Here is a 72,089-nt window from a genome sequence, read left to right on the forward strand (position 1 = left end):
CCACCCAATCCTGATCCTACCCAACTGCACGTCACCCAACCCCGATCCTACCCCACTACACCACACCCAACCACGATCCTACCCCAATGCGCCCCACCCAATTTCGATCCTGCCCCACTTCGATCTAACCCCTCTGCACCCCACCCAAACCGGATCCTACCCCACTGCACGTCACCCAACCCCGATCCTACCCCACTACACCCCACCCAACCCCGATTCCACCCCACTGCACGTCACCCAACCCAGATCCTACCCAACTACACCCAACCCAACCGCGATTTTTTTTTTTTTTTTTTTTTTAGATATTCGTCCGAGCAATGCTGGGACACGGGCAAACAAAGAGCCCGTCACAGATGCACTTAACTTGCGCGAGCCTAAATTATTGAGGGGGTTGGTATTCCCTGACTGTGGTGATTAATAATTGTAGAGGAGCACGTGCAATGATGCAAGCAGCATCCATGAAATCATCCCCTGTCCGAGCAAAAGTCGTGTCAGGGTGAGACCTGAGCATCGTAGTAGCTGGGCAGTACAGAAGATAGTGAATGAGAGGCTCCACAGATGTGACCAAACAATGGGTACACGGGTCTGGCTCTGTACCGACAATTTGTTTGTAGCATGGAAACCCCAGACGTAAGCGCCTGAGCCTCACTACAATATAGTTGGGTATGCCTTTAAAGGGTAACAAATGAGAATATGAAGTGGTGGTGGAATACCATGTAGCAGAGCGAGAGCCATCTGTCACCAAAAGCTGATGTTCCTATCGAGAGAGCCTGCTAATGGTAGCAGTGAGAGTGCTAATGACGTGCGATAGGCTGGGGCGCAGTTGAAATGTGACGTCAGGAAGCGAGCAAGCTGAGTGTGCTGCGTCATCAGCACGCTCATTGCCGCTGATTCCAACATGACCTGGGAGCCAATGGAGAATAATAGTGGCACCCCTATGGACGAGAAGGGATGCAAAAGTAAAAATTGCCATCTGAAGAAAGACGTTGTCCTTAAAGGAGAAAGATCTTAGCCTCTGAAGGGAGGAAAGTGAGTCTGTGTGAATTACGACACGGTGATGATGATGGTGATGAGCGTGGCGCAATGCACCCAGGATGGCAGCAAGCTCTGCCTGAAAAGCGGATACACCCTGAGAGAGTCGCCAAGATTCAATTGAATGCCCAGAGACAAAGGCCGCCCCAGCAGAGCCATCAGAGGATACTGAACCATCCGTAAAATAAGTGGCTGTGTCTGGTGAATCTAGAGCCGCAACCCGACTAAGACCCTCTTGACAGAGGAGTGCAGGAATGGAAGTTCGAGGTTTGGCTTCAGAGGGGCATACAAATTTAAAAAGAGGGGGGTCCCATGGTGGCGGATCAGTGTACCCAGGAAAGGGAGAATCAGGATCTTGGCAGAGGCTCGCAGCAGCTCCCAGTCCATGGATAACAGCAGTTGTAGTCCGGGCCCAGTCACGCTGAGTGGCAGGCTCGGGTAGGTGGCACAAAAGACGTCGTAGGAGGGCAGAGACAGGCAGGTGGAGCCGGCACCGTATCAGCTGTAGAGTGATGACTGCCGCTCGTAGCGCAACACGATGCGCCAGAGAAGGCAAACCACTCTCCATACGGAGATTGGCAATCCGGGTCCAGGGTGGAGCACCCAGCATGATACGGAGTGCAGTGTTCTGTGTAACCTCCAGAGATCTGGAGACTGGTGGAGCGAGTCCGGTCAAACAGATGGCACTGTAGTCCACCAGGGATCGGATGGCATGTATAGAAAATGTTCGGAGGACTGAATACGACGCTCGCAAACTCAGCTTGGAGAGATAGCGGAGAGCAGCCAGTCTGGTGGAAGAGCGCTCCCGCAGGTACCGAACATGGCAGGCAAAGGTAAAACCCCTCTCAAGCCAGACTCCCAGATACTGATGCACAGTGACAAGAGAGAGCTGCTGCCCCCCAAGCAGCATAGGAAAGTCTGGGGGATGGAGTCCAAAGGGCAGACACTTTGTCTTATTAAAATTTGTCTTCAGCCGTAGCTCAGTACATTTGGCGTGCAAACGAGAAAGGGCCAAGTCCGCCTGTGTGAAGCAGTCCCTCCTGGTAAAGACGAGGGCCAGATCGTCCGCATAGCAGAGTAATGCCAGGCCCATAGTCTACAGATAAGAGCCCCTCCATAAGGATGTTAAAAAGGAGAGGGCTCAAAACACTCCCCTGGGGGGTGCCGTTAGGATATAGGTGAAAGGGGGAAAGGTGTCCCTGGAATCGGACCCCTGCGGATCGATCATTAAAAAAATCCTGGATCCAGGATAGGAGCTTGCCTCCCACACCCCTGGCCGCAAGAGCCGCCAGGATTACAGTGGGGCTTGCCAGTTCAAAGGCTTTCTCGAGGTTGAGGAAGACAGCCTTTCCCCTTCCTCCCTTCAGCTCCCCAAGGAATGACGCGAGGCAGTGGGTGGTACTCCTGCCTGGATGGTAGGCGTAAATCCCTGGGTGCAGCAGTCCCAGCCGCCAAGCAAGCCGAGCCCACACAACCCTCTCAGCCGTCTTAGCTACACAGCTGAGAAGGGAGATGGGGCGCATGGCAGTGGGATCACGAGGCTTCGGAATTGGGTGGATAACAGCTGTCTTCCACGACCTCGGCAGACACCACTCAAACCACGAGAGGTTGAGCAGATCAAGTAGATGTTCTGTGCCACAATCTCCAGCATGTGACAGGAGAGAGTATGTAAGCCTGTCGAGCCCCAGCGCAGTGTCCTCCCTGCACTGCAGCGCTTTGTGGAGCTCCCCACTGGTGATCGGACAGTCAGCAGGGTCAGGCCTATCACACGCTGCCTGAATTGCTGCAGCGCGAGAGGCGGACAGCTGCGCCTGTAGGGCTCTGACAGACTGCGGGAGATTAGAAGAGGCAGACCGGTCAGCAAAGTGCTGAGCAAGACGGTTGGCCTCAGCGGCAGGGTCAGGATGGGAGGGAGGGCGAGGAGGGCGTGGATCAGAGACGGACCTGATTCTCCCCCATATCTCACGGAGAGTGGAGTGAGAGTCTAGGGTACGACACCATCTGATCCACGCGTCCTCCCTAAGGCGGCGCTTCTCGGAAGCTACATGCCGCGTGATGGCATCCAGGTACCGGCGGTGCGGAGATGTACGGCGCCATCGGTACTGCTTGCGTGCCGCATTGAGTCTCCGGTTCAGTTCCTTGACCCTGTCGCAGGAGAACCAGCCGTCTCAGTAGCACCTCATCGAGCGCTGCCTCAGCAGGATAGCAAGAGAAGCAGCTTGTGCCAAAATACTTGCTACCTGATCTGCTCTGCTCTCGAGGTCTGAGGCAGGAGGAGATGTCTCAAAGGCCGCCGTGAGAGCACGGACAAAGGCCATCCAGTCTGCTTTGCAGAGGTCCCACCGTGGTGGAGGAGGTGGGGGTGGAGGGAGGGGAGCGAGAGGCAGGTAAACAATAAGGGCAAAGTGATCACTTGCAAGGTGGGGGTGGAGTGACCACGACGCCAAGCCCGCTAGTGGTGCTGACACTAGGGAGAGATCAAGGCGACCTCCTGCAATATGGGTGGCCTCTGCCACATCATTTAATAGGGGGACACCACCCATCTCCTCCAGAACAAAAGAGATGTGCCGTCCTGCTTCATTGGACTGAAGAGGCGAAGATAGAAAGGCGTGGTGGGCGTTAAAGTCGCCCCCTATGTACACGGCTCCCCTGGCAGCCTGGGAGAACAGGTCTTCCAACTCCAGGGTGCCCCTTTGGCTCCGGTATACATTATATACCGTCAGGGGCGACGTAGCCAGATGGAGAACCACGCCCTGGACCTCAACATCAGGTCCACAGAAAGGAGGGGGCTCACAATCCATGCACGCAATGTGGTCCTGAACCAGAACGGCACATCCCCGTGTGACGCCACGAACATACGGAAGGAGATGGGTGGTGTAACCCAAGAGACGAAAATTGGTATTATCCGGGAGCAGGGTCTCTTGCAGGAGAATTACATGAGGACGGTCCCTGGCAGCCGCCTCCTGAAGGTGGGCGAGCTTGCTCCATGCCCCTAAACAGTTCCACTGTAGGACTCGGAGGCTGGCAGCGGTGTCTGGCACTGGGGATGATCTGTCTGGAGGCCAAGGGCCCTGCGCTCTTCCTCGATCGCTGCTGTGGCTGGTGTGAGCCCCGAAGGAATGTTGACTGGCATACGAGGGCAAGGCAGAGGAAGCTGGGTGGGTAGCGGCTCTTTCACGGTTGTCTGTGTGGGAGATGATGCAGGAGGTACCAGGGAAGAAGAGCGCGGGAGTTGTTTTGCCTCCACCACTTGGTCGACGATGACGTTCACAGCCTGTACCAATGGTGCTGTTTCCAGAGGCCTGCCAAGAAGCGTCCCTAGCATCTGAGCCAAGCTCGTAGCAATTTCCGTCCCCAGCGTACGCAATTCTTCCCTGGTGAAGACTATGAGAGGAGAGCCCGTGTTGTGGGGCGTGGGTGGAGTAAACTCCTCGACTGTCTGCCGAACTGGGGGGGGGGAGGAGGGTGATGGACCTCCACAGTCGTCGTGTGACGAGGGGGAGCAGGTTGGAGGGGCGGAAATGCTGCCTCGTCTAGCACTGGTGGTGCAGTCGCTGCTGGATGGCGTTGCTGCCCCCAAATGAAAGTTCCCGGAGCCGGTATGTTGCTGCTCGCCTGTTGCTCCTTCACCCAGGTGACTTGGCGTTCTCGCCCTCGATCAACAAGTGCAACTCTGGTTGGGCAGCTGGGGTGCCACGCATGATGTTTTCCCGAGCAGTTGGGGCATCGGGTAGAGACAGCTTCCTTGGCCTTGAACTTGGCCAAGCACCTCTCCGTTTAGTGCGGGCCGCTGCACATCCCACAGACTGTGGCCCGGTTGCAAGTGGCTCTGTGGTGCCCATATCGCTGGCACCTGTAGCAACAGAGTGGCTCCGGGGTGAAGGGGCGAAGGTGATATTCTCCCCAGTTCCCCAGGTCGATCACAGGGATCAGAAGACCCCGCAGGGTGACGATGACCTGTCGAGTCTCCTCCCTGGTCCGCGCTTTCTGGCAGCGGGCTGCCTCTTCGACCTGAGGGTGCTGTAGTAGTATCTCCATAGGCATCCTCAAGGGATAGGCTATGACGACTGCCTTCGTTGACTGTTGGCCGGGCGTCAGCTTGACTAGCTTGACAGGGGAGGCCTCGTCCTGCAGAGCTGTTCTCAAGAGGTCGTAAGCTCCCTCGTCCTTCGGCACCAACACCGAGCTTCCATCCCGTCCTATCAGGTTGGAGCAGCGTAGCCCTGGCAGGTGACACTCTATTGCAGCCACGGCGTCATAACTCGTCGCATGCCCGTCCTGGACCGGCACACAGAACGCTGGGAATGCAGAGCAGGGCGGCGGACGCACAGCTACTGACACGGAGGGACGAGCAGCAGGGGGACCCCTGAGAGGGGGCCCAGTACGTACTGCCGGAGAGGGGCCGTTTCCCTGGCGACCACGCCTCTATCCCTTGCGTGCCACGGGGGTGAAACCCTCATCCTCATGCAGAGCAGGATCAGAAGAGGGGGAGATCTGAGTCGCAGGAGCCTCTGACGGGACCTTCAGCCGCTTGGGAATACGAGCAGACCTAGCCGGCCTAGGCTCGTGAGAGGGTGCGCAGGTGGGAGCGCGAGGCTGCGGACCGAGGGCTCGGTTCACCGGGGTGCCTTGCCGTGAAGCAGGGCTGCACGTAGGGAAGCTGAAGTGCCCTTGTTGGAAGAGAGAGAAGGTGGAGCAGGTGCAACCTCCTCCATAGCCTTATGTCGGCGGGCTGCCTTGGCAGAATGGGTTGAGGCACCACGCAAGCGAGGTACCACTCCCGTAGACTTAGGTAGAGAGGGGTCAGCACAAGAAACCTCGTGAGCTGACTAGTGGGAGCTAGAGTCTGAGAAGTGACGCTCCCGCTTCGTGCCTGTAGCAGGACATGGGTTGGAGAGCCTCGACTGAGGGAGCGGGAGGCGGGAATGCCCCTGGGGCCTAGGGATGCAAGATCCCTTCATGCTGCACACTCAAGCAGCGAAAAACTCAGTCAACACACACACACACACACACGTCACACACACAACCACTCAAACAGCACAAACAAAAAACAGCAAAAGTGGCCAAGGTCCCTACAGTGACGGGCAACCTATGCTCCCCGCCCTCTAAAGGGCGATGGGAGGCTCCGCCACTGCCCCTTTTGGGTCTTCCCTAAACTAACAGAGCCGCCCTCACTGCCTGCTATAACCAGGCCCTAAAGGCCCCCCTTCATGGAAGTGCCCTAACGGCACCCCTTCAGGGTTCGGCGACGTACTACAGTGAGGAACACTAACGGTAGGCCAAAAAAAAAAAAAACACACTAACACGCTGCCAATCACACACAGGCAAATAGAGACAGAGTCCCAGGAAAACCTGGAAAAACGTCTAAAAAACCTTTCTCAGTGCCAGAGACTAAGTCTCAAAAGTGGCAAAATCTGAGAAAACAGGCGAAAAATCGCCACTAGTAAATGAGACTGAGTCCAGTACCAGTGAGAAAACAGAGCTCTGCATCAGACGGTGTCTAGGCAGGAAGAGCAACCGCGATCCTACCGCAATGTGCCCCACCCAACTTTGATCCTACCCCACTCCGATCTAACCCCTCTGCACCCCACCCAACCCCGATCCTACCCCACTGCACCCTACCCAACCCCGATCCTGCCTCACTGCACCCCACCCAACCTCGATCCTACCCCACTACACCTCACCCAACCCCGATCCTACCCCACTGCACCCCACCCAACCCCGATCCTACCCCATCCAACCCCGATCCTACCCCACTGCACGTCACCCAATCCTACCCTACTTCACCCCACCCAACCCCGATCCTACCCAACTGCACTACACCCAACCTCGATCCTATCCCAATGCACCCCACCCAACGTCGGTCCTACCCCACTAGACCCCACCCAACGCCGATCCAACCCCTCTGCACCCCACCCAACCCCGATCCTACCCCATGACACCCCACCCAACCCTGATCCTACCCTACGGCACCCCACCCAAGCACGACTGTACCGTACTCCACCGTATCTTTTGAAAAAATCTGAAAACAAGGCGACGAAAAAATGTTGTCTTGCACTGATTATGGAGTGCTTTGGTCTGCAGTGATAGGTAGGTTTCAGATATGAGGATCGCGGTTGGGTGGGGTGTAATGTGGTAGGATTGGGGTGGGGTGGGGTGCAGCGGGATAGGATCTGGGTTGGGTGGGGTGCAGTAGGGTAGGATCGGGGTTGGGGGGGGTTGGATCGAGATTGGGTGGGGTGCAGTAGGGTTGAATCGGGGTTGGGGGGGTGTAGTGGGGTAGGATCGGGGTTGGGTGGGGTGCAGTGGGATAGGATTGGGGTTGGGTGGGGTGCAGTGGGGTTGGATCGGGGTTGGGTGGGGTGTAGTGGGGTAGGATCGGGGTTGGGTGGGGTGCAGTGGGATAGGATCGGGGTTGAGTGGTGTACAGTGGGGTAGGATTGGGGTGGGGTGCAGTGGGATAGGATCGGGGTTGGGTGGGGTACAGTGGGGTAGGAGGGTTTTTGGTGGGGTGCAGTGGGATAGGATCGGGGTTGGGTGGGGTACAGTGGGGTAGGAGGGGGTTTGGTGGGGTGCAGTGGGGTAGGAGGGGGTTGGGTAGGGTGCCGTAGGGTAGGAGGGGGTTGGGTGGGGTGCAGTAGGGTAGGAGGGGGTTGGGTGGAGTGCACTGGGGTAGGATCGGAGTTTGGTGGGGTGCAGTGGGGTAGGAGGGTGTTGAGCGGGGTTGGATGGGTTGTTGTGGGTTCGAGTGGGTTTGGGCGGAGTGTGATATTAGTTTGAACAAAGAAGCTATGTCGTTCTTAGTCTGGGAGTTAATGAAGTCTGTTTCTATCCCGTCATCTCGAGAGGATTTTCTTAAGCTGCTTAGTATCGTCTGAAGCCTAGCAAAGAGTGAGAGTAAAAGATGACGTCAGCAGATGGATTGTACTCATTTAGGCCCCGCAGATCGACTCCTGGAGGTGGACAGATGTTTTTATATCTTGTAGACGTTTAATATTTTATTTTTGATACCTCCAGACGATGCTATTTAGCATCAGGTAGCCTAGACTTATGGAACGGTTCAGTGAAATTTTATCTAACCCCACCATTTCGAAAAAACTGATATGCGTCCTCGAACTGAATAAGCCTGGAATTCTCGCATTCCACACATTAGGTGGCGCCACCGCTGCATTGCTGCGGCGAGAGGTGCGAAGGACACCTCTATTTTTACTCTAACTTGGCCTAAAATTGTCCTCTCTGTTTATTTGGAATGCTGAGTCGTAAGTATAGATTAACTTTGTGGAATTTCTCGTCCTTTTGTAGGTTATTTCCCGTAGCTCAGAGGCAGAGTGAGACAATACTACTGCCCTGCATCCTTCTAAAGCATTTCTTCGTTGACGAGCATCGTATTCTAGTGTTAATGTGTTGCCACTGGTCAGAAATCGAGATGGGGAGATGGCAAATGCATTTTTAGACAAATTGAAGTGAGTAAAGTATAGTATTATCTCTCCTGGGCTCCTATGAATCTCTCTCAGCCCAGCATCATAGTCCCCCCGTCAGTTGGACATAGAGTACTCTACAGCATTAAAGGGCTGGCTTCGGCATTTGTTAACCCCCTGACTTTCGGGACAATTCTAGTGATATTCCAATTAAACCAGACGATTTTACTGAGCTGAGAGTGAGTCATAAGATCCTTAGAGAGTTAATATACTGTCAGGATTAACCCCTGCATGATTGGAATAACTTTAGCATTTCTTTACAGCTGACAGGAGGCGACTTGGTCCATCCGAGTGTCATAGGAGTCTGACAAATACGGTAAATAAAAATAACAGAGTGGAGGTAAGGTAGATATTGTAAATTATTCAAAATAAAAAAAAGAGGAAAAATACTAAGTCCTGTTTTTATTTGCTCCCTATACTGTATACTGTATCGTATAAGTAGATATACGATGCCCTTTACTTCTTCGTGACTAGCATTAAACTACAGTCTTATGTATTCTAAGTGGTTCTAGATCGTAACAAGACTTGATTATCAAATTACTATGCATATTACACTTGAACATTTCCTTGTATTTTGGAGATAACACCTAAGGAAAATACAGTAGAAGTTCCAGCTGTGTTCTAGGTATAACCGTGATGGTCGAGTCTGTATAGGTTTGGCCTGCTAACGGAGATGACCCGGGTTCGATTCCTGGTAGATTTAGAGGCATATTTAAAAATTCTTGTGGCTGGTTCGTAGTGACCTGCGACACATATACTCAAGCACTTAGACACACACATACACTAATACACACGGACGTAAACACACACACTAAGACAAACAGACACACAGGGCTTATGTATAAGGGTAGGGCGTGGAAGGTGAGGGGGTTTTATATCAAAGTCCAAAAAAATCCAATTGGATTTTTTGGACTTTGATATAAAACCCCCTCACCTTCCACGCCCTACCCTTATGCATGTCTTCTGTGTATCTGTAGGTGTGTCGTGCATGTGTCTTGTTTGAGTGTGTGTGTGCATGTCTGTCATAGTGGATGTGTAGGGTAGCGTGTGTGCGTGACGTGTCGTGTGTGTGTGTGTAAGAAGACTTTTACCTTCCCCCCCGGCAGTTCAGCTACGTGACTGCCCACAACCCCCGCCAAGCCACCCCACCGGGCAGGCCACTAAGTGACTGCCAAACCACCTCAATTAACCTCTAAGTCAACCGGGAGTCGAACCCGGGTCCAAATGACAGGCCACTATAGACACTGCCACATTTTTAAATATTATACCTCTATCCTCCCGGGAGTCGAACCCGGATCTTCTAGGTGGCAGGCCACCTCTCTACTCACTCTGCCACCACGGCCCCGCTAACGTTGCTGCCGGAACTGGTACTGTATATTGGTTATTTGGTGTCAGTAATAAACAAGGGGAAACTGAACTGTATTGCATATATTAAGTCGCTAAGGAAGGGTTGTTACGATGTCTCCAGAGCCACTTACACTATTTAAGCTAATTTAATCCAATGCTAGTCACGAAGAAGTAGAATATCATGTATCTGGGCCACACTCAGAGCTGGAAATAAGCTTTGATAAGGGGACAGCATCTACCTAATAGGAAAACCCTGGTGGCTTTGGCAAGGATGACTATGAAATAAGCCTGGAACCTAGAGTAGCTTTCATAACAGTGTAAAAGGTGCAAAAGGAATCGGTAATTGGATCTCCTTTAAGGCATAAGTCAAAGGAATAACCATTAACTACACTGATAATGGCTTGGACAAAAGGCCATCACTTGTAAGCTACCTACAGTGGATTTCATAACACAGGCAGCCCTCCTCCTAACACAGGCAGCCCTCTTCATAAGTCTCCCTCCATCTCATCCTCGTTCTTCTCCTCTCCGCCTCACTCACACACACTCTCCTAGATAGTCTCTTAAGCTCCATCCTCCACACATGCCCAAACTGACCTAATTGCATCTCCTAATGGTTTCTATCACAAAGCTGGCAATGTTCCATATGTGGCAAGGGAACTTTTCGTGGTATTTTTACTCCATTAGAGACCTAAGTTTTGAGGGATATCTGTATATACTCACTATATATAACTTATAAAACTGAGTGAAGCTGGCAAAGCTCTCTCTCTCTCTATCTATAGCCAGATGCCTCAGTCCGTAAGGGGTGACCTCATACAAATCGCCTCCATGTCGCCCTGTCCCCTGCCATTTTGCTACCCTCCCCAATCTTACACTCCTCTCTTTCATATACCTATCTACTCCGTCCCTTCATCTCATCCTCCGTCTCCTTGGCCACAAACAAATCGCCTCAATGTCGCCCTGTCCCCTACCATTTCGATGCCCTTCCCCAATCTTACACCTCCTGCCCGATGTACCACTCTGCTCCATCTCTCCACCTCTCACATTCACTCTCATAGTCTGTCACTCTCCATGCTCTCAAGGCCAAACCACCTTAATGTATTTCTCCTAATGCTTTCTACCACAAAGCTGCCAAACTGTTCCATAGGTTACGTGGGAACTTTTAATAGTATTTTTGCTCTACTGTGGGCATTTTATATACACCGGCGACTGAACAGTTTTGAATGAGGTTTGATAAATATATGTGCAACTGCTGAAGAGTCGGGATAACAGGACAGTACTGGGAAAAAAAAAAAAAGTTATAAATAGTGCTAGTATGAAATAGTACTGTTATGGATAAACCTAAGAGAAAAGTAATCAAATGGTAAAAGTAACTAAGGTAAAGGAAAAAAAACTGTGATAAAAGTGACTAAGATGAATATAAGATAAAATATTACATATAAAATGACCTTAAGGATTAGTCTAGAGGAGCATCACCAGGAACCTCCCATAAGCTGTACGAAATAACCCGGCAGTAACAAGAAACACTGCTGGAACTACGTGAGACTAGCATTATGGAGGATTATAAAGTCCAGCCAAGATGAGGCTATCAGGGCTAGTCACTTAACATGGCAGTAAATAGAAGCTGGTACTCAAGCTGTCAACTTTTACAAACTGCTAGAATTCATTATTAAGTAGAAAATTACTGTGCTTATCCACTTACAAGGCATAAGTGATGGAGGTCCTCGTTATCCTTATCAGCGAATACTAAATAGTTTAAGTTCAGTTAGGGGTTTTACACCAGCTGAGTTTATTGACATATCCGTAGACTTTTTACCTAGTTCCATATGCTCTAAAAATACTAACCATATTATAAAAGGTCGAATAAATTTGATATACAACTTTTATTTTAAATTTTCTTACAAGTGTTCTCATTTACAAAGTACATTAGTAGTTATGACGGCAGCATGTTAAGTTACTCTGGGAGGAGGGAGTTATCTGAAAATATATTGAAAGTATATCGCAAAAAAAGTCTCACGTATGTCAAAATATTTCAGATATCAAAGTATTTCAGTGAATTTAGTACAATATCTCCATCTCCAGCTCGCTTTCTCTCCCACTCCTCTCTACCCTTCTCACTCTAGAACAATACGAACTTAAACACACGCTAAAGGAAAACCTGTCTATCCATATATCTATCGCCAGACGCCTGAATCCCGTAAGGGGTGGCCACAAACAAATCGCCTCGATGTCCCCCTCTCCCCAGCTCATACACCCCTCTCTCATATACCTCTCCACTCCAACCTTTCATTTCACCCTCGGTCTCCCCCTTCCTCTCCCCCTGTCCACCTCACATACATTCTTCTCGTTAGTCACTCGCTCTCCATCCTCTCCACACAACCAAACCTCTTCCTTGTATTTCTCCTAACGCTTTCTGTCACATCCACACCACAACGCTCCTTCACTTCCCCATTGGTCAGTCTGTCTCTCCATGTAACTCCACATGCTCCTCTCAAATGACTCATTTCCACTGCTCTCACTCTTGACTTGTGACCTCCCAACAAGGCCCAAGCTTCACTTCCATACGTTAGAGTTGGTATCACAGTACTTTCATGCAGCGATTTTTTTTACTTCCATGTTGACTTCCCTGCTTCCCATCACTGCTTTCAAAGAGCTAGCAATCTTTCTTCTTTGTTGTACCCTTTCAAGCACTTCACCCTCCAAACGTCCATCCTTACTCATCACACTACCCAGTGCTTAAATGTACTCACATTTTCCATTTCATCATCCTCTAACCTCACCGTACATTCTGTGACTTCATTACTCTCGAAGACCATACATAACTTTACTCTTCCCTACTTTCACCTTTAGATTTCGTTCCTTAAGGCCCGTCCAGACGATCGAGCAATGCCCGCGGGCACAAGCGAGCAGTTTGCCTGTTGACGGGCTCACCGCTTGTGCTCGCGGGCAAATGTGTAAATTGCCACGGGCAATTTACGCATTTGCCCGCGGGCACAAGCGGTGAACCCGTCAACAGGCAAACTGCTCACTTGTGCCCGCGGGCATTGCTCGATCGTCTGGACGGGACTTAACACACTCTTTCCTGTTCTCCAACTAATTCCTCTGTAGTTTCCCTAACTCTGTCCATAATTATCCTACCACACACTTTTCCTATTACACTAAAGTCCCGTCCACACGAGCGGGCAATGCCCGCGGGCACAAGTGAGCAATTTGCCTGTTGACGGGCTCACCGCTTATGCCCGCGGGCACAAGCGGTGAGTCTGTCAACAGGCAAACTGCTCGCTTGTGCCCGCGGGCATTGCACGCTCGTGTGGACGGGGCTTAAGGAGTGGATTGCCCACCATAGTAACGGTATACAACTGCCGCCATAACTGCTTCTATCATCCCTATTACATCACCTACAAACACAAACAACAGAGTGGTATTCTATGTGGCTTTGGAGGCTTCATAACAACTCTTCCTTAGCGATTTAGTCTACACATTTCATTTTAATCTTGTTACTGATGCAAACTATCGATATTAAGACTATTAACTGAGTGCGGGAGAAAGCTTGGGTGTAAAGGATAATAAATCGTTCAGGGAAATGTGCTACGAAGTCTCCAACGCCACTTTTGACTCAGACGCTGATGGCTTCTGTGAGTTGCCATTCTTGCTCTCCAGGGTTGCCATCTTGTTCTCCTGAGCTGTCGTCTCTTGTTGCCATCAAGCCATCCAAGGTTGCCATTTGACATCTTGGGCTGTCATCTCGTCTTCTGCTGTTGCCGTCTCGTCATCCAACGGTACCATCTCGTCGTCTGAAGTTTCGTTGTCAAATATTGCCATCCAGCTGAAGAGGGTTGTCTTGTCTTCTGGGGTTACCATATTGTTGTCTTTGGTTGTCATTCTAAGACTGCGGGGTTGATGCTCCGTGGTTGCCATCGGTTTCTGTGGAGGAAAATAATTAAACATATACTTTGTCATATATACTACACTACGAGCACTTGACAACACACACACTGTACCCTACTGAGTCACAGTGGTTGACTCCAGAAAGGGAATGCGGCCAAAATACTTTTCCCTGCTACCTAGTGCTGGACTTGATGGGAGGTGTGATGCTGGCTCTGTCGGTGCAGTTTTGGGACTGGGATGGGTTGGGACTCAGATCTGTGTCAGAGGGTACAGGGCACTGTGGTTCCTCGGCTGCAGCTTCTACCCAATTCCTAACCTGGGGGTAGTGGCCCTGTATGCTGCCCTAGCATTGGGTGTATAATGGTGGGGTAGTTACAGTGCCAAGGTGCACTTGGAGGGTGCCCCTTTAGTTGTCTTGGCAGGGTGCCCTGAGGTCACCGCTACAGCCACTGGCAGCGGCTGGTGGGTTATGAGTCTTTGACCCCCTGGCTGTGAGGGTGGGTGGAGCCTGTGGTCCATCCCCTCCTTTACTCACCTATCATGACTAAGAGCCAAGCGTAAAAAGCAAGCTTGAGAAATCCAAATCGCCCAAGGAGTTCAGAGTGGCGATTTAGAATGCAGGTACCTGAAGGATAAAAGTGGGAAACGGTGGAGACTTTGACCAGAAGGCAGGTAGATGTCTGCCGCTTACGAGAAGGTAGGTTCAGGGGAGGGTCAGTTAGGACGATTGTTGGGAAGGATTGTAGGATGCGAGATGTGAACGTCGAGGGTAGGGGAGCGTGATGCAGACCAAGGGAGACCTGGGACGAGGTCAGCGTGTGACCTCCAGGATATGGAGCTGAATAGGGAGGCTGCCAGAGATCAAACAGCATAGACGGTCTCCATTAGGTGACCAAGGCTGGCACATGCATTCATATTGGAGCCATTATAAACGAAACTAAACGATAACCACCATACATGAGCAGACTCATGCAGACATAGGTACACACGCACGCACACAACCTCATAAATCTATATATCTATCTATCTAGAGCCAGACGCCATAATTCCTTAAGGGGCGGCCGTTTGTCTGAGTTAGGTGTTTTACAGGAAGGAACACTAGCACTCCTCCGACCCATTTGTTGAGAAGTAGGGAGCACATACGTTAGTTATATGATTACCACCCAGCGCTGTTAAGAGTTTCTTAGTTTACAGGAAACCATTTGCCTTGTCACTGAATGTAAAGCCACCTGAAAAGAAAGGAAGGAAGGGGAGAGAGAGAGAGAGAGAGAGAGAGAGAGAGAGAGAGAGACAGACAGACAGACAGACAGACAGACAGACAGACAGAGACAGACAGACAGACAGACAGACAGAGACAGACAGACAGAGACAGAGAGACAGACAGACAGACAGACCACCATCCATTATTCCTACTACCACGGACGGTTTTACTCAGCTTAGGGAATTCCTCTGTTTAATAAAAGTTACATTCAACCCCTCCTATTCCAAAAGTCTGTCCCAAGATACAAAATAATAATAATAATAATAATAATAATAATAATAATAATAAACAGTTGGTCAAGGGGTGAAGGGATTAGCAGGAAGGGAAGTGTATGGAAGTGAAAATACTTATGAACGGAAAGGCATAAGGATTAATGTATGTGTGCATGTTTGTGTATGTGTGCATGTATCCATATTTGTGTATGTGTACGGTGTATTTACGTGGACGGTATGCGTGTGTTTATGTGTATATGGAAATGTCTATAAATGTATTATTGTGTGGAGGTACATATTCTTCCCTAACTGTTCTTACCTAATTGTATCTTTACAGGATTGAGTCAAGCTCGTACTGTTCCATGTTTTGAACCATTCTTATCATACATGTCTTAAAATTTATGAATTGTTTGGAACACATTATTTCATTCGGTTGTGCATTCCACTGATCAACAGCTCTATTTGCGAAAATGAATTTCCTTACGTCTTCATCATGCTTTTGTGCATGTTTATGTGCATGTTTATGTGCATTTGAGAATGTGTATGTAAGTACGCACTGATGTGCATTAAAAATATGTATTACTATATGTACGTTAATGCTGTGTTCGTGTATGTGTACATGCAGATATACAAGTCTGCATTAATGTGTATGCATCTACGTATGTATTATGTACGTATGTTTTTATGTACGTATAAATGTACCTATGCATCAATGTATGCATTTTCATAAGTATTAACCCGTGCACGTACGGGCTTATGTATGTACGAATGTACCGTACAGTACTGATGCATTAATGTATGCATGTTTATATGTAGGTGTATATGAATGTGAGCAGGTTTATGTGCCTATGTAAACAATGTGCATGTGTATAGTTATACAGTATATGTAAAGGCACTTTTGTATGAGTACATGTATGCACGGATGTGTATGTGTGCGTGTACGGACATACTTGTGTATGCACGTACAGTATGTTTATGTATGTATGTATTAAAATATGTATGCAGGGATGACAGTGCTTATTATGTCTGCCTGTCGGTACCTGCACTTATGCTTGTGGTGTTATGTATATGTGTGTTTTTGTACATGTGCACGTGTGTTAATGTTTGCGTGCGTGCGTGCGTGCGTGTCTGTGTGTCTGTGTGTCTGTGTGTCTGTGTGTCTGTGTGTCTGTGTGTCTGTGTGTCTGTGTGTCTGTGTGTCTGTGTGTCTGTGTGTCTGTGTGTCTGTGTGTCTGTGTGTCTGTGTGTCTGTGTGTGTTTGAGCGTTTGAGAATATTTTACTCAGTACGGCAAAGAAAATCTATGAACATCTACAGTATTTTGCGAAAAGGTAGGTTATATACCTAAAATGCTAGAAGTGCCATTGAAACCAAAAAAAAAATCAATTTCTTTCAAACTTAATCAAAAGCAACGTCCACCTGACGTACCAAATACCTGGACGTAGAATCAAGTAGAATAACCATACTCCTGATTGGTGTGGGGTGTGGGGGGTTGTGATGGTAGGGGTGATGATAGTTGTGGTTATAGTGGTTCTGTCCAACTTGTGTTCTGTCTTCTGTGCTCTTGTCTTATCCTCTTTTCTCTTCATCAACTCTTCAGGTTCAAATCAATCTGGAAAAATAAAGTCAAATTACTACAGGCTCTTCAGACAGCTAATAGAAACAGAATATTCTCCATTATAACCATCCCAACAGAATTTTGGAAAATGTAAACGTTCTGCTGCTTTAAGAGTTTATCATTACAACACTAACATTATTTCACTGATGTAGGAAAGGCACAGAAATATTAATGGCGATAATATTGTGGATGGTGGTGGGGCTGGGGCTGGTGGATGGTGGATGGTGGATGGTGGATGGTGGATGGTGGATGGGGGATGGGGGATGGGGGATGGGGGATGGGGGATGGGGGGTGGGGATGGTGGTGGGGATGGTGGTGGGGATGGTGGTGGGGATGGTGGTGGGGATGGTGGTGGGGATGATGATGGGGGTGGTGATGGGGGTGGTGATGGGGGTGGTGATGGGGGTGGTGATGGAGGTGGTGATGGAGGTGGTGATGGAGGTGGTGATGGAGGTGGTGATGGGGGTGGTGATGGGGATGGTGGTGATGGGGATGGTGGTGATGGGGATGGTGGTGATGGTGGTAGTTGTGGTGATGGGGGTGGTGGTGGTGATGGTTGTGGTGGTGGTGATGGTGGTGGTGTGGTGATGGTGGTGGTGGTGGTGATGGGGGTGGTGGTGGTGATGGGGGTGGTGGTGGTGATGGGGGTGGTGGTGGTGATGGGGGTGGTGGTGGTGGTGTTTAGGTGGTGGTGGTGGTGGTTAGTGATGGTGGTGGTGGTGGTGGTGGCGGTTAGTGATGGTGGTGGTGGTGGTGGTGGCGGTTAGTGATGGTGGTGGTGGTGGTGGTGGCGGTTAGTGATGGTGGTGGTGGTGGTGGTGGCGGTTAGTGATGGTGGTGGTGGTGGTGGCGGTTAGTGATGGTGGTGGTGGTGGTGGCGGTTAGTGGTGGCGGTTAGTGATGGTGGTGGTGGTGGTGGCGGTTAGTGGTGGCGGTTAGTGATGGTGGTGGTGGTGGTGGCGGTTAGTGATGGTGGTGGTGGTGGTGGCGGTTAGTGATGGTGGTGGTGGTGGTGGCGGTTAGTGATGGTGGTGGTGGTGGTGGCGGTTAGTGATGGTGGTGGTGGTGGTGGTGTTTAGGTGGTGGTGGTGATGGTGGTGATAATGGGATGGTAGTGATTAGTGGTGATGGTGGTTAGTGAAGGTGGTGATGGTGGTGGTGGTGGTTAGTGATGGTGGTTAGTGATGGTGGTGGTGGTGGTGGTGGTTAGTGATGGTGGTGGTGGTGGTGGTGGTTAGTGATGGTGGTGGTGGTGGTGGTTAGTGATGGTGGTGTTGCAGCTGCTGTTTTCTTGTGTTCCATCTCCTGTCTTTGTTTTCTGCCCTGTTGTCGAGTCTTGTCCTCACTTCTTTTGCTATCCTGGTCAAAACTCATCTGAAAAAAGAACCTGTAATAAGTACTGGAATAATAATAGTAGCAGTTAAAAAAGGGAAAGCACAACTACTAAGAATCAGGCAAATGTATGTTTCACTTTTAGCAGCAACAGAACCTTATCCATTCAATTCCTGTTTATTCAGTTTGTTTTATGTATTTTTCTGACTATTTTCATGGTCGTAAATAAATGTTTTTTTGTTTTAATTTCCCCCCCTTTTTGTTATGTTCCTTACGCCTCATCGACGTTTGTAATGGCGGACTTCCTAAAACTTACTCGAATCTTGCTAGGTTAGGTTTGCTTAGGTTAGGGCAAGTTAACATGTAAGGTGAGGGAGAGGCACTAAAAGGCAACCGGGACGTATATTGGAGAAAGTGTCCGCCATTACACTCAAAAGAGTTGTTACAGCGGATGGAAAATGGCTAAAAACAAGAGAGAAAGAAATTTAACGTGAAAAGTTCATTTACAATCCCAATAATAACCAGAAAAATATAAAACACTATCGGGAATAACTGGTTTGTTGGGGTGCTTCTGCTGTTTGAAGTAAAACGTATGTTAACAGAAGAATCGTGATCATAGCAATACCAATATCAGTAATAACAGCAGCTAAAACAGAAGTAACAATAGCAATAGTAGTAACGCTACTAGCAATAGTAATCAACAGTAATCATAGTAATAACAACAATACTAGCAACAATACCACATTCTACAAAGAACACCAGAACACCCGTACAAACCGAAGTGTCCTTGGAATTCCACAGATTACGACAGATATCGATATAGGTTTCAGAATAAACAGCTAAGTAAGAGTTGCTACGAATCCTCCAATGCCACCTATAGTAACCACAATGTAGCTATCAAACAAGCATAACCAACCACAAGCTTGTCTGGTGGTTTATATTTCGGAAAACACACTAACCCAGTACGACACCTCTTCTCCTGGATTAAGTCCATTAACGTTTACTTACTTGCATATCGGGCGCTATAAGTTAATATATCGTGAATTTCTCAACATATGCTTTACCCTTAATGATGAAACAATGACCCAGAAAAGCAATCACCACACCTTCCTCCACAGCACGGCCCCAGTTCAAACTAAGTCACATTACACCTGTCCTCCTGGCTTAAATTAACCCATATTGGCCCGCGTGCGTATTAACCTTGTGTATATTACGATTCTAAAAGATTTTGTACATATTACTTACCCTTAATGAAGAAAGATGTCCAGGAGAAACCGTCTACCACCTCCCACTCGACAGCACGACCTACACTGAATACCTTAAAGGTGACGTCAGCAAAAATCACCTTGTTTCTCGGATGCCTCCACGTTCGTACTCGAAAACTTAAACAATACGCCTAACCGGCAACTCAACCAGGTTATGAAAGAAAACGGGGGATTAAGAGAAAACATGAAGTTAAAATTGAATGTAAGTTTCAGAGAACGTAAGAGAATGTAAACCTTTGAAAGAACGTAAGTAAATGAGAGAGGATAAACTGAAGAGAATGTAAGTTTAAAAGAGAACAGGAGCCTAGGAGGCAATATGACTCAAGAAACAGACAAATGAGGAAGTAAAGGAGAGTTGTGGATTTGATGTGGATCTGGAGTTACGTGGAGAGACAAACTTACAAATGAAGAAGTAAATGAGCGTTATGGCGTTGATGTGGATGTGCATTTAGGTGAAGAGAAAGACATAAATGAGGAGTGTACCAAGAATATCATGTCGTGGTGGCAAGGATGTGAGTGTCTGGTAGTTGCAACATTATTTCGTTTGATGTCAACTTGCATGTATGTTTGTATTCGTCATGTGTATATCAGTATTATCTACCGTCATAATGCAAAACAAGAAGGAGCAATTGAAGAGCGCAACAGCCCTACACACCAACTGGTCACATGGCTGAACATTCGACTTTGCAGGGTGTCCCTGTACTTCCACCAATCGCCTTCAAAATCGATTTATTTCATCCTTGCCTGTCCTTTGATCCTTCCATCAATCCATTTCAAAACAAAATGAGCTAACTTTACCTTGTCGCCTTGACATTTGACCTCCCCTATGACCTTGACCTCTGGCCGATTATTCTGAAAAAAACGCATCCATTTATCCTTGCCCTACCCACAAGCTTTCCACAAAATTTGGTCCAAATAGGATGAGAACTCTTTAGTTATTTTGTTTTCACACACACACACACACACACACACACACACACACACACACACACACACACACACATTAAGTAAAACATAACAACCGCTCTCGTTTTGCAAGCGCAGTTGGAATACACTCATAACTTACATAATGCCTTCCATTAGCGACGCTACACCATAAGACACAAGCGGTAATTAGTGTGATTGAACGCTAATGTGTGTATTGAGTGGCACCGACGCAGGCAATAGCATTATCTATAACAATGACGTAGGCGTGTTACTGAAGACGATCTGCAATTCCCACACGCATTTCAGACAGGTAAGTAGAGGGGTGCATGAGGAAGGGTGGCTTGGAGTGGCGTAGGGTAAGGTGGAGGAGCACATGAGAGAAACTGGCTTGGAGGGCGGCTTGGAGTTGTGGCTAAACTCATTAGGCGTGGTGATTGGAGTGGTAAGTGAGGCGGAGTACATGAGGAAGCAGCTTGGAGTATTGGAAGGAAGGATGGGCGACGGAGGGTGGTGGAAGAGTACATGAAGAGAGACTTCCTTTTTATGTGTCCAACTCTGGGCATAGACTTCAATAATACGTTCCCTTAGGCCCAACAGCCCTCTTGCATACCCAACACCTTCTCCTTCCACCACCTGGGAACTAATAAACACCGTGCATATTGAATACATGGGGATGTTTTTATGACATGCCGATGGGCTTTGTGAAGTTCGGTTAGGTATGTTTTAACGGGACAGAATTCGTGTTTTTTCAGACAACAGACAATAGAGTAAAGTGGACGAGGAAGTGATTACATGGTCTAAAACGATTGAAGGGTTATTGAGGGAAGGTCATGAGGGAGGGCTGCATGGAGTGGAGGGGTGCGTGAAAGTGGTTATGGAAAGTTATAAGATGAACGGATTAGGTATGCATGTATAGCTGCGGTCGCCTTGCATACACCTAACTTGGAAGGAGAGCTTTGCCACAGCTACACGTTTAAGCCGTAGAAACAGGGTAAATGACAAGTTAAGAGAGTTACGCGAGAGTGAGAGTTACGTGAGTTTATGAGAGTTACGTGAGAGTTAGTGAGAGTTGCTTGAGGGTGAGAGTTACGTGAGAGTTAGTGAGAGTTGCTTGAGGGTGAGAGTTACGTGAGAGTTAGAGTTGCGTGAGAGTGAGTGAGAGTTACGTGAGAGTGAGTGAGAGAAGTTACTTGAGAGTGAGTGGGAATTACGTGAAAGTGAGAGTTACGTGAGAGTTAGAGTTACGTGAGAGTGAGTGGAGGTTACGTGAGAGTGAGTGAGAGTTACGTGAGTTTGTGAGAGTTACGTGACAGTGAGTGGGAGTTACGTGAGAGTGAGAGTTGCGTGAGAGTGATCAGTGTCGGGATGGGAGAGAGAAGACAAGTATAGCCCACACAGAACAAGGTGAAGGGAGTAGGTTATGCTGGGATAGGTGTTGTGTTCTTGCTAGGAGCTGTCGTTCATGAGCAGGGACAAGGGGCACTGGAGTTCCTTTTGTCTAGATCACCTCCTACAAGATGTGTAGTAGGGAAGATGTTGTTGCTGTTGTAAATAATCACCACCAACATCATTATCGTTATCCTTCTCATCATAATCATTATCATCATCATCATCATCGTTGTTGTTGTTGTTCTAAATAATCTCCACCACAATCATCATCATTATCCTCCTCCTCCTCCCTATCATCATCATCATCGTCATCATCATCATTCCACCCCACTGCTTCTGCTAACACCACCACTACTACTGCTACTACTACTACTACTGCTATGGCTAAAACTATGACTCTAACGTAAACCCATTTTTTTTTTTTTTCATTCTAAATCGACAACATGGAAAACAAGAAAAAAAGTCATAACATCATTACAACTACAACTACAGGACACGAAAATAAGCCATCTTGAAATATACTGAATAAACACCAAGAGAACTAAAACACAAAGAGAAAGGACGAAAAGAAGAGAGAGAGAGAGAGAGAGAGAGAGAGAGAGAGAGAAATGAGGAGTCGCAAAGAAAACGGGACAGGGAGAAAATAGAGCCGGAAAAATATAGCGACAAGAGAAAAGAAAGTTGGAGATTCCGGGCAAGACCACCTCGGCAAAATAAAATGAGGAAGGAAAAGGCGAAAAAAAAAGTGAGAAAAGGAAAGGCAGGAAAGCAGAAAATTATGAGGAGGAAGAAAAAGGAAAAAAACAGGGAGACAACAGGAAGACAACAGGCTTTTATAATCCCCTCCCAGCTAAATACTATCGTCTGTTTTTAGCTGGCATAGAGTACAGGAGTTGTTCCGGTCATGATAGGGTTAATAGTGCCCGTATTAACACTCTCAGGCTTCTATATTACCATCGTCTAGCACATGTCAGAATAAAACACTATAATAAACAAAACTACACGAAACTTAGAAATGGAGAAGGAAATTTACAACAACGAAATATAAATAAAAAATGTAAAATTTAGAAAATGGAAAACAGAAAAGGGAAGACTAAGTTATTCAGCGCGATTCTTTTCCTTCCTACAATTTCAATGAATAGAATCGCCTGGGTGCAGCTGGATACGATTCCCCGCCCCCACATTACCTGGCTAATTACTTGTCAGGTGCAGAGAGAGAGAGAGAGAGAGAGAGAGAGAGAGAGAGAGAGAGTACAGGTTGCCATGGTTACTCAGGTGGGTCCTAGGACGTAACTCAAGTCGGTCACCTGGGGGCATGAGTTGGCGATTTGGGGAGGTAGTTTGTTTTGTTTTGTCTTGCTTTCCTTTATTGTTTTTTTTGCTTTGTGTCTATCACTGCTTCACTGGCGGTTTGTTCTTGTTTACTTGGAGAAAAAGACTGAAAGCAGAACAACTCTGTGTGTGTGTGTGTGTGACATTTATATGTGTGTGACATTTATATGGGTCACGTAACCATTCACACATCATTCAAGCCCCCGGAATCCTAACCACCTGCAGTGTGTGTGTGTGTGTGTGTGTGTGTGTGTGTGTGTGTGTGTGTGTGTGTGAGTGTGTGTATCAGGCTGTCAGTCAAAGAATCACGCAAGTCAGTTTCAGACAGTCCTAGTCGAAATTCCTCTCCCTTCCCCTCCACTCCCCTCCCCTCCACTCCACTTAAATCTCATAATGACATCCCTGCCACTAATTATTCGCAATCTGGGATAATTATAGAGACGAATAATCTAATAATCACCCTCCCTGTTATTACCAGGAAGGATGGAGCTTTCGTCAGTTCCATCTCAATTCTGCTCAGTCTTTTTGTACGATGGGAGAGTTCGGGTTAGAGTATTTTTTCGAGTACTTTCTTAGTTATTATCTTATTTCTTTAATCTTGCTACCTCCGGACAATTTTCTTCAGCTCAGGTAAGATCTCTCGTGCTGAAGGGGTATAAGGAAGGATTTACCTGTAATTAGGATAGTTTTACCTGTCCGGAATCAGATCGTCTAAAGATGGCAAGAATATAATAATGTCATCATGCCGAAGTGGTTAATTGATCGTGCCGTGAGGGGAATTATGCGTTTGTGTAACATTTTAGGGAAAGTATAATAATAATATTAATAATAATAATAATAATAATAATAATAATAATAAATAATCTATCTATCTATCTATTGCCAGACGCCATAATCCCGTAAGGGGTGGCCATTTGACTTTGAGTTATTTGTTTTACGGGGAGGGGCGCTAACCCTCCACCAACCCACTTGCTGACACGTAGGGAGCACGTATGGTTTGGTTATATGGTTACCACCCAGCGTTGTAAATGGCTTCTTGGCTTACAGGAAACCATTTGGCTTGTCACTCAATGTAGACCTACCTGTAAAGGAAAGAAAAGCAAATAGAAGTGACGGGAAAGATGGGAGAAATAGGAAGAGAGAAAGGCAGGCACAGAAAAAGAATGATAAAGGCTAAGGAAGAAATAGGCAGCACTACATCAAGTGAGTGGATGATGGTCGCCACCACCTATAATAATAATAATAATAATAATAATAATAATAATAATAATCTAGTAGTGGAAGTAGTATTAGTAGTAGTTGTAGTAGTCTCAGTAGTAGTAGTAGTAGTGGTAGTAATAGCAGTAGTACAGATTTATTATTTTTATCAAAGCTCGTCATCCGTGTCGATATGCAGAGTACACCCGAGTAGAGATTAACTTTTTCGTCCACTGTGCCAACATTGGGGGGGATGGGGTTGGCACGGAATGGTTGCTGGGTACGTTGTGTGTGTGTGTGTGTGTGTGTGTGTGTGTGTGTGTGTGTGTGTGTGTGTGTGTGTGTGTGTGTGTGTGTGACATTTATATCAAACCTTTGTGTGTGAATGTATGCATGTGTTTATGTTTGTATGTATGTATGTATCTATCTACCTATCTATCTATCTGTCCATCCATCTATCTATCTATCTATTGCCAGTGACTAGAAGAAAAGCGTAAGGGTCTATCTCATCATACCTACTCGTAAAACTCTTAAAGTACACAGACAGTAGTAGGTCTGAGCTGGGCACATTTACACAAGGAATTGACATTTAACTTATTTGCTGTTGAGAGAGAGAGAGAGAGAGAGAGAGAGAGAGAGAGAGAGAGAGAGAGAGAGGGAGAGAGAGAGAGTTTATCCTAGTAATGACTCTCCCTCTTCATCAACTCTTTTCACTAATTACATTGAGAAATACACCTTTTAAAACCAAGTGCTAATTTTTTAAGATCTTCCCTACCATGAAATCAATGTAATAAATTTTGGTTGCCTTCAGACGATTTCCTTCAGCTCAAGATCTCCTCACTGATGGAAAAATATAAACCCCTGAAGCCGAGTGACGTATTTGTGGGCTTATTCTTGCTTCTTTCAGGCGGGTTTATTTTGGGGGGGGTTTATTCATCCTTTCAGTCCGATGACGGGATTTTTTCCTACATTACTAGTAGTGTTGTGACAGTGAGACATGTGCTTTATTCAGCCGCCACTCTAGGCAATAAAATAAAATAAATAAATAAAGTAGCAGCAGTGTGATTAAAAAAAGGCTTAAAAATGGTGAAAATGTCAATAAAATAAAATGAATAAAAAATAAAGCAGAGGCCGTGCGATTAAAAAAAAAAAAAAAAAAAAAAGGGGTTTTGAAAATGAAGAAATATTAATGGGATTCGAAATTCTGTCCCCTGAAGGGTAAACGAGATGTTTTATCCATAACTGCACAGCATTAATGAGGGTACGGGTGTGTGTGTGTGTGTGTGTGTGTGTGTGTGTGTGTGTGTGTGTGTGTGTGTGTGTGTGTGTGATCGGCAGTTGAGAGAGAGAGAGAGAGAGAGAGAGAGAGAGAGAGAGAGAGAGAGAGAGAGAGAGAATAATGGCATTGAAGGATTTTAATGGAGATGGGAGAAGATAATGAGGGTGAGAGAGAATGAGTTGATGGAAAAATAATGGGATTAGTGAGAAAAATGGAGTTAGGGAAGAAAATGGGATGAGGGAAGAGAATGGGGTGAGGGAAGAGAATGGGGTGAGGGAAGAGAATGGGGTGAGGGGAGAGAATGGGATGAAGGGAGAATAACAGGGTGTGGGGAGAATAATGGGGGTGAAGGAAAATAATGGGTATGAGGGAGAATAATTGGGGTGAGGGAGACTAATGGGGGTGAGGAGAATAATGGGGTGAGGGGAGAATAATGGGGGTGAGGGAGAATAATGGGGGTGAGGAGAATAGTGAGGTGAGGGGAGAATAACGAGGTGAGGGGAGAATAACGAGGTGAGGGGAGAATAACGAGGTGAGGGGAGAATAATATGAGAGGGGAATAACGGGAGTAAGGAGGAGAAGGGGGAAAGTGAAGAGAGGGTGAAGGGAAAGTGAGGGGTATTTAGTGAGGGGAGAGAAACAAAGACGAAATGAGGGGAGGATAATGGGAGTGACGGAGGAGTGAGGGGAGAATAGTAGGAGTGAGGGGAGGATAGTGGGAGTGAAGTGGGAGTGAGGGGAGGATAGTGGGAGTGAAATGGGAGTGAGGGGAGGAGATTGATGGGTGAGTAAAAGTGAAAGGGAGATTAATGGAAAGGTAAATGGACTGAGGGGATAGAACAATGCGAGTGAGGGGAGTGAGTGGGGAGTGAGGGGAATCAGCCTGGGGAGCTACTGGGTATGAGGGGAGAAGAGGGGAGTGTTCATCGTAGACCTAGTGAAAGTTGAACAAAGCCAAGTGTTGTAAATGATGTAAGTAAGGTTAATAAAGTCACCATCATGCTTTATTTCTTGTCTTTGTTAGTAGCGTTACGTGTTACAAAATCTTATCGTTACATTATCCTTTCTTTGTACTGGGTTACAGAATTACATAGCAATCACATACTGTATGTTAGTTTTATTATTATTCATTACTTAGCAACTCATCTGTGCTATACTGCTATACGGTATACTGCATCATAACTTTCTCTCTCTCTCTCTCTCTCTCTCTCTCTCTCTCTCTCTCTCCCTTCTCAAAATATATCCACATTTGGCACACGGTAATACTCTTTTCATATCATCTATTCAATGTCGATATTACGATATTAAAGAGATGGAAACACAATACGAGTATAGGGGAATATTAGCTCTTTCTCTCTCATGGATGCACGGGGATCTTTCATTCACACAAACTCCACGAAATTTTTGTCCAGTCGAGAGAGATCTTAGCAATGGAAGGGATTAAGAACAAAATCAAAACACACACACACAAGAAACAAACAAACAAACTCGCCGCACCGCACTCCTTCCACTTCTCCACTACTGCACTTCGTTTACACCACAATTCCACCTTTACATAATTCACCACACCATTTACTCCACCGCTTCCACACCACATACTCTAATACTTCACATCTCTCCCTTTCCAAACCACATCTTCACCTCCCACGACAGCAAAACAGACCACACCACACCAAACACATTTCATCCCTCACAGCAACACATCACACCACACCACGGACCTCTAGGCACACCACACCATCCTTTTTCATAACCTACCACCCTCAAACATCATCATCATCATCATCATCATCATCATCACCTCATATGCACCTTACAGCACAGTACCCTGCTCTAATGCAAAAGTTTGATAGTTACTCCCAATCCTTTATGCAAGCAACCGGTCCACTCTGGAGCTGTCTCCCTCTGTTTGTATTTCCTCCTGCCTACGGTCTCCAGTCTTTCAAACGCAATGTGTCCAGGCACCTTGAAACGAACGGATCTTGAATTTGGCCCTCTGTTACATTTTTTTTTCTTTTTTCGTTGGAGGGAACGATTTTTGCGAGCTCCTGGCTTTTGGTTCCTTCTTTCTTGCATATAAAAAAACACCACATCATCATCCATCATCCAAACATCATCATCATCATCCAAACCACACCACCTCCCTCCTCTCGCAACTCATTATCAGTCATCTTCTCCCTACCTAACAACACAACACACAGCCGTCATCCATCAGCATTATCACCAACTTCACTGCACCGTCCCTCGCGATGCCAGGCCGCCTTGAAATCAGGATCCTTTTTCGTCAGTGTGAGAAATATTGCTCGATGGATGCTTATGCAGTTCTAGTTTTTACTGATTTTCACCGCGTCACACCGCCCATTGGACAGATGTAGGTAGTGTTTTAAGACTATGTGCCGTATTCTTGCCCATTCAGGATAATTTACTCATACAGCACCTTTTCTTTACTGATTTACTCTTATTTTGATTATTCTACCTCAGTATTATTTTGTATTTTCTTTTTTACCACTGATATAGATTGCATTAATAATATATAAGAATACAGTGACGTACCGGGCACAGAAGTGAACATGTAAGGAATAGGTGTTACAAACTATATTTAACTTTGAAAAAAAGGGGGGGAGGCCTTCGTCATAACTGGTCCTGGTGGGCCGACTTGACCTAGGACCGACTCATCCTCCCTGTGATTCGAACCACATACAGGCCAGACACCAACTACACTCTCTTCACTCAGACCTGGCCTAAAATTGCCATCTCTCCACCATGAATGGTAACAACATATTAACACTAACATATGATGCCAGTCACGAAGAAGTGCCATGAAAAGGGTGAAGAGCCGCGGCGCTGTCTTCTTTTCCCAATGAGCTATGTTGAAACTGGTTAACAGAAGACGGAAATCAGGGCCAGAGTCAAGTGAAAATGGGTATACAGTCATTAGCCACAGATCCTTAAAAGATGAAATGTTCTGCGACTCATGCATCTCTAACCATTGAGGCAGCACAGTGAATATATGTTACACTCATTATTACACTCATTCTCATTATTTTCACACCGCATAGCACAACACAGTACACCACATCATATCGCTGTCACGCATCTCCCACTCCACACTCATCATCAGTTCCCACTCACAACTATCTTACAGCCAACTACACCACAGAACGCCACATTCCTGATTCGCCAGCAACATACTCGCTCTGACATAAACCTATCAGTACACCACACCACTCCATACTTCACAGGACACATCACAGCTTTTCAAACACACGTCACATCACATCACATCCTTGTCACACATCACCATCATCATCACCTCCGTTGCACCTCACAGTACAACCCTCCAAAGCACAGCACACCACTCCGCATCACACTACAGCCCTGTCTCACTGCAGTACAGTACATCTTATCACCGAACACTACCTCTCTACCACACATCACCACACCACATCAGACCACAACAACCTCATCAGTGTCTCCATTTTCAGCACACCTCAACATTACCATACAGCACCACTCCACACCACACCACACCAGTCCCTTGCCTCTCATCATCAACGTCCCCCATTCGGCGCCCCTCACAAAAGCACACACCGATGTCTTTTGTTGGCCTGTGCAGAAAGTGGATTTACGGCTGCTCTTACTGCTGCGGTGAACACGTCATTGAGGCCCGTCATCGTCTTGGCAGAACACTCCACGTACTCTGACACGCCCAGAGTCTTGGCTAGCTTCTTGCCTTCCCCGCGGCTCACCATCTTCGTGTCAGAAGGGTCTTTGCGCAGATCGCATTTGGTGCCTGAGGCGGGAAAATGTGGAGGTCAGCAAGAGTGAAGTAAATGAGGACGTGGGTTAACATAGGTACATACACAAACCATCATCATCATCATCATCATCATCATCATCATCATCATCATGTTTATGTCGCAGGGATTTTCCAGAGGTTGCTTTTGGTGCCTGAAGAAGAAAAATGTTGAGGTGAATGTTCATACAGATACATATACCGAAGCATCTATTGATACAGATCATCATCGTCATCATCATCATTATCATTATCATCATTCAACTCTAATTCCCACCTAAAAGATTGAGTGAGAATGAATCCAGAAATAAACACAGAGACGCAAAAGGGAAAAAAAAAAATACAAGGGGAAATGTGAGGAAGTGGTTGAACCTGGTGCCAGAGGGAAATATAAAAAAATTGTGGTGATACTTTAGTTGGAGAGAATGAAACTGGAGACGGAAGTTACAGCATTAAACTGGAGACTGTACTAGATCTCCTTTCTTATCTGAAAGGAAGAAGGATGGAAAAAAGAATGAGGTTGTAACTGGAGAGACTGAAAATGGTGATATTGAAATTGCAGAGGCTGAAGCTGAAGAAGCTGTAATTGGAGAGGTTGTATTTGGAGAATGACTGGAACTGGAGGTTAAAGTTGGGTGTTAAATATGGAGGTTAAATTTGGAGAGTATTTAGTTTGAATTTGGAGTCTAAGGAGGAAAAATTGTGTTGGAAGGTGGTTAAAGAGGCTGGCATTAGAGGATGCCAGTTGATGCAGAAGGGAAGAGGAAACAGAGAAGCAGGATGTAGGAGAAGACAAGAGACTAAAGGAAGTTACGGTCCTTAAGCTATCCATATATGTATACCAAACCACACACACACACACACACACACACACACACACACACACACACACACACACACACACACACACACATCCCTTCAGTCCGATGACATTATTTCTATTTTATTTTTGCTACTACCAAACGACTTTCTTAAATTTAGCATAAGTTTCTAGCAGTAAAGGACTGACGAAGAACAGATTTAAATCTTCCATTTCGAAGTGTCTCCAAAGTGTAATAAAATCGCCTAGTGACGGCAATGAAACTGAAAATACAGTACGTCACCGGGGTATAGAACGAAGTGACGCAAAAAACTGTTCTGTTAGCGGGTGTGAAAAACGCAGACAATATACATACATACACACTGTATATACATATATATATATATATATATATATATATATATATATATATATATATATATATATATATATATATATATATATATATATCGCACACAATTATCACGAAACAATTAAAACTTTAGAACATGTGAAAAACGTATGTACAGTCACGTTTGCCTCATTAAATTTTTGACAGCGACGATCTTTATGGCATCCGTTTATTTTAAAATACAAATTATTACTGCCATATGTAACAGAAATCTTTCTCTGAATTTTATTACCTGTGTTCCCTCTCTCTCTCTCTCTCACACACACACACACACACACACACACACATGCCATAACCTGAACGTACAGCTTTACCCCACACCCCGCTGCTGTATTCATTAACCCTGCCTCGTCTACTAACCCCACAACCTAGCCTGACCCCAAAACCTATCTACAAATTTAACAAGCTAAATTAATGTCACGTAACCATCCAAAGCCCACAACCTAGCTTCACCATATCTAATTTAACCTAACCTAACCTAGTCTATTCACAAAGCGCATAAGCTAATCTCCCCTACCCTATCCTAGCCTAGCCACTAACCCCCACAGTCCAGTCTAACCTATGCTAACTTAACCTAATCAACTAACCCCACAACAACACCCCTCGAACCAAGAATGAATTTTGCACATCATCATCATCATCATCACCACCACCACCATTATTATCATCCATGCTGTGACCACCAAGAAGTACCACAACATCCTCCTCCTCCTCATCATCATCATCATCACAGTCATCACAATCCTCCTCCTCCTCCTGCTCATCATCATCATCCACGCCCTGCTCACCGACAAGTACCCCACCATCATTATCATCATCACCATCATCACAATCCTCCTCCTCCTCATCATCATCACCCACGCCCTGCTCACCGACAAGTACCACGGGGATGCCTTTGCCACACTCGCGTCGTATCTCGGGCAGCCACACCTGCGACACATTCAGGTAGCTGTTCCGGCAGGCTAGACTGAAGCACACCAGGAATACGTTGGTCTGCGGCGATGAGGGGAATTAGAAAGAGTTAGGCTGGGTGGTACAGGGGCGGATCTGGAAATCTTGTGTGTTGCAGGGACGGCTTAGTCAACTTTTGCGAGTAACGTAGACACTTTGCTTCACGAATTTAGTAGTGAACCATGCAATCAGTGGAGGTAAAAAAAAAAACAAAAACAAAATAAAACCAACCAAAACAAACACTATAGAGCATGAATAACGTTATGGGAAGTAGAGAAATTCAGAGTAGACACTGGTAACGTTGATCAAGCCGTCTCCACAACACACGAGACTTGGGCTGCGCAATATCTGGACCACCCTGTATTTCTGAGGAGCTGCCCATAATAAATAGCTAAGAAAAATGTGTTACGAGATCCCCATTGCCACTCAGAATACGAGTTTATATCAGATGTAGACATCAGCGCGACGAGGCCCTGTGTGTGTGTGTGTGTGTGTGTGTGTGTGTGTGTGCTGTACTTCATATTACCACGCAAAAATCTGTCGTTCGCCGAAACAGATCGCCAATTAGGCATTTCGCGGCCAAAATGTTACAAAATTGTCCTCTAATTACTACTACTCCCATTCACAGGTACAAAAAATGGTTCAGGTACGTTTTCAATGGTAAATGTAATGTGCATTAATTACTGTAACGCTAAAGAGCACATCAGAGAGAGTACATGTGTGAGGGATGGAAAAAGTACTGCGTGAATTGTTTTTATTATCTATCTATCTGTCTATCTATTTTGTCATGTATATATCTACTTATCTATCTATATATTTTGGTTAAACTATTTTCCTGACTTTTTTCTGTAACACATACTTCATGAGTTTGCTTTATTTATCTGTCTGTTCATCTCTATCTATCTATCGACCTATCTATCTGTCTATTCATGTATATAACTGTTTATTTATCTATTTGTGCTTAAATATCTACCCATGTTTTTCCTGTATATATCTGTCCATCCATATATCAGAATTCATCTATCCTTCTATATATTCAACTATCTATTAATCTACCAAACTGTTTACTTGCCTTTATATCTACCAGTCGATTTACCTGTAGATTATCCGCTTATCTCACTGTCTATCTACCTGTCAACCTATCGACAAATCTATTCCTCCAACCAACCATATACCTATCAATCCACGTATCTATCTATCGGCATCTCTGGCCATATATCTATCAATCTATCTGATGAAAAAAATAAATACTAGGAGACCATTCAAACGCTTGTGAACTGAATGCTTTGTACATTTCACACAAAACCTAGCATTCCTGATCAAACTAATACTAACCAAACATATCTAAGCTCATTCAAACCAAATTTAACATAACCTGACTTAACCTAACCACGCTAAACATGATCAAACCAAGTCAAACCTATTCCCATCACTCTTCACGTAACCCATCCAAATCTAACACAAGCTGACCTTCGTGAGTAACATCTAACCTGACCAAACTTAACCAATGAAGAACAGATATGCATGGATTTTAAGCAACGGGATCCCAACCCAGCCCCGACATAACCTATAGCCCCAACACACTCCACTACCAACGCCATCCTGATCCTATTCAAGGACCTAACACCTCGCGAACGCCTCCCAACCTAACCTAGCCTAACCTAATCTAGCCTAACCTAACCAAATAAAGCCTACCCAAACCTAATTTAGTTCAGCCCAACCGCGACCATCCTCCCTACTAGAGCCAACCTAATATTAAACTAGGACTCTACTTTCATGTTTTCAAGCCAAGCCAAACCCAGCCCAACCCAATCCAATCCAGCCGCAACCAAAGCCAACCTGGTGATAGGCAAGGACTCTGCACCTATCGAAGGCCTCTTGTCCTGCCGTGTCCCATAGCGTGTAGTGATAGTCCTGGCCGTCTACTTTCAGGCTTCCCGCGTAGTTGTCGAACACTGTGGGCACGTAGTTGTCGTTGAAGGCGCCCTGGGGAAGAGAAAGAGAGAATAGGAGTGTGAGTTAGGTGGGAGAAGAAAGACAGAGGATAGGAAAGAATGAGTGGGGAAGAGAAAGAGGGAGAAACAGGGTGAGTCAGCTGGGAAAAGAAAATGTAAGATAGTGAGTTGGCTGGTAAAAGAAAAAGAGAATGAGAGAGAGAGAGAGAGAGAGAGAGAGAGAGAGAGAGAGAGAGAGAGAGAGAGAGAGAGAGAGAGAGAGAGAGAGAGAGAGAGAGAGAGAGAGAGAGAGAGAGAATGACAATATTACTTCGGCTTTGCTATTATTTCCTCATTTTTCCGTAACTAGAGCATTTTTTCCCCTAACATCAAGGCAAAACCAACCAGCAAGGACCGTAAGCTCTGTGTGGTCTGTGTATCTGTGAAACTAAGTACTTCATAAAAGGTGGCATTTATTCAGCAGCTGCGAGGGACATTTTTCTGATCATTTTCACATTTTTTTTTTTTTTTTAGTAATGTCATGGCGCTGACGGGGTTAATGGGTTCAATTACCAGCTTTATCACTGTCACCAATTAAAATAAGTGGCGACACCCTCTGACATCCTCTTCAAAGGCGGACCATTTTCTGCCCAATTACTTCCAGAGTTAATTACCTTTGACCTTTTAATGGCCTGTGGTGGGGCCTGATAATTCATACCTCGATATAAAATTACCTCAGTCTTTTTTTTTTTTTTTGGCATGTGGGGAGATGATGATGATGATGATGATGATGACGATGATGATGGTGGTGGTGGTGGTAGTGAAGGCGTTATTTTCTCACCTAAGGATGAGCTGAGGTAGGATCCTGAACCAACTAAGAGAAAATACAGACTTGATGGAACTCTTAACACGGCCAGTGAAATGGGCCACGTACTCATTCCCACAGCACTCAAGCCTTCGGAATCCTGGCTCAGTCTCACATCCTTCTCCATCTGCACATTTTTTAAAGTCGCACATCACATAAAGCTGCCAGACAGAATAAATCTGTTGAGAGTCAAGGTAAAAAAAGACGTTTCCAAAAGTTTGTCATGTTCTCCGCAAATACTGTAATTCATGCAAGATCCCATGTCAGTCCCCCAGCCTCATCAATGTCAAAAGTTTGCTCTTTTACACACACACACACACACACACACACACACACACACACACACACACACACACCGCTCGCTGGTGCAGTGGTAACGCTCTCGCTTGCCAACTGGTGGACGGGAGTTCGCGCCTCGCTCAGGTTGCGAAAAGTTTCACTGACGAAGTGGGTGGTTACTGTCCCCCTGGAGCAAGGGGACGGGTGTGTGCGTGTGTGAAGGTCACAGCCTTGCCCTTAGATCGGACTATATGAGCTCTCAGCTCCCTTCCGGGAGGGTAAAAAGCTGACGATCAAGACCATCAAGTGATCCTGACCGACCCGATGAATTACATACACTGGAAACATAAAAGCCAAAGAAAACAGGAATAACACACTCTAAAGTCAGAGAAGGAATAGCTATGAGGGTAAACTACATTCCTGCATTATGAACTGTATTTCCGTGGCACGTAGAACATAATACCGCACAAACACTTCCCAAAGTCTCTGATCATTATTCAGTCTTGGGACGTAAGAAGAAGGCAGAGGAAAAGTTAAAAAAAAAAAAAAAAAAAGACAAATATGGAATAATGTGGGTGCATGTAACAAATAATAAAAATCTGGAGAAAATAAATGCATGTACACGAAATAAATGGAAAAATAAAAGTGAGAAAAAAAAGACGAGATTTAAATATTGCCAGCATTCTCAAAGGCAACATATTTTTTTCTTTGAGCTTATTTTCCTTGTCTGTTCACCACCACCCTCAAGGGGAATGCAAGATGGTCTCCACACAGGACACAGATAAATTTCCGTGTAATTCCATGATAATTAATGAAAATACAGGAACGCAGAATACCCAAATTTGAATGTGAGTATGGCTTGACTTTGGACCCTACAAAATCCTATAAAAGGCCTAAAAAAAGAAAAGCAAAAATGTAGTTGGGAATATTTGCCTAACTCGAAGGAAAAATTGTGCCAAGTTTGAAAAGAACTGATGGAAAAAAATGGCACCAAGTTGAAAATGAGTTTGAAGAAAAGGAAAAAAAGGGAAAGTGCGGCAGGTTCCCACTCTATGCTGAAACCTAACTATATGAAGAAACAAGAATGTGAAGAAAACGAAAATAAGAAAAAGTAAACAAACACAGACACGAAAAAAGTAGACCAAAGAACAAGCCTAAAATGTGAAAAAAGTGACCACGAAGAAAAAAGTTACAATAGAAGTAGCCCACGAAAACTGTCAAAAAAAAAAAAAAAGCCTACGAAATATAAAAACAATGAAACAAAAACACGAAAAATGACAAATTATAGCATGAAAAACAAAAAAAAATGCGGAAAATGACATGCTAAAAAAAAATGCGGTAACAGAAGCCCTTCCTACTGCCTTTTAAACAGACGCGGTTGCCATGGGAACGGGTAGGAAGTTTTCATTGTTGGCCTGGATGCCGGAGGTTTACACAGACACTCTCTCTCTCTCTCTCTCTCTCTCTCTCTCTCTCTCTCTCTCTCTCTCTCTCTCTCTCTCTCTCTCTCCCACTTTCCTCCTCCCTTCCGTCATCTTATCTCCCCATCCCTCCTTCCTTCCTCCCCAGCTACCTTCCTGTTTCTTATCTTCCATTCTGTTCCCAGCGTTACGTTTATCTGCTTTATCTCCTTCTTCTTCCTCTCCTAACCTAGCATAACATAGCACCTAACCTAATCTCTCTCTCTCTCTCTCTCTCTCTCTCTCTCTCTCTCTCTCTCTCTCTCTTATCTTCTTTATTCTGTTTATGCCTGCTATTCTTCTTGTCCTTAATCCTCTCCTCCATTTGTTTCCTTAATCTGCTTAACTGCTTTCTCTCTCTCTCTCTCTCTCTCTCTCTCTCTCCTACGATGAACCTAACGTATGTCTCACTCTCAGCTGAATAAAATCGTCTGGCACTAGCTGGAATAAAATACTGGAGTTGTCCCGACCATGTGAAGGTTAATCCCTCGTTGCCTCAGCTTCCCTGCCTGTCTGAACATACTATTTCACTGTAAATTGACTGGATCGCGACTCATGGTTTCAGGGATGATATTTACACATCATTCATGACACAAAATAATCAAGCATCGTGACTTAACCATATAATTTTAACGAATCATATGGTCGGTAAGCTGATTTTGTGATGGCGTAAAAAGACTTCAGTTATTATTTATTTTTTATTTATCTATTTATTTAGTTAATTAGTTAGTTTGTTAGTTGGTTAGTTAGTTTTTGCGGGTATCGCCGTGACGAGAACGACCGGAAACAGTGGGAATAAGCTCAAAAGAATTGTTTGTGTCTAACCTAAACGTCAATCCAGCATTCTAAATATGACACTTGTCTTTTCTAAAATTTGCTGTGTATTTTTGCACAACAATACGGTTACACTAAATTAGATTATTGAACACAAATGAGAACTAATGCTCGTAAACAAGAACCCAGAATCCCACGAGAATCCAGGAAGCTTATGACTGAAAAGATCGTCTTGAGAACTTGATGAAAAACAAGCCAGGAATCTCCGGAATTTTGCCGGGAAAAAAATAAATGCTCCGGAAAAAGTAAATGCGCAACAATATCCTTCTGTGGCCACGGCTGAAGTCTCTCTTCCTTTCCTCTCTTCCCTTTACTTCCCACATTCTGCCTCAACTTCCTACCTTCTCTACTTCTTTCACTTCCGTACCTTACCTTTCCTCAGCTACACCCATTCAGCTCCACTCAACCCACCCGGCCCTGAAAGACCTCAACTGTCATATCACACACACACACACACACACACACACACACACACACACACACACACACACACACACACACACACACACACACACACACACACACACACACACACACACACTCAGAGAGAGAGAGAGAGAGAGAGAGAGAGAGAGAGAGAGAGAACAAGAAAAGAAATGAAAAAAGAAAAAAAGAAAAAATTGCACTGATAGGTTTACATTTTTGCCTCACACCTGCGTAGACCTCACCTGAGTGGACCTTAATTGACCTATAACACCTGATGGATGTGAAGTAATTGGAAAGGTACGAAACTGATCGGAATGATGTGAGTTGATCTATGAGTGTTTGGGTCCGAACACAACAGAAGTCAAGTACTGTACAAGGTGAGTCAAGTGTGGAAACGAGAAGGAAGACAGGAAGGAAGGAAGGATGGATGGAAAGAAGAGAGAGGCTAGGAAGAGGGAGAGAAAGAAAGGAAAAAGAAGAGGGTGGAGGAGGAAGAAACGAAGGAAGGCGGATGGCAGAAAGATAAAGGAGAGGAAGGAAGAGGGGGAAAAGGAAGAAAGAAAGAGGGTAGGGAAGAGGAAGAGAAGGAAGACGGAGGGTAAGAAGAGGGAGAAAAAGGAAGAATACATTACTAGGAGGAGGTACTGGATAGGGAGAGTTGTATGAGACGGAAAGAAAGAAGGGGAAGGAGGTAGGAAAGACAGAGAAAGAGAGAAATGGAAGAGGAAGAAAGGAGGGAGGGAGAAAAGGATGAGGAAGAATGGAGGAAGAGAGAAAAAGGAGAGGAGGAAAGGATGGAGGAAGCAATGGAAGGGGAAGGAAGGAGGGAGGAAGGAAGGATTTCAGAGGAAGGTAGAAAAATGTGGGAAAGAGAGAGAAAAGGAAAAGAAGGAAGGGGGATTATTCTGAAGTGGCCTTGTCCCCCACACTCCATAAATATCCCAGCTTCTGTCTCATTCTGCAGCATGATTAGAAGGAATTAAATTTGACACAAACGGGAGTAACTTGGCCTAGAATGAACTGACTGGGTGTTGTATCGTCAGTGAATTGTGGACTTAGTAACATCCTTCTTAGCGATTTATTTTTGTACTTATTTATTCTTCACATCACACCTCACTATCTCGTGTTTGTTGTTGAAGGAAAGATATCGATATTAAGAAGACAAAATTACACAGGAGAACGTCAAGGTAATTTCATTCATTCATTCATTGCCAGACGCCATGTATCCCAAACGGGGTGGCCGAGGGCTTAGAGTTAATTGTTTTACAGGGAGGGGCACTAATCCTCCACCAACCCCACTTGACACGTAGGGATAATATGAAAAATAAATGTGGCAAAGTGTGATAACGTACACAGAATAAATCACCAAGGAAGAGGTGGTAAGTACGAAGCCTCCTGTGCCACTTAGAATACTGGGTTCGATTGGGTGTGTCGACCCTCAATGCACCTACCTACACCTGACAACCTAATTACTGATATGACCTCACCTGGACTCACCTGCCTTAGCGTGGCTGGATGTGAAAGACCGGCACGGACCTAATTTAGACCTGAATGGACCTAATTAAAATTTAGCAGACGTAATTAGATCCAAATGAACCTAAATAGACCTCACTGGACCTGTTATGATATATTAAAGCCTATTAACTTGGACTGTTTGCCTCACACTGACAACGCGAACATACATGCACTTTACCCCCCTCCACACACACACACACACACACACACACACACACACACACACACACATAATCTCTCCACTGCAACACTCTAGAGTCTAGCCTCTTCAAGCTGATGACTTCCTTCTCATTTCCTTCCTGACGCTACCAGACGATTTCATTCAGTTCGGCGAAGTCTCCTTCAAAGTAAAGAAAATCGTCTGGGGTCAGCTGAGTAAAAGAATACGTCATTAGAGTGAAGGGGTTAACATTTATATATAATTCTCTCACCACAGATATCCAACTGGCCATTTCGGAATTTTTCGGCTACATAGAAGCTGATAATATCGACACTGAAAATCTTTCGAAGTATAGACATAATACTCGGTGTAACAAGATGCTGCGTCAAGATAGTTTTGACATAATATCAGGTATTTGCTTAATAATACACGGAAGAAAAAGAAAAAAGAGAGGAAAATTACAAGAAACTACTCAAGCACGATAGAAAACTGCTCTGTCTCCGAAACTGTACTCTCCTTATTGACGGCAAAACTGAAGCACAATAACTTCCTTGCTGTTCTGTTAAACTTATTTTCACTGGACAGTATTTATTTATTCTTTTACGCGACTTATGCTGATACTACGAAAATTATCAGTGTCCATATTTTCTGCTTCCTTACGTAGCTCAAAACTTGCAAGTGGTCAATTCCCATTCATACTTCGCAAGCGTGGGCAAAGGAAGATTCTGAATACCACTCTCTCTCTCTCTGGTACAGCCTCCAGTAACCACCTCACCACTAGAAGTTCTTTCGAAGTTAAATAAAATCGTCTGTCGGCAGCCTAATTAAAATGAGAAACAGCATGGGATCTGAGGGGGTACGGTAAGCCTATGGGAATTTACAGGGTGGCCCGTAGATAGCGCCTCACTTAAAACCCCTCCGACGGTATCTGATGTGTTACTGGAACGGCTGAGTATGCTGGTGTGGGCGTAAGTGTGGTAGTGGGAGATGCAGGCCTCTGTTCATTATTAAGTCAAATGTGTCAAACGCCAGTCATGGATTCACAAGTCAAGAACTGACAAGGTATAAACAATGTACCAGTAGTGGCAGTTGTGGTAGTAGTAGTAGTAGGAGGAGGAGGAGGAGGAGGAGGAGGAGGAGGAGGAGGAGGAGGAGGAGGAGGAGGAGTAGCAGTAGAAGTAGTAGTGGTGGAGGTGATGGTAGTAGTTGGCCAGGTAAAAGTGCGTGTACTAAAGCTGACCTGCGTGTAAGCGATGAGTAGGCAGGTCTTCCCCACCTCGCCGTCCCCCACTGTCACCATCTTCAGCACTCGACCCGCGATTGTCATCTGAGGGCAGCAACATGATCAGCACTCAGTGAAAAGTAGTGTTATATCGCTTCATACCACAGTCAGCAGCACCACACAACACCTAGCACCTCCGCACTCGTCATCAGCACCACAGTTAGCACCACGCTACCCCAGTCAACATCACCACACACCACACCAGCCAACATCACCACACACCACAACAATCAGCAGCACCACACCAGTCAGCAACACACAGTCAGCAGCAGCACACCACAGTCAGCAGCTCACCACAGTCAGCATCCACACCAGTCAGCACACGGTGAAGGGAATACTACACCACGTTATAGTCAGCAGCATCACTGTCTGACACTAGTTTATGCAGCGGATAATAACAAATAATAATGATGATGATAACGGTAATAATATGATAATGGCAATACCGTAGAAGTAGTAGCTGTAGTAGTAGTAGTAGAAGTAGTAGCTGTAGTAGTAGTAGTAGTTGCTGCTGCTGCTGCTGTTGTTGTTGTTGTTGTTGTTTGTAGCAGTAGTATAGATTTACTAAATATAATAATAAAAATAATGATGATGGTGATGATGATAATACGAATAATAAGAATAATAACAAAAACAACAACACAACTACGTAAAAAAAACGAAAAACACCTAAACACTTCAATAACCACTGGCCAAATTCAGAAACGCCAAAATGGCCATTCAACTCTCAAAAATAGCACTGGATCCCTTTCATAGCGAGGGAGAGCGTTCGGATCCGATGCTTAATTGTTTATAGAGATTGCGAGGGATTTTGTGGCCGGTACTGTGCCTTCCGCCGGGTTATGAACAGGAAAATATCTATCTATCTATCTATCTATTGCCAGACGCCTCAATCCCGTTTGGGGTGGCCACAAACAAATCTCCTCCACGTCGCCCTGTCCCCCGCCATTTCACTGCCCTGCCCCCAGCTCACACCTCCCTCCCTCATATACCTCTCCACCCCATCCCTCCATCTCATCCTCGGCCTCCCCCTCCCTCTTCCCCCCTCCACCTCACTCACATACACTCTCTTCGTCAGTCTTTCACCCTCCATCCTCTCCACATGGCCAAACCACCTCAGTGTGTTCCTCATAACGCTTCCTATCACATCCACATCCACACCACAACGCTCCTTTATATCCTCATTCGTCAGCCTGTCTCTCCATGTGACTCCAAAGGCTCCTCTTAAATAACTCATTTCCACTGCTCTAACTCTTGACTTGTGTCCTTCCAACAACGTCCAAGCTTCACTTCCATACGTTAGAGTTGGTATCACAATACTGTCATGTAGCAACTTTTTCACTTCCATGCTCACTTCTCTGTTTCTTATCACTGCTTTCAAAGAACCAGCAACCTTTCTTCCCTGCTGTACCCTTTCAAGCATTTCACCCTCCAAACCTCCATCCTTACTCATCACACTACCCAAGTACTTAAACGTACTCACATTTTCCAATTCCTCACCATCCAACCTCGCTGTACATTCACTGACTTCACCTCTCTCAAAGACCATCACTTTACTCTTCCCTACATTCACCTTTAGATTCCGTTTCTTACACACTCTCCCAAACTCTTCCACCAAGCCTTGCAGCTTCCCTTCGTCTTCACTCAACAACACAGTATCATCTGCAAACAACAGTACAGAGAGTTTCCAGACACTATCATCTCTCACCAGGGCCACTCCAAAATCCACTACCCTGCCTTGTACCTCTTTTATTACCTCATCCATGTACAGATTGAACAACCATGGGGACATGACACAGCCCTGTTTCAACCCAACTTTCAAAGAGAAAAATTCACTTAGTTCACCATCCACACGCACTGCAGCCTTCGCACCATCGTACATACTCTTCACAGTATTCAACAACTTCCCATCTACTCCATATATTCTTAACACTTTCCACAATCCTTGTCTATCCACCCTGTCATATGCTTTCTCCAAATTCATGAAAGCTGCATACAACTTCTTTCTCTTCTCTAGAAACTTTTCCACTAAAGGTCTAAGAATGAATATCTGATCTACACAACCTCTTCACTTCCTAAAGCCTCCCTGTTCTTCTCTGACTAATTTATCTGTTCTTTCTCTAACTCTGTCAATAAGTATCCTACCATACACTTTTCCTATTATACTAAGAAGACAAATGCCCCTATGATTACCACACACTTCTTTTTCCCTTTTTCGTTTGTACAAGGGAATAATTATACCTGACTTCCAATCCTCCGGGACTCTACCTTCCTCCCAGGCCAATCTGCACATCTTCCACATCCATTCTACTACTATCTCTCCCCCATGCTTCAGCATTTCACCACACACTCCATCAATTCCTGGGGCTTTCCCCGATTTAACTTTCTTCATTGCTTCCACAACTTCTATCCTACTGATTTCTTCCTGTCTTCTCACCTCCCTCCTTCTCCCAGCCATTCCCCAGCCACTTATACTCGCATTACTTCCATCCTCTATGTTCAACAATTCCTTAAAGTGTTCTCTCCATCTGCTCACTTTTTCTCCCTTCTCCACTAGTAATCTACCATTTTTATCTTTCCCTCCCCTGCTAACTTCACTTCCACCCTGTCTTACTCTTTTCACCTCTCTCCAGAACATTTTCTTACAGTCCCTCCCCTTTACACTCAAATATAAAGGAATAAATAGAAATGTATAAATAACTGAATAAAATGGGATGCAAGGTTTTATAATTATTTTTTATTTATTTTTGTTCGGAGCTACGTCACTACCAACACACCCCATTTTTTTTTTTTTTTTTAAGGTAACAGGTAACCGCCAATCGTATATCCCGGTCCTGACTAATTTTCTCCACACACACACACACACACACACACTCTCTCTCTCTCTCTCTCTCTCTCTCTCTCTCTCTCTCTTTCTCTCTCTCTCTTTCTAATTTGTTACCCCCAGATAATTTTACACATCTTAGAAAAGGCGTTTGTTATTGAAATAGTTTATTAAACGGGTACGTTGTATCTTTACATCTCAAGTTTAATCAGTCTCTCCTAATGTGAAAAAATACCTCCGTAACACTAAATAATAATAATAATAATAAATAAATAAATAAATAAAGTAAGGGAAACATCTCCGGAGTGAAGCAGTTATACTTGAACCAAAAACCTGCACCCATTGTTAGGATCTGAAACGATGTACACCAACTAAAAAAATAAATAAATAAATAAAATAAAATAAAAATAAATACCCTTGTCGTGTGAAATATTACAGTATGACACACGAACCAAAGGATTCTGAACCACCAACAGAACCACATGAACACTGTTTCACTCTAACAAATAATTCGAAAGCTCATCACACCCCGGGGTAATGTTTTTTTTTCTTTTTCTTAGTTGGTGTACTACGACATAGCAATCTCTGGCCCTCACGCAATTTCCAGTCCAATCACTCTACCTTTAGGCTCTGAGTGGTAATAGGAGTGAAATGACTGGCAGGTGATTTAAAAGCTTTGAAGTGAATGTGATGGGATGTGTTAAGATGCAAAGGATTTTAACCATTTACCTTCCAGTCCCCTGGGTTCACATCCTGAAGCTACAATTTCTGCCACGCTATATGTTTGCTGTTCCTCTTGAAGTTTCGGATCAATAAGAAAGAACCAGTATCGGGTATACAGCAGCGGACATTAACAGTGATCAACTTTTTTAGCTGAACAATAGTGAAACTCTTCCATATTACTCTGAAAATTTTTGGGACCCCGGATACCACACAGGGTTTCAGAAATCAATGTTCAGTTTGGTTCATTATCGCAAGGATCTGGCTCGATATAGCACGTCCGCAACTGTACAATCGCCGCCATAAATCCTGATACACCATGGCGATCAGTATCGCGACAGTGAGCAATAACTATCGAAATCCAGTGATGCAGTCTTCGGAATCTATCGAGTAATTTCAGAATACCGTGTAAAGAGCGATAGTAATTTCAGAATACTGTTAAAGATTTTCAAACTTTTTTGATCAATGAGTGGAGCAACATTACCGACCGCATTATTTAACTACGTCATCCTCATTTTTTTACCTTGCATACTGGTTGATGATATTCGACGTAAACTCAAACAAAAAATATCGGACTATTATTATTTATTTTTTTACAGCTCAGGAAAGAGACTCTTGGTGATGAATGACTCACAATAATTGAGATAATGACACAGTTTCCTCGTCGTGCTGTATTCTTTATTCTTCGGTTCGTCGTCGTAGCAGTACAGACAATAATTTTACAACTTCATAGTCCCATCAGGAGCGTAGGGGCCCTGGGCTTGGCTATTTGCTCCCTATATTTAACGCAATAACGACCACTCACAATGTTTACACTAGGCCCAAGAACCAGACTAAAATTTAACTGCTTTACAATTCAGTCAAATGTAAACCACTATTTTAACTACAATTTCGATCAACAGTAAGCCGCTATAATTTTGGCTATAATTTTGGTTAAGTTCTTGTAACAGAGCAGAGCACACTATTATAATCACCCTTCCTGCATCAGCCAGAAAGGAGTTACAGAATACTAGTACATGCAAATTTTTAACATATGAAAAAATCGCTGTAATCTTCACCCCGCCACTGCAAGTCAATTACACTCTCATACCCCAGTTACAGCAACCAACAGGGAGTTACAGCACATTACAGGACAACATAACAAATAATCTTTTCTTCCGACACACATAATAGTCACTGTATTCTTTCGCTCGCCTTTGAAACAACCGCTAGTTACCTCAGTCAATACAGCCTCGTTACGGCGACCAGAAGTGAATTAAAAGATCTCGAGTATGATACAACTACTGATCTTTTAAACACCTGTAACCCAAATACGTAATCCTAATTCTATTCTTCCCACTACCTGGCGATTTTATATACCTTGTGAGACTTGCATAATTGGAGGGGTCAGATAAAGCCTAAATTAGCCACTTCATTACACTGTGTTTAATCTAACTTGGCCTAAAATTGCCATCTCTCCATCTTGAATGCTGAGTGTTAATTGATGCTAGAATAATACTGTGAGTCACAAAAGAGTGCCACAGAAATAATGTAGAGCCGTAGTGTTGTCTTTTTTTTCTGCCTCCTAGCTGCAAGGGAACGAAAATCTAGGCCGAGTAAAAAAAAAAAAAAAAGAAAGAAAGAAAAAAAGAAGAAAAAGGTCGCCCCGAAGATGAATAAAACCGTGAGAAGGCGAAAAGAATGGCACTGAAAACGACCGCCTTTGGCTGATGGATAAAACACAGCTAAATTACTTCCGTCATCTCTTCCTCCTTTTTCCAACAACCGATTACATTCCTGAACCCACCGTTATTACGGCAAACAGGATAGAATTACAGCAGAATATAAAATGGAAGCAAATTACATTATCTAAAGCACATGCAAAAAACTCACTCTGATCACTTACTCGTCTTTTTAACAAGCATTTAATCTGTCATACTCACCATTATTACAGTAGGCCGAAGAGAATTACAGCGAAATGCAACTATAGAATGATTGTGTAAATGTTTATCTTACGCTTTCTTAAAACGCACATACAAAAAATGCTGTAACCTTTTGTAAGTGTTTGTAACGAGACAGTCAAAGCGCAACTGTATCCTGCCGAGGTTGCAGAACGGGGGAGAGGTAGAAGGAGGGGGTTGTTGGAAAGGGGGGGGTAACTAGGGAAGAGGAGGGGGGAAGAGGAGGAGGAGGAGGGAAGAAACGAAGGGGGAGAGTGGAGGGGGAGCTGAGATGATTAGGCGAGGAAGAAAGGGAGGAGGGGAAAGGGAGACAAACAGGGTGGGGGAGGAAGAGGGAGGGTGGATGAGGAGAGAGAGAGAGTGGGGGGGATATCGGGAGGGGGACGGGAGAGAGAGGGGGGGGAAGATAAAAGCGAGATATGGGAGGGGGAGAAGACGAAGAGGGAGTGAGGGAGGGTACTGAAAAGTCGGAGAGGGGGGGGGGGAGTCAGGAAATGGAAGAGATAAAAAGACACTGTTATCTCTCCCTAACACCCCCCATGGCGCACGTTTTTTACTTTGTTTTCACACATCAGAGGAAACTGGAGATGTGTGTGTGTGTGTGTGTGTGTGTGTGTGTGTGTGTGTGTGTGTGTGTGTGTGTGTGTGTGTGTGTGTGTGTGTGTGTTTTCAGAATATTCTTGCTTCACATACACGCATCCGTTTATGTGAAGCTACAGAACGTGGTGAATATTTCTGGCGTATAAGACAGTGCAGAACTGATAAACTGGTGTCTGGCCTACCCTTGGGTGTCGGACTTGCTGAAGACTTTACCTTGCACTTGAGATGACCAGAACAAAGAAGAGATGGCGCAGAGAGGCGGCCAGGCAACAGACGGGAGGAAAGAAGCCTATTTCACACCGGTACAAACACAAACACGCTTCAGTGGATGAGGCAGAGACAAAATAAAGAATGAATAGGAGTATAAATCAAAGGTTGGGCATGACTAACACACACTTATTCAGCCCAGTCATTACATTTCCTCTGGGTTCTCCCCCCCCCCCACCCTGGAAACTACCCCCCACTGAGAGCCACTGCGATAGACGATGCTGGACTGCACACTTCTCGTATATTTTTTTTCGTCCCCTCATCGTTCAAACTTTGCTAACTTCATATTACCCAGCTAAGAGCTCGCGTTTAAGCCGCCTTGCAACTTGTAATGCCATTGCAGTAATGTGATTGACCTCCATATTACAGGCCACCCGGAGCTTTGCGCGGGGGAGAGAGAGAGAGACAGTGTGTGTGTGTGTGTGTGTGTGTGTGTGTGTGTGTGTGTTACCCAGAAACAGAAATTATCATCATCATTTTCCGTCATCCGTCTTAAAATTAGAATGAATAGGAAACGGAAACATAAAAATTAAGACCCAAAAATACCGAGTCTGAAAAAAACAATGTCCTATTTGCACGATTAGGTCACATCAGGTCAAGACAGGTGTGAGAGTTAAGGTGGCTATTTGCTCCGATTTATTGGGAAACTTTCAATTACAGTTCAGGGAGAGAGAGAGAGAGAGAGAGACATGCACACATACACACACAGACACATAAACAGATAGACAGGGAAATAAAACCAAATAGGACAGTAGGTAAGCCAAAGAGAGAGAGAGAGAAAGAGAGAGAGAGAGAGAGAGAAAGCCGCATCTCGCTCTCATCACTCACTCACTACCTCCCTCACTCAACTCTCTCACTCACTCTCATTCAACTCACGCACTCACTCATCCCGCGTGCACTCAGAGGCTCTCCCGGGGAATTACCACCATGGCATTACAGGCTTCAGGGAATTAGCCTCGTAAACAAGAACGCGAGAGGGTGAGGGAAGAGGGACGTGGGGTAGTAAAGGAAAATAAGGGAGATAAAAACATAACGTGAGGGAGTACCGACAAATAAAGCAGGTCTATATTATCGTCATCACCATCATTCTCGTAACACCTGTAGGCCGATAACATTTTTCCTTTTAGTCCTACCTCCCTCCAACGATTTTCTTCAGTTTAGGGGAGACTTTGTAAAATGGAGATGTTCTAGTCTTCATTAATCCCTTTCTTTTCCTTGAGTTATATCTAATATAACACTAAATCATCTCGTGGTTGACTGATCGAAGTGAAAAGCATGCCATCGAATCTAAAGGGTTCATGCAACTGAGTGAGTGTAAAAGTGGCAGCCTGCAATATTTCCCCCCCCCCCGTATTAAATCAGCAACGGAATCAAGAAAATGCAGAGTGAGTTCAGCACACCCAGCGTCAACGAAGCTGATTTAGCGAAAAAAATAATACTGTGCTTCCAAGATACATATGACGAGAAAAGGTGACCTCGATAATGTAAAGAGATGATGAAGGACTGAGTTTTGTGTTATTGAAATGAGAGGATATTCATGTGGCAGACTGGGGCGAGCTGAAAGATGGAGGAATTTAATTTTTGATGCATGAATTACAAACAGGTAACTGTTGTAATGGACGTAGAAAATAGCTTCCTGAATTCTGGAAATCATTTGGATTGTCAGGGAGCGTGGAGTCACTAGAAGGCAGCACTACATCAAATGAATGGATGGTATGTGCCCCTACCAATACACTATACAAGCAAAAACCAAGGAGGAACCAGGGAGCCTCCTAAGTCACATGAATACGTTTCCTGGAACTGTCCCCAACACGATGATGCTCCATAACACCACTCTCTCACCCCGCTCCCTCCACACTCCACCTCCTCCTCTTCTTCCCATCCCGTGTCTCTGTCTCGAGCAAACAGCATAATTAGAGGTCATCACTTATGGGTGTGGGGGGGACTGGCGTGGTGTGTGGTGGTAATTAGCGAGGGGCAAAGACGACAACAGGAATCTGGGAATCACGCCTACACAGTCACCGCCATAACAACAACTTCCTCCTTATAGATGCACAGTTAACATTTAAGATTTGCAGATGACGCTGTTCTAATCTCAGAAACAGCAGAGGCACTGCAAGAAATGTTAAATGACCTAAACTGAGAAATTCTCAAAGTAGGGCTAAAGATGAACCGGAGTAAAACTAATGTTTAATCCAAATACACCAAAGAGCGTCATCAGAATAAGCGACGAAATTCTTGAAGACGAGGAATACAAGTACTTGGGACAAATAATGAAACAAACGAACGACTATGATAGTGAAATAAAAAGACGCATTAAAACTGAATGGCAAAACTTTAGGTAAACACTGAGCCATCATGGAAAGTAGCTTGCCAGTCTGTATGAAACGAAAAGTATATAACGAATGTATATTTACAGCTTTGTAAGGTTGTGAGACCTGGAAACTGACAAACTCAATAGAAAACAAACTAATCCGTTCTCAACGAGCAATGGAAAAGTCAGTGTTGGGAATATCTCTGAGAGACAGAAGGAGATCGACTTGAGTGAGAGGGAAGACTGAAGTCAAAGACATTAGAGAAGTTATAAAAGAACAAAAATGGAGGTGGGCAGGTTATGCAGCAAGAATAATGGATAACCGATGGAGCAAGAGGCTCATTGACTGAACTCAAAGAGACTGCAAGCGTAAAAAAAAAAAAAAAAAAAAAAAAGCTAGACAGAAAGGGGTGAGATGTGGTAGAGAAGTTTGCAGGCAAAACATAGCAGAGACTAGCTCAGTCAAGGAATTCGCCGAGAAAGTTGAGGGAGAAATTTGTTCGGCGGTGGACTTGCAGTGATTGCTGCTGCTGCTGCTGCTTCTGATATATGCTGTATATAGTATATATATATATATATATATATATATATATATATATATATATATATATATATATATATATATATATATATATATATATCAGTACACTTTGATCAGTGTGTACTGAATCTTATGTTGTCACTGATAGTTACAACAGAGGATAAATCCCGGGAATACAGATATAATCCTGGGACCAAATGATAGAACTGCCATTGGAAACCGCCAGCATCACCGAGATTCCTAAAAGCTCGTCAATCAAGATGGTCAGGGCAAGTCGTGCTGGTCTTATTTCCTGATATAGAAGACATTATGCCCACAGAATACCTCCTCAGATGTCCAATAGGTAGTGTTGTTAACGTAGATATACACCTGAAAGTTCTGAAACGTTTGCCTGAGACGGATATGATGCGGGAAGTTGTATGGCAGTTGGCAGTTTCACCACAACAATGCATCCAGCCACACAGTGCTCGCTATCCAGCAGTGTTTGGCTGAGAAGAGATTCCATTAGTCCGACATCCACTGAATTCAATCGATTTATCGCCATGTAGTTTCTGGCTGTTTCCCAGACTGAAGTGTAAGATAATTGGAAATTGCATCGACACAACTTAAAGACATACAGTTTGAGAAGATGAGCGTCCAGTACAGAATTTAGAAATAAAAGTTCCATCACTACTTCAGTCAGTGGCAGGAGCTTTGAAACAATTGTATGGATACAGGGGAATACTTTGAAAGGGATAATTGGATTGTGCATGCAATGTTTAATATTACTGAGTTTTCCCACAATATTTTGAATTTCCAGTTAATATATGTATGGGTTTATTTATGTATGCATGTATGTCACACTTGTATTTGTATGTGTGTGTGTGTGTGTGTGTGTGTGTGTGTGTGTGTGTGTGTGTGTGTGTGAATTCATATAAATACACATGATTCATAGAATTATATATAAACAAACTCATTATGCACTTTCACATACAGTATATTAACAACTTCAGGCAAGACCATTCTCCTCTCATCTCAAGACGTCAATACACCAAAGCGCTGGCCAAATTCACGATTTCCTTTTCCTTGTGGATATAATACTGAGTAAAGAATGGGGCAATATTGGTGAGGTGAGCGAGACTAAGTGCTGCAATAACCCAATATGCCAATGTCGCCTTTAACACCGCCTCATGGGGAAGGGTTGCTCTGAACACCCACACCCACACCACACATACACTACACCCACATCCACACACACACACACCACACCAACATCCACGCACACACCACACCCACATCCACGCACACACCACACCCACATCCACGCACACACCACACCCACACACTAACACTCATCACACACCCACACCAACACTCATCACGCATCCACACCATACCACACCTACATCCACACACCTTAACACTTGACAGTCATAACACACCCTCATCCACACCTCACCACACACCACCTCTTAACATTACTAACACACCCACACCTACACTCACACACATACCTCACCACCACACACCCAAGCCCCTTAAACACACCTATCACACAAACATTCACATCTCACCACCACACACCTTAAACCTTCCTAACTCCTAAAACACACACACACACACACTCACACACACACACACACACACACACACACACACACACACACACACACACACACACACACACACACACACACACACACACACACACACACACACACACACAGTTTTAAGTAGAAATAGTTTACCTGAACAACTGTTATTATAAAACAATCATCTCAGACTTTTTAAGGATCTAAGACAGAGAAAGAAGGATACATTCAAACATCCATTAACAAACATCAAGCAAATCTATTCTAAATCTCGAATATTGAGAGAGAGAGAGAGAGAGAGAGAGAGAGAGAGAGAGAGAGAGGGAGGGAGGGAGGGAGGAATTTATTGGCCGCCATTGGGAGGACTAAAGGAAAGAGGATGAGAGAAGGGGGAGAAGCGAACGAAAAAAAAAAAAAAAAAATTACCCACTAAGTTTTGGAAAGGGAGGCTATATAGATAAAACTTTAATCACTTCAGCTGGAGGACGTCTTTCTAAGTTTATTCTGGAAATCGTTTGGCAATTTTTTTCAGGTTAAATCTCCCTCATAGTGAAGGAAAAAAATCGCTTCACTTGGATTACATTTATTTCTGCTACCGACAGACGCTTTTATTCAGCTTATCAGAGACCTCACGTACCAGTAAAGGGATTAATCGTTTCGTTTCGTTTCGTTTCGTTTCGTTTTTAAAGGCTCCAACATGCTTGCATGTGTCGGCCTTGGTCACCTAATGACGGCTCTCCACGCTGCACGATCCATTGCAGCCTCCCTGTTCAGTCCCTTAACCCTAAGGTCACACTTAATGACCTCGTCCCATGTCTTTCTCGGTCTACCCCTCATAACCCCACCCCCAATATTAACACTTCTCACCTTCCTCACGCAATTATCATCCCCCACCCTCTCCACATGTCCAAAAAACCTCAATCTACCTCTCCTCATCACAACAACAATACACTCCTATAATCCCCCTCACTACCAGACGTCTCTTCTCTGTAAAATCGTCTGAAAGTGGGATTACAAGTCTTTACCAGGGAAAAATAAACGCACTAGAGCAACCCCGCCATTACGAAAACGTCAAATTATACAGACCACTTTATTCAACTCAGGAAGGACCGATTGTAGTGAGGGGTTCAATTGCACTAGACGACAGCTGCCTAGCCTAGGGGCTCTACACCTCAACGGGAGTAACATGGGATACCCTGTTACCATTTTAACCCTCTCATGATCGGAACAACTCAAGTATTCTATTCTAACCAACATCAGACGATTTCATTCAGCTGAGAGGGAGTCATAGGAGCCTGGGTGTTTACTAAAGGTATGCCACGTCTTGATGGATGACCTCCCTTCACTTCAATTTTTTTTTTTTTTTTTTTTAGGGGAGAAATCACGTTATCTCTGGACAACTTATTTTCGACTTTGGAGAGAGTTATCGAAGTGGACGAGTTAGATAAGGACTTAATTAACCCTTTCACTATTTCAGGGTCTTCCGAAAATGAATACATTCGTTTGGTGAAAGAATGTAATTAAAAATACGTCACTGGACTGAACATGTTAAAGTTATTCTTACCTAAGTCACACAGATATACTTACCTGACACATTTCAATATATTTATATATTTTTTTAACTCACACTAACTCCACATGCTACTATTCAATCCAAGGAAGACCTCTTGTACTTAGGTGGTGAAGAAAGACTTTTAACCTCTCCCTTTCGAAGCCTCCCCTACGCTTAATACACAAGGCGGACGTCAGCACATTTAAAAAAGGTCATCGCAGTTTTCTTTTCCCCTTGTCTCTAAGTAAAAAACAAAAATCCTAAAATACCATGCTGATTTTCCCCTCAAGTACCGTAACATAGTCCATTCATATGCCCTGAGATCTTCCCTTCTTATACTCCAAGATCTTCCCTTCTTAGACTCCATCGTGCCCTGAAAATAAGAATTCCTCATACATCGGGCGATCTTCCCTTCAGATATTGTGATATTTCCATTCCGATATATTGTGATTTTCCTTTTAGAAAGCACACACATAGGGTGAGGAGGAAAAAGGAAGAAATGAAGAGGAACGAAGTAGAGGAAGAAAACGATGCAAACAAAAGGAACGATGAAGAAAATGAGGAGGAGGAGGAGGAGGAGGAGGAGGAGGAGGAGGAGAACAACAAGAAGAAATCAAGAAAGAGACGAAGAAGAAGGAAAAAGAAGAAGCTGGCAATAGGGACGGAGAGGAAAAGCAGAAATAGGCAAGGAACCACGCACGTTCGATGCTCCCCACTACTTACATGTTCCTAGTTCCATCATGGCCAGGCGTGATCTTGGATAGGCAGGAAACAGCTTGGAAGGATACTCAAGGACACAGATTTTGCTTGTAAATTGAGGACGAGATTAATGAGCTCCTTGCCTCTCATCATCATCATCCGCCTGGTCTGGTTTGGAAATTAGGATGGATTGCGGTGGCCTGAGTGGGTGAGCTTGAGTGAAGGTAATTATGATGAGGTTCTCAATTTTTCCCTCAGTGAATTATTAGGGTTCGTTTGGCAAGTGTCACGGGAGACTTTGCAGCACCTGTATCTTGGTGATTTACTCTACTCAGTGTATCAGATTTGTAACAGGTAGTTGTGGCAGGACTTGTGTAACAGGAGTGGATAACAGCAACTGGTGCAGGTTTATAAACTCTGCCCCAATTGCTTCTTGACTTATTCATCTAGGAGCTACATGGCTGTGTTGTATGAAGATCTGTCTCCTACTGTCGCTACCCTAAGAGCGGGCCAGCATCATTGGGTGTTTACGAGCAAGTCACCTTTCGTTAACGTTTCACTGAACTCGCAAATACGCTGATCTGGTAACAATAGGTTTTCGGACATCCACGCTGTGCTTCCCTAGAAATACTCGTCCATTGTACAACCAGCCATACATTAAAGGGTGGTGTGATGATGACGATGACGATGGCAATGAAGACACGACGACAGTGATGATGATGATGATGACGATAACCATAATGATGCAGATGATGATGATGATGACGATGATGGCAATAAGTACGATGACGACGACCATGATGATGTTGGTGATGATGATGATGATGATGATGATAATGCAAGCAACCGGCGGGGACATCTTACACCAAGGTAAATGTAAGAAGGAAGGATGGAAGGAAGACGAGATGAGCAGAGATGAGTGGTGTGAGAAAAAGGAGAGGAAGGGAGGGATGAGCGATGGAGAGGCGTAAGGAGAGGAGATAGACAAGGTGGGGAGAGGAGTGGATGAGGGAAGGCGGGGGGGGGGGGACAGAGAAAAATGGTTGAGGGAGAAGAGGAGAGTAGAGAGGAATTAAGATGAGGGAGGGGGGAGCAGAGGGAGATGAAACGGAAGTAGAGAGAGGGAGGGCGATTGAAGGAAACGGTAGAAGAAAGGGGGAAAGGGGGAGAGAGAGAAAGGGGAGAATTAAAGATAATGGAAATGGGAAGGGAGAAGGGTAAGGAAGAGGAGTGGGGAGAAGGGAAGAAAGTTTGAAAGAAGAATGAGGAGAACGAGGGAAAGGATAGTCCCCTGGTAGAGAAGATTAGGGTGAAAGAATGAGAAGAGCAAAGAAAAGTTAGGACGAGGGAGAAAGGGAAGAGGATGAGGGGTAAGGGAAGTGAGACAGAGAAATAAGACTAGAAGAGGGAAAAGTAGAGAAAAGTGGAGTGGGGGGAAGAATAAAATTGAGATGAGGGAGTAAGGAAGAGGATGAGGGGTGACAGAGAGGGAAGGAAAAGAGAACTTAGAAAAAAAGGGGAGGGAAGAAGAGAGGAGAGCATAGAGAAAGGTGGAGTAAGGGGAATAGTAAAGACAAGTTAAGATGGCGGAGGAAGGGAAAGAAACTGGAGAAGCAAGAATGTAGCTAGCAGGGAAAGAAAGAATAGAAAGGAAAAGATAGAATACAAAGAAGAATAAGGTAATGGGCAGAAGAGAGTAAATGGGAGCTACGAGGAGGAAGGAAGGAGAAAATATGAGATAAAGGCAGAAAAGGTGTGGGAAAACGTGAAGGGAAGAAAGGGTGGAATAGGGGAGTGAAGTGAAATGTTGTGAAACGAAAAGTCTTAAGATGGAGAGGGAAGAGAAGACGATGAGAGGCAAGCGACAGTGATAGGGAAGGAAAGAGAGGGAGAAGTTGTGCCAGCGCGCGCGTGAGTGAGGCGAGAAGGGAGAGGAGAGAGGAAGAGAAGAGGGGAGAGGGAAGGGAGAGGGGAGAGGGAGTGGGAATCGCAGCGCCAGTCAGTTCCCTTTGAGCCACTACGCCTCACACACGCCGATCCTCACTCTCACACCTCGCGCCAACTTGCACGCACTCCACTCTCGAAAAACTTGGTGAAAATATTATAGGTAAACGAAAGGCACTTATCTTGCTCTCTCTCAAGATTATATATATATATATATATATATATATATATATATATATATTACTTTAGATCTCTGAAAACGAGAACTAACAAAACTCGTGGTGAAAATAGATACTGAAAATAAAAGAGAAAATTATATCTTAGTCTCTGTAAAAGAGATTTAAAAAATCTTTCACTAAAAAAGGAAATAGAAAAGTAATCTTGCTCTCAAAATTTGTAGTGAAATATCAAGTAAAGAAAGATGTTATCGCATCTCTCAACATTCTCGATAAATACATGGAAAACGACACAAGTCTTACGTTCTCTAGAAAAATAAGGAAAAATATACCAGTCGAAAAAATAGAAAACCTTATATTATTGCTATCAAATCTGAATTGAAAAACAAATAAGGAAGGCAGATCTCTTAGTATCGTTCTAAAAAAAAAAAAGAGCTTTAAGTAACCAATATAATAAATTCGTAAGTAAGAGACACATGCCTTTCCCTTATCACCGCCATCCTCATCATCGCAGTACATAAGAGTAAATAGGAAGTACAGGTAACAAGAAGCCTGTTCACCCATAGCGAGGTTATGTTTTAGAAAAAATGCTAATACTACAAAATCTAATCAACGTGTAGGAGAAAAGGATAGAAATAAAAAAAGCTCTCTACCACCCGCCACACCCCCCGGTAAACACGGCAGGAAAAAGAAGGAAAAAAACACCAAGCATGGGAATTTTATAGAAGAGGCAGAAGAGGAACACCTATGCACTATGTAAACCCTCTTCCACAGATCTGTTTGAGAAAGAGCAAACACTATCGCCAAATGTTCTCATGATTAAGGCAACGTCTCACTGTCATCAGCATACATTTCAACCTGGAAATGAACAACACCAATTTATATATCGTCTATAGTCTCGAAATATTTGTTTGGACGAATTTTTAAGCCTATCAACAGTTTTTGCACTACGAGAATATTAAAGTAATTTTTCTCAGTATTAGCGTTGTATCTTTTATTTTTGGGTTTCATTCCATTATTTGTAGTTAAAATATTACTCTATGTTTCGCATAAATTTCTAGGATCGCAAAATCTTTGAAGAATTTTAAATACTTGTATTAGATCTCCCCCGAGTCGTCACCTTTTTTTTTTTTTTTTCGCTCTCCGTAGGGGTAAATTTCGCAGCCATCGGATCATCATCATCATCATCATCATCATCATCATATTCATTGTTGCAAATGGAGTGGGGAGGATTCAGACAGAAGAAATTAAGAATAAATACAAAATAAGATCAAAGTACTCCGGCAGAACGATGAATGGAGCCACACGTCCATTCACTCGTCATTCACGCCTTCATCATTCACGCACCAGAACGTATATAAATGAATAAAGAACATCAACTACTCTTTGTGGTACCGTGCACAGTGTGGCATTTGGTGCTCTACTGTGGAAAGGATAGGATTTTTTTTTCCTTTTGAAGTGGAAATAATTATAGTTACATTGGATCTGTCTGCCTGTCTGTCTGTCTTTCTATCTGTGCATCTCTCTCTCTGTCTGTCTATCTGTCTGCCTGTCTGTCTGTCTGTCTCTATCTGTGTCTCTCTCTGTCTGTCTGTCCGTCTATCCATTCATCCAGTTGTGCATATACCATCTATCTATCTAGCTAGCTAGCTAGCTGTTTATCTATCTATTTATCTATCAATAACGTTTCCTGTATGTCTATGGCTGGATCCCTCTCTCTCTCTCTCTCTCTCTCTCTCTCTCTGGTTGGGTTAGGCTACACATCCCGAAGAGCTAATGCATAAGTGACCCAGTCGTTCTACCCTGAGTAGCATTACGGGGGACAGTAAACCCAAACCAACCCTTGAACTTCAACCCTAATAGGACACATATGGAGAGAGAACGTGATTTAAAGAGTGAATATTATTATAGGATATCTGAAAAAAGCGAGTTGTGTTTTTTCTTTTTTCTTTCTCTTCCTTTTTTTTTCATAGTACTAACCCTTTTCACTAGGAAGGGCTTCTCAAACTGAGGAAAATCGTCTGGCAGTAGTAAGGGCAAAGAAAATGTGATCGTAGTGAAGGGGGGGGGGTTGGTGCAGACAATGCTCAGCTCCTTCACTTAAAAGAGGCCTTCCCAGAGCTGAATAAAATCGTCTGGTGTAGGAAAAATAATATATTAAAAAAATCATCATACTGAGGGAAAGAAGAGTCACAATAACTCATAAATGGAGCATAAATCATCCCAAAATTTATTCTTTTTTTAGTGATAATGAAGATAATATGCAAGTTACAAAAAAGTTTGGGAACAGGTATTTCTACATAAAGAAAAGGGAATGAATTTTGTATATAAAAAGCTTCAAGTTGTGCTATATATATGGGAAAACAAAACCATTTTAAGTAAGTAAAGAGAAAGACAACCATTTAAAGTTACGTGTGATGATAATGAAAAAACCATCTGAAGTTACCCAAACAGAGAGCCAAATAAAAATAAAAAAAAAGGTTGAAGTGAAAGAAGCAGACAATCGTTTATAGAAAAAGGGAATCAGTTCAAGTTAGTAGTGATGAAAAGAAGAACCATTCAAAGTTGCTTAAATAAAAAAAAGAATGTTATAGTATGAGAAAAACAGAACCAGTTAAAGTTACATATGATAACAAAAAAGAGAGAGAACTATTCGTATTTAGAAAGAAAGAGAACCACTGAAAGTTGCATAGAAAGAAAAGAGCCATTCAAAATAATGTGTCAAAAAGAGTACCGGTACCATACTGTTACATGAAAACAAAACGATAACCACTTAAAATTATAGAGGAAACTATTTAGGTTAATGAGGCAGAAATCCCTAAAGATAATGAAGTGTGGAAGTCATTTATAATCAAATAACCCTTCTCACATTTCCCTCTCAATAACAGCCTACGTACAGTGAAATATAAAGTGAATAAGTGAAAGAAATGGCAGTCCTATCTTACCCCAAAATAATATTCTACGTCAAGGTGCCAAATTAGAAAGTAGACCCCTCCAAAAAAAGGTGATAAAATACAGAATAAAAAAGGTGAAATTAAAAAGTAAAGACAAAAATAGAGTAAGGGGAGATGGGGCAGGAGGGACTAGAATCAGAGGAGGAAGAAGGCGCTGGAGGAGGAGCAGAAGGTGATCTGGGGGAGGAAGGACAAATCGTGGGTGACGTGCCCTGGTCTGCCCTGCTCCTGAAATGCGTCCTGCGTGTGTCCCGGGAACTCAACACCACCACCGATCTCCCATTCAGCCTCCTCAACCTCACCAGCCCTAGCCCGTACGACGACGAGGACCTCTTACCGAACCTCCAAGACAGCCTCCTAGCCCGACTCAACAACTCGGAGGTTTGGAGGGAGGTGAATTCGAGTATCTGGGAGGCGGAGGGCGGGACGAGATTGGCCGAGTGTTTGGATAGCAACGCGCCAACAGATCGGCCCTATCTCTTACCCTGGTGGCAGCAACTCACCTGGACTCTCGCTTTCGGCTCAATGCTCCTCGTGGCCGTGGGGGGGAATGCTATCGTCATGTGGATCGTTATAGGTAAGGAATGAATGGTGTTTCTTTGGTCGAGTGATTGGAGAGATGTTGTGTGTTGTTATCATCATCATTATAATCATCATCCTCATCGTCTTCTTTATCGTCACCATCATCATCGTCCTCTTTATCATCACCATCATCATCGTCTTATCATCACCATCATCATCGTCTTTTTCATCCCCATCATCATCGTCATCGTCTTCTTTATCATCACCATCATCATCGTCTTCTTTATCATCATCATCATCATGTGGGTGGGACTGCTGGTACTAAAGTCAGTTTGCTCTTACCTGAGGGAACTGGGCCAATGCCACAACTTGAAGTGATAAGTCGTGGTTGCATGAAACTCGATGAGCCTTAGGAATGAGTCTCCTTGGTTACAAATCAATCACCCTTCCACTCTGACAACACTTGGCCATCAACTAGGAGGAAAAAGGTTAGGGATTTTCGTCTTTAAATAAAATGCGATATCGGTGGGCCACCATCGATCTGAGAAGGACTACCATTAAAGTGATGTGTGGCTATAAGGTCAGTAACAAATCACATAGTTCTTCACTCTTAAGCAGGAACTCTGTCAAAAGTGCACAGAACCAAAGTCCAATCCAAGTTCCAATCCATAAGTCAAGTTCCAATCCAAAACGAATCAGTAAATAACGTTGTAATATAAACCAAGTCAATTTCTAATCAGCACACGGTCGCTAACTCAATCTACAGGGTCTTAAAAAAGTCTCTGAGCAATAAATAGTGTGTGTGTGTGTGTGTGTGTGTGTGTGTGTAACGTGGGGTAAAGTGTGGTGTGGATCAGTGTGAGGTGTTACGGTGTGCTGTGTGGCAGCGTGAAATGTAGGAATGTTTAATGTAAGAGTGGCATGTTTGCGAGAAACTGACATGTGAGGTGTGTGTGTGTGTGTGTGTGTTAGATGGGGTAATGCATGGCATGGCAGTGAGGTGGCATTAAAGTGTGTGTGTGTGTGTGTGTGTGTGTGTGTGTGTGTGCGTGTGCGTGAAGTGTACAGTGTGAGATGGAACACAGTCTCCCGTAGCACAATGACTCCTATCACGCTTTGAATAAGGACGTAAATGAGGTACATTATTGGAATTCAGACTCAATTCTTTCTCATTTATTGCTCTTATTTATCAGGCTTTATTGAATTGCTCTCTCTTGACAGTGCAATTGCAAAAAACGAGATATAGGATTTATTGAGAAACGAGGCGTGAATAGAGCTATATTTAGATTATTCGATATTACACTGTTTTCTTTCCATTGTCCTGGGGAAAAAAATGGAAGAGGGGTATCGATGTGGAAGTAAATACTGAGAGAGAGAGAGAGAGAGAGAGAGAGAGAGAGAGAGAGAGACTGTCGCTCATTTCAAGTTAGTCTCCCTTAAAACAGCTTCTGAATTATTGAAGAATGACGGGGATTTAAAATAATCGAGAGAGAGAGAGAGAGAGAGAGACAGACAGACAGACAGACAGACTGAGGCAGGTTTTTTTCCAATTCATATGTAATTAAGTTCTGATCCATTTCTGATCAAGATGTAATCCACACCAATTCCCATCTCCATGTATAGAGTGGTAGAAAAATGTGGTAGTGTGTGGTACGGTAGTCTGAAGCGTGGTAGTGTGTGTGTTTGTTGTCTGTGAGGTGTGGCAGTGTGAGATGATGAATGAAATGTAGTGTGAAGTGTGACAGTATGAGGTATGGCACTTTGAGGCATAGTGGTGAGGTATGGAAGTGTGTAGTGTGGCAGTGTGAGATGTGTCAGTGTGAGGAGTAGTAGTGAGGTAGGACTGAAGTGTGGTAGTGTGCGGTGTGTGGTGTTTGTGAGGTATGGTAGTACAGCAGTGTGAATTATGGTTGCAAATATGATGGTGTGTGTGTGTGTGTGTGTGTGTGTGTGTGTGTGAGGCAATGTGATGTGTGTGGGAGATGGCATTGTATGATGAGTGTATGTGTACTAGGTGCAGGAGTGTGTAATGTGGCAGCGATTAGTGAGGTCATGTAACAGCGTGTGGTGTGGTACAGTAGTGTGTTGCGAATAGTGTGTGGTGTGGTATGAGTAGGAAGTGTGGCACTGTGAGGCGTGGCAGGGTGAGGTATTTTAGTGTCTGGTATGATCGTGGTGTGGTAGTGTGAGGTGTGTTAATACCTGGTTTGTGGTGTGGTGTGCAGTGTGTGTTGTGTGGTGTGGTGTTGTAGTGTGTGGGATACTAGAGCGATGTCTGGTAATGTGAGGTCTGGTGGTGTGAGGTTTAACGCTGTGTGGTGTTTTAGTGTGCGATGTGAGTGAGTAGTGTGGCCGTGAATGGTGTTGCAATAGGACGTCATGTGAGGTGTAGCAATATATCATCGTCACGTGGTGGTGTGTAAAGCTGCAGTGAGATGAACTGGATGAAAAGCTTTCGGTAAACACTGAGAAGTCACGAAAAGTAGTTTGCCAGTATGTATGAAGCGAAAAGTATATAACGAATGCAGAACCCCAGCTATGACGTGCGGCTGTGAGACCTGGCCTCTGACAAAATCGATGGAAAACAATGTAAGGGCAATGGAAAGTCAATGCTTGGAATATCGGAGAGACAGGAAGAGATCAACATCGGTAAGAGAGAGCAAACAAAACTAAAAGACATTACAGAAGTTATAAAAGATCAGTAATGGAAGTGGGCAGTCACGCAGCAAGAATAAGGGATAACCGATGGAGGAAATTGCTGACTGGACCCCAAGAGATTCCAGGCTAGCAGAAAAAGGTCAGACAGAAGGTGGGGAGAGATGAGATAGAGAAGTCTGCACGCAAAACCTGGAAGAGATTGGCTCAGTCGAGGAATTAGTGGAGAAGGCTGGGGGAGGCCTTTGTTCAGCAGTGGACTTGTAATGGCTGATGATGATGATGATGATGATGATGATGGTGATGATTCTAGTTCACTGCTCTTTATCGCATTCCTCCCTTTTCCATACTACAGTTATAATATACGAGATTCGGGATTTATTGAAAGACGGGGAGTGAATGAAATTTTACTGAACTGCGACAAGTCCAATACAGCATTTTTTATATATATCGTTCCTTGGAAAAAAGAAGTATCGATGCAGAAGTAATTTAATAACTTTTTATTGAGAGAGAGAGAGAGAGAGAGATCCAGCCACAGACAGAGAAGCCAGAGAGACACAGACAAATCCAGCTACAAACAAACTAGCCACAGACACAGAGAGATGCAGCCTCCAACAGACAGATAGACAGACAAGCCACAAATAGATAGATCCAGCCACAGAAACAGACAGACAGACACCAGAAGCACGGACAAGCCACAGACAGACAGACAGACACGCCAACCAGACAGACATTAGTAAAAATGACACTAAAGAAACCCGGTAATTAGGTCGATATTTCCTCAAAAGGCGGATGGGGTCGGCTTCATTGTGGAAATCTAAAAAATCCATAATGAGAGAGAGAGAGAGAGAGAGAGAGAGAGAGAGAGAGAGAGAGAGAGAGAGAGAGAGAGAGAGAGGAATCCTACTAGTCCAAAGGTTCAAAGATCACTGACTTAACCCCTTTGCCTCTATGGGTACAGTGAGATATTTTAATTCTAGCCAATACCAGACGATTTTGACCAGCTGAGAAAAATCATACTGGTTAGGAGCTGACTGTCCTCTGTGTATTTTTGCTGCTGCCAGACGATTTTAGGAGAGTTCAGATTTACTGGAGGGGATTTATAAACCCTGAATCTAGCTCTGGGTTCGAAAAATCTACTTAAAGATGAATGTAAAGAAAATCTTCACGTTGAAGAGAGGCTTGGGGTTCGATTTTAAACCCCCTGAAGGAGAAATGTGAACCCTCAGTTTATGATTTCATTAGGGACGCGTATGAGGGGAAATGTCAGGACTTTGCCATTTCCACCTCCCTGCTAAATGCGTTATGTAAAGTGGGATGCAGGCGAACAGTTTCCTATCCTCACGGGTGTTTCTGAATTGACTCAATTTGAAGAGGAGCTTGGCTGACTATTTGTTGCTTATCTCCTTATAGACTGCATTCATTCATTCATTTATTCATTCATTCATTCATTCGTTCGTTCGTTCATTCATTCTTTCATTTATTCTTTCATTCATTCATTCACTGGTTCATTTGTTGTGTCGTTTGTTCATTCGTTTATTTGTTCGTCCAGTCAAGGTTCATTCTTTCTTTCGTTTATTCATTCGTTTGTTTATCCACGCACTCATTCCATTAATAATTCATGCACTTACTCACCCACTTATTCATTCATTCATGTTTATTCATTCACTAATTCCCCTACTTATTACTTCATTCATTCATTCATTCACTCGTTCATTCATTCACACACACACACACACACACACACACACACACACACACACACACACACACACACACTCCACACAAAATAAACTATCCTCTCTTTTCGCGGGGACTGGAACAGAAAATCAGACCTTTGAAATTCAGGCTCTACCACAACTACAGTAAAACCATCGTCCCATTACATTTTTAATTCATTTTTTTTATAGAGGATTCGCGTCCACCTGTGATACGAGTCATTGTGTCGGCGATCGAGTTAAAAATGGGGAAAATGGCTCAGTCCAGCAGGTGAATGTGATGCGCGTCTAAAAAGAGATAAAAGGTGCGGATGGCTGCCAGATGAGAGAGACAGACAGACACACACACACACGCACACACACACACACACACAAATCAAACAAGCAAGTCATTTCAACTAAAACACCTGAGTGAGAAACTAAAACCCAGCTACCCCTCTCACAAAAAAAAAGAAAAAGAAAAGAGGCAGAATTAAACCCAACGAAACATGACGCCAAAAATCACAACTTTTCCATAATATTTTGCCCCTGTTTGCACTCTTTTGGACAAGCTCTGATTTCAGACAGAGGAATTCCTTGGCTTTTTTCTTCCTTTTGTTTCGTGGTTGGGATGGATGTGAGAGTGAGAGGGGGGATGGGGATGGGAAGGGGGGAAAGTGGGGGCTGTGGAGTGGAGGTGTGGGGTTTATGTTTATGTTTATTTCTTCAGTTTGAAATCTTGGCAAGCCTGGGCATTTTTAGTCCATAATCTAAATAGGAATAAGCATACTAAAAGTTGATGCATTGTAGTTTTCTTCTTATGTTTTTAAGCCTGTAAATCATAGAACGGGAGTAATAAATGTGTTAATTATTACCTTCCCACCAAAAATGAATAACATGAAAATTATACGCAAGTAAATTAACTTCACTTTTGAAAGATAAGGTATCCCTTTATTAAAACTAAAGATGTTTGGATTCTCTGGTCTTCGGGGCCAAGGTAAAGAGAATATAAGGTAGTTTCACACGGGAGGGGGGGAAGCAAAAACGTGTCTCGGTCTGCGCATGACGTCACAGATAATCCAGACTGAGGGTCCCTGCTTGGTAGTCAGGCCAGTCACTCACCTACCTGCCCTGTGATGTGAGCTCCCTGGCCCATATGGATTACTTTTATTTGCATCCTAAACTGCATGCAGAACAATGAAAAGGTTAATGCTATGTTTCTGAGATATTATAAGATATGTCTTCAAGAAGAATTATCTGTTTTCAGAAAATATAGGAATGTCGTATACAGGGTCATACAGACAGATCCGACGTCACAGGTGCCTGTAAGCTAGCTGATCATGAGAAAAACAACTGAAAGTATTGACAAAGATCACCGGTTGAGAGTATAGCAACACTAAACACATACCAATTGATCTGGAAATCGTCAGTTTACATTGGTATACCATTACATTCGTTTTCTTTCACTCTCCCATTCTCTCTCTGTCTTATTATCCTTGACGTCACGCCCTCTGCGCGAGCCGGGGCCTGTGAACCTACCTCTCATTCTCTTTACCTTGTTCGGGGCAAGTTGTAGAGGCATACCGCCGCCAGCTCCACCGCCATGCACCCCAACTAATGAGTGTTCTCCCTCAAGGACCGGGCCCCCTATGATTGTTTTTTACATTCAACAGGCCCGTTGGTAAAGTAGTGGCCTCGTAATTTTCAAGGTCCAAAGTTCCCATATTCCCACAGCACCCCACGTCCCGTGCATTTCACCGTTCGCAAATGCTGTGGCCAGCATTTTCGTCGGCATGGGAAGCTCCTTATCACCTATTACTCATCCAAATGTTTCTGGTTAAGGTGTGTTGGTATGCATTATATACTGAAGTAGAAATTACAAAAGTAACATAAGAAACTAGAAAGCGCTCAGAGAGAGCAGACCTCCGCCAATGCCATTGCCATTAGAAAGGATCCGGATCCAGATCCGTGGATATAGGATCCGGATCCGGATCAGCCCCCAAATTTAATAATTTCTTCCTTGGCCCATGGCCCACCCTTCTACGAATTTTCATCAAAAACCGTTCATAACCTTTGGAGTAATCCTGGATCTATCCTCCCCCAAATTAAATCAATTCTTTCTTGGTCCATGGCCCACCTTTCCACAAAATTTCATTGAAATTCATTGAGAACTTTTAGAGATATTGTGCGGGATACTCTGGATCCGGATTCGGATCCGCCCTCAAATTTAATCATTTGTTCATTGGCCCAAACTTCCACAAAATTTTATCAAAATCCGTTCATAACTTTTTAAGTAATCCTGCTGGCAGACAAACAGACAAACAAACCAACGCCGGGTAAAACATCACCTCTTTGGCGAAAGTAAAAATCTTTGTGCAGTATGGCAAATAAGTCGTTCAGAACAAGATGCCACGACATCTTCCAACATGAGGAGAACAGGATGGATACACTGGCGTCTAACAGTGTGCAGCGGACTGAATCTAGTGTTGCCTGGGAAATACAGTTCACAGTTTGGCTATCAGAAGTGTACGTTTCAACGGCGAACTTTTTACAACTCGAGCCCTGCGAGTGTGTGATGCTGGGCGAGGGTGAGAAGAAGAGGCTGTGGGAGGGAGGACAGGATATGGATGTGTGTGAAATGGAGAGCCCACTTGATAGGCATGGAGGACGAGGGTGAGTGGAAGGGTGGGGTATATGAAGTGAGTGCGCCAGGGTGTCAGGGTGGTGTAGAGTAAGGGTGTGTGGATATGGGTGAGGGTGAGGGGATGAGGGGCTTAGACTTGTGTGAAATGAGAGAAAAGGTGGAATGTTAAGGAGGCTGAGAGTGAGTTGAAGGGTGAGGGAGACGAAGTGAATAAGTGAGGGTGTGAAGGTATGATTAGGGGTGTAAGGATATGGGCATGGGTGAGGGGATGTGAGGGGATGTGGGGGGTAGGGGGTATAGCAGGTTGTGATGCGAGAGTGAATGGGATGTAGGGAGGATGGAAATGGATGGAAGGGTGAGGGAGGTGATGTGGGTGGGTGAGGGTGGAAGGGTATGGTTGTGTGGGTGTTAAGGTATGGGTGGGTAAGGGTGTGGAAGAGGAGGGTACGGGTGTGTGTGTGTGTGTGTGTGTGTGTGTGTGTGTGTGTGTGTGTGAGGAAGGGTATGGATGGATGGGTAAATGCATAAGTCGATGAAGGAGTGTGGAAGAATAGATGAGGGTGTGAGGAAGCGCGGATGTGGATGTGAGCAGAGACGCAGATGGCATAATAATTCACCCCTTCACTGCGATTGCCTTTTTTCATATTTACTGTAGCAATTTATTGTGGGGATTTAAAGACCTATTTTTGAGAGGTTGGCTATGAACGGTCAAATCACCTCTCTCGACCAATTCAGGTTCTAACTAATTCACTCTAATCTGATGGTCAAATAATATAGAAATACTTTGGTTCTTTGCTTAAGGAGTGATAATTTATGGAGTCGAAGCCTGGATAACGACGGACAGACTGCTGGAATGGCGTTTCACTGGCCACAATGGGGAGTATAATTAGGCAGCAAATCTTCCGTCCCGGGGATATTTACGCTCCGATGACTTCCACGATTGGCTCTCGACTCGTGGCTTTCTCTCTGACTTCGGCGGAGTTACCAATACTAATTTAATCATGTTTATATGAACTGTTAGAACCACGATTTATTACACACACACACACACACACACACACACACACACACAAAGAGAGAGAGAGAGAGAGAGAGAGAGAGAGAGAGAGAGAGAGAGAGAAAAAAAAAAGGATGATAAAATACGAAACACGATGAAAGGAAAACCAAAAGTGAGAAAGACAAAAAGCCAACACAGGACGAAAATAAGAGAAAAGTGATAGGAAAAGAGGAAGAAAAAATTAAGATCGAGACATGAAAGGCAAAAACAAAGGGAAGAAAATAAGAAACTGGAAATCAATTACCGAGAAAAAATATGGATAAAAAAAGAACATTAAAAAAAAAAAAGACCAAGATATATGCCAAAACAAACTCGAATAAAAATGCGAGGGAGAAATATGAAAAATGTTAGCAAAATTTCTTAACTCTCTCTTCCTTTCATGGCGTGAGTGAGGGAGAGGGAGAGAGAGGGAGGGAGGGAAGGAGGGCAGGAAGAGACGGAGGGATGGACAGACAAATGAACTGATGGACTGGACGAAGGGAGAAGGAAAGGAAGGAGAGAGGAAACAGAGAGATGTATGTATATATTGCAGAATGAACAGAGGAAGGGAGGGAGAGAGGTAGATGGAGGGAGGGATAGATGGATTGCAGGAAAGAAAAGAGGGGAAAAACAGAGAGAAGAGGGAAGATAAGGATGGATAGATGGGTGGGTGAGTGAATTTATGAAGGGACAGATGAGGAAATATCTGGATGAATGGATGGATGGATGGATAGTTGTGGGCATAGATGAGTGAATGAATACTTGTATTTATATCGATGCATGGATGGACTCCAAGGTGAGTTGACTGATAAATAAAATAATGAATCACGTAAAAGACTAATAAAGTGGATCGATGGTGGTGGTGGTGGTGGTGGTGGTGTGTGTGTGTGTGTGTGTGTGTGTGTGTGTGTGTGTGTGTGTGTGTGTGTGTGTGTGTATGTATGTATGAAAGCACAAAGTCTAAAACTCCTTATGAATATATACTAAAAATATTTCACCAACGCCTGATCAAATTAAGCTCAAAAAAGAACTACTGTATATAATTTGTGGGGGTCTGGCAATCAGTGAACCAAGTTTGGTGCAAATCGATCAAAGGTCAAGGTCAAAGATGAGGGGAAATGTCAAAGGTCAAATTTCAGGATGCAGCGTTGTCTTGTATGTGAGGATAGAAAGAAGCGATTGAAATTTTTGAAGGTCAATGAAAGGTCACGGTCAGGGGTCAAGGATGAAGAAAAAAGGTCAGGTATGGCGTCTCTGTGCTCTCTCAAAAGTTAGCACCTTGGCAATCGCACCTGGCTAATTATACTTTTGCTACTTCAAGACGATTTTATTCAGCCTGGGAGAAACTTTTCAACCGCAAGACTTCGATACAGCATTCATTAACTTTCTCTCTATCAGAATAAAATCGCCCGGTAGCAGCCAAAATCGAAATAAAAACTGAGATCCCCTGGTTGGAAAGGTTACGACATGAAATACGTAATGGACAGCTTAACATCGCCCCTGTTTTGCCTCCGACACACAAAGCACAGTCACTCTTCCCCTGTGGCCTTAATCTCTTGTGTGCAGTGTCTCTTATACTTTTTTTCTTGATACGACAAAGGAGGGAAAGAGAAAGACACACACACACACACACACACACACACACCGCTCGCTGGTGCAGTGGTAACGTCCTCGCTTGCCAACTGGTGGACGGGAGTTCGCGCCTCGCTCAGGTTGCGAAAAGTTTCACTGACGAAGTGGGTGGTTACTGTCCCCCTTGAGCAAGGAGACGGGTGTATGCGTGTGTGAAGGTCACAGCCTTGCCCTTGGATCGGACTATATGAGCTCTCAGCTCCCTTCCGGGAGGGTAAAAGCTGACGAACACGACCATCAAGTGAACCTGACCGACCCGGTGAATTACACACACACACACACGCACACACATATAAAGCCATAACTTCCTTACAGATTATACCAGGAAGCTCCCATCTCTCAACACCCACAAGTACTGATAATAACACGTGGAAGCGTTCTTATCAGTAACTATAAATATAACTGATGTATTACGGAACTATTATCTGAGTCGATGTTATCTTTGTGGTGCTACTAGAGTGTGTAAAAATATTAGTATTACCTTTATACATGCATTTATATATACACTGACCCCATACAACTCAAGGACGTCGTTATATTCTGTGCTGGCTAAATTCAAGACGGTTTTATTGAGCTCAAGAGTAACCCCTCGAGCTTAAAGGGTTAATGATGAATATATGCAGAATTATAGTTTGTATTATACCACTGGAGAGGGACTCCTTCACGTGGTGGCATCGATGTAAAACTGGATCCTCTGCCTGGTTTAGAAATGCCCCTCAACTCCCTCCCGATCTATGAAAGGAGGATGGGCTGACGGAGAACGACAACTTCTGTATACAGTCCACCAGATTTACGTTTTAGACGAGTCTGGGGCAACAATAACAACTACGAGGGGTGATTAGAAAGAAATGACAGTGAGTCCATAAACTTTTATTAGCATGAAGAACTATCAAACTATGACTCACATTCCTTCAAAGTACTCCCCTCGAACCTCTATGCAGCGTTCCATTCTCTTTCTCCACTTCATGAAGCAAGCGTGGTACTCAGAAGACAGTATACTTTGGAGTTCTGAATTGACGGTCCGTGCCAAGTCTTGGATGCAATGAAATTGCTTCCCAGCGATGGCAGATTTAATTTTTGGAAACAACCAAAAGTCACAGGGAGCCAGGTCAGGGGAGTAGGGTGGGTGGGGGAGCAGAGTTATACCTTGTTGTTCCAGGTACTGCATAGTGAGGCGAGCTTTGTGGGGTGCAGCATTGTCGTGGTGCAGCAAAAGGCGAGACCGACGGCGGGTTGGTGCGGTGTTGGCCTTGTGTTCCAAGACTTGTGGAAGGACCTGGTCTGTGTAGTATTGGGCTGTGATAGTGGACTTTTCAGGCATCACATCCACGCATATTGGTCCTTGAGAATTGAAAAAGATGGTGAAAAGGCGCTTCCGGCTGCGAAATCCTTCCTTCAAAATCTGAGGTCGAGGGTCTTCATCGCCCAACCACACCATGTTTGACTGCTTGTCACGGGTTGTGAAGAATGAAATCCAACACTCATCTCCAGTAGCAACATCTGAGAACCGTTTTGGACCATTTGGTTCAAATTCAGCAAGCCAGACACGACAAATCCTCACCCGTTCAGCCTTTTGCTCATCAGTCAACAAATGGGGTATCCATCGACAACACTTCTTCCTCAGGTGTAATTGTTCATGCACGATGTCATATGCACTCCCATAACTGATATCAAGCTCCAAGGCTAAGAACCTAAGAGTTACAGTTGGATCCTCGTCAATGATGGACCGTGCACGGACAGTTGTTGCTTCGGTCACGGATGTCCGGGGGCGTCCAGAGCGTTGTTCATCTTTCAATTCAGTTTTTCCTGCTGTGAAAGCACGAATCCAGCGGGAAACAGCTTCCAGGGAAGGAGTAGTGTCTGGATAAACTTGTAATAATTCCCCTCGAATCTCTGTTGCTTTCTTTCCCAGTTTCCACCTCGTAAAAATGTAGAACCTGCAGCCTTCTTTCGAGTAATCCATGTTTCTGGCCAGAGAGCAAAAACAAGAGTGAAGCATTCACTCACAACAATAAAACAAGAAAAGTCTGGCATACGGCGACAAGTTCAAACTCGTAAGGACAGGCAACTCTGCACTCTCCTTGCTCCCCTACCTCCCATCATTCAAGGTTTACATGTTATAGCACGAACTGTCATTACTTTCTGATCACCCTTCGTACTACTACTACTACTACCACTACTACTACTACTACTACTACTGCCACAACAACTACTACTACTACTACTACTACCACTACCACTACTACTGCCACAACTACTACTACTACTACTACCACTACTACTACTACTACTACTACTACTACTACTACTGCCACAACTACTACTACTACTGTTACTACCACTACTACTACTACTACTACTGCCGCCACAACTACTACTACTACTACTGCTGCTACCACTACTGCAACTACTAAAAAACTGTGACCACTTTACAGGTACTGAATCAACCCAACACTATACTGCAGTTTGTTTCTCTGCTTCTGTTTCCACTATTATAGTCGCATTGAGTTTTTTTTTGTTTTCCTCTCGAACTGGAAGGTTTACATGCTGCCTTCATTAACCCTTCCAGTACCACAGATCTTTCGTCGGCTTAAGAAAATCGTCTGGAGTTAGGGAATAAAGTGTGAAATTGAGTCTCGTACTGAAGGGATGAATTGTGACACCACGAACGATGCTGCAGTTTTACGGATGACATGCCAGAGAGTTCTAGGTCGACCAAAATGATGGATAAAAAGAAAGAAGGGCGGACAGAAAGACAGACTGGCAGAGCGATAGACACACACAGACATAAACAGATAGATAGTGAGATATAGATAGAAAATAGGTGGACAGAGATAAATTTTTGTAACAACACCACAGTAAACATTAAAATAGTTAACTGCAACAATGCTTATCACCATCAACATCATTATCACCGTCATCATCACCATCATCATCACCATCATCATCATCATCACTGTCATCATCCCCTTTGAGACAAGCTATACCTTCATGCCCACCGAACTGTGAAAAAAAATAATAATAATAATAATAAAAAAGATCACTATTTTGGAGTCGTTAGGTAAAATTTTATAAGACAACTAAATCAGGGGACGGGAATAAAAATAAGAGAAGCTGGAGTGAGAGCGATGGTGGGGAGGTAAAGAAAATACTGGTAGAGCTCAGGACATAAATACCGATTCACTCGTGAACGATGAACAGCGAGGCAGTGAACGATGACTTTTGGAAACCCAGTGAGCTTATCTAAGAAGCCCAACACATTTTCCAGAATATCATGCTAGGGTTTCATAATTATTCGACTAAAAAGTGGGGCTACAGTATATCATTGTTCGAAAGTATACCGGTGCCTAAAGGATGATGATGATGATGATGATGACGATTATTATTATTATTATTATCTCAGCTACAGTAAAACAAATCGTCATGACACTGAAACAGATACCCCTTCAGTCCAATAACGTACCTTTTTTTTCTTATCATCATTATCTCTGTGCAACCTTACTCACCTAAGGACAGATTTTCTTACTAAGGAGAT

General features: G+C 44.2%; 2 protein-coding genes across 2 annotated transcripts in view; one reads left to right on the forward strand and one right to left on the reverse strand.

Moving 5' to 3' along the window:
* Positions 1–13,556: 13,556 nt before the first annotated feature.
* Positions 13,557–45,801, reverse strand: LOC145417550 (ras-like GTP-binding protein RhoL). Its single transcript, XM_080286258.1, has 6 exons — positions 45,733–45,801; positions 40,225–40,311; positions 33,351–33,497; positions 31,433–31,553; positions 29,183–29,346; positions 13,557–13,778 (listed from the first exon to the last, which is right to left on the reverse strand). The coding sequence occupies exons 1-6, from the start codon at positions 45,733–45,735 to the stop codon at positions 13,557–13,559; spliced, it is 744 nt and encodes a 247-aa protein (XP_080142384.1). The 5' UTR covers positions 45,736–45,801.
* A 3,868-nt stretch (positions 45,802–49,669) lies between these two features.
* LOC145417551 (uncharacterized) overlaps positions 49,670–72,089 on the forward strand; it is a 67,976-nt gene continuing 45,556 nt past the window's right edge. Inside the window, exons 1-3 of the mRNA XM_080286260.1 lie at positions 49,670–49,754; positions 53,161–53,194; positions 58,578–58,945. Of these exons, the coding sequence (XP_080142386.1) occupies positions 49,670–49,754; positions 53,161–53,194; positions 58,578–58,945 (487 nt within the window). The remainder of the gene's footprint in view (positions 49,755–53,160; positions 53,195–58,577; positions 58,946–72,089) is intronic.

The sequence above is a fragment of the Coenobita brevimanus genome, chromosome 110 (assembly GCF_032717465.1).
Source record: "Coenobita brevimanus isolate Jiangsu-jjx chromosome 110, ASM3271746v2, whole genome shotgun sequence".
NCBI lineage: Eukaryota > Metazoa > Arthropoda > Malacostraca > Decapoda > Coenobitidae > Coenobita > Coenobita brevimanus.

Excerpts from the sequence above, each read along its gene's own strand:
- LOC145417550 (XM_080286258.1), bottom strand. Across the intron at positions 31,554-33,350 it reads GAGTCCTTGCCTATCACCAG|ACCAACGTATTCCTGGTGTG; the intron begins GTTGGCTTTGGT and ends TCATCGCCGCAG. Across the intron at positions 29,347-31,432 it reads CATCCCCGTGGTACTTGTCG|GCACCAAATGCGATCTGCGC; the intron begins GTGAGCAGGGCG and ends TTCCCGCCTCAG.